Source organism: Sciurus carolinensis, chromosome 7 (assembly GCF_902686445.1).
Source record: "Sciurus carolinensis chromosome 7, mSciCar1.2, whole genome shotgun sequence".
NCBI classification, from domain to species: domain Eukaryota; kingdom Metazoa; phylum Chordata; class Mammalia; order Rodentia; family Sciuridae; genus Sciurus; species Sciurus carolinensis.
Genome location: NC_062219.1, coordinates 122,008,686 through 122,069,633, shown reverse-complemented (window position 1 = coordinate 122,069,633; position 60,948 = coordinate 122,008,686). Strand labels below are relative to the sequence as shown.

Sequence of the window (60,948 nt, the reverse complement as noted above, 5' to 3'; positions counted from 1 at the left end):
AGCTTTTATCTACTTGTTTCATTGGAACTTTAATGGTTATATTCCTCTAGGAGGTACAAGTTCTCTTTGGTCTGTTAGTTCTTGCTTCCTAAACTTTGATTTGCTATGTTTTACTCAGGACCAGTTTGATTCACATATTCTTTTCCTTTGTTTAAGAAAGTTGGCAACTACTCAGGCAATTCTAAAAAGATGTATTTTCTTGCAGATTTCTTTCTGTTTTCCAGAAGTATGTTCTCCCTATAAGGTCAGGATCTGGTAGTAAACAGGGTTAACAATTTTATAACTTTAGCCAAAATATTATGTAGCCAGGTGTTTAAATGTATTCCCTACAGCTGAGAAATTGGAGGTGGAGCCAGACATAAGAGATTCATACAATGTGATATAAAAGCAAAATAATATATAGTTTTAGAAGTGAGGATATTCATTGTTCTCAGAGACAGTGAGTTATTCTAGCATTCTCATAATTTTGTTTTCATACTGATGCTGGCTATGTGGAACCACTAGAAGACCCTGTTTTGTGATGAGTTGAAGAGGAAAGGGGATGGAAAGGGAAGAGAAAGGGGTGCAGGTAAAAAAAAAAGGCACCTTGACTCTTTCATGGACTCGTTTCATCAGACTACCCTTATCTTTTACATAATCTCTACCCAGAGGAAGAAAAAAAATTTGGAAAAAATTACAAAGGGAGATTATTTAAGGAATTGACTATAAGAAGTCTAATTTTAAATGCAGAGAGATCATCCTCTTTGAGACTTCAATAAATTGAATAGATGAATGGTTAGATATGAGTTTTTTTCTGAAAGGGTCCAACATTGGAAAATTTTACCCTCCATCTTTCCTATTCTCCTTCTGTAACCTAACTGCTGGTATGCTTGGATAGAAATTGTGTGACTAGTCCTGATATAATTCTTAATATCATCTTCAATTATTCTGTAATATTTGAATCACTGATATTCATTTCTCTCATGGAAAAAAAAAGAAAAGAAATCCTCTCTTCCCACCTGGAATGATGGTACTTCATCATCCATCTCCTCATGCTAGTGCTGCTGTCTAAAATTAGGAATTTCTGGACAAAAATCATTCAGGTCTTTGGTGAATGATTTTCCTTTTCAGGTCCTGGTTCTAGTCCTCACATCCTCATGGTAGGTACAAAAGATGAAGAAATAAAGATGACATGCACGATGAGGGATGGGTTTCCCAGCATGGGGTACCATGAAAAGATGCAAAAGGAGAGAAGATACCATTTCTTTCTGAAGATGAGACCTAAGATATTGATGGTTTGTTTCAGACAGTCATCCCTCATTGAGTCAGCTCAAAGAGACAAGTGTCTTGCTCCATGAAGAACCCCTTCACTGAATAAGACTAAGTGGAAACCATTTCTATCTCAGGTCAGTGTTGCTCATTTGGGGCTCAGTGTGGTTGGATGCCCTATTTCCTGTTGCTCTGCCCTATGTTGCAAAACGTAAATTTAACCTGGACTTGATAGATGTACTCTACTTTCATGGTATACCCTGTAAAATTCCCCCTGACAGTTCTAAGAAACGGGACAATAGGCATCTTCTGAGAACTCAAAGAAAAAAAATTACTTTCATGTAGACCCCTGCAAAAATGTACATCTCCAAGCTCCGCCCTCCTGCCACCACTGAGTATAAAGTTCAAAGAATTTCTAGATTCATGGTCCAGAGAATGTTTTAGGCAAAGCCCCCTCTGGACCAGTTGCAGCCAATAAACCTGATTCATACTAATTCCTCTGGTGTCCAGCCTCTTCTGTCCTACTTCAACATATCCATCTCCACATTTCCTAATTAATTTAACATACAAAAATTCAAACATATTATGATCCCCACATTCATCTCCTTTGTGAAAATCTTTATTGTTGATACTTGGTTTGTAAAGAAGCAGACTGATTACTACTAGTTATTAGTACTATTATACTGGTATCAATGTTACTTGTAACTGTTGAAAGCTAAAATTTACCAAATGTTTACTATGGACAAGATACAGCATTAAGTTCTGTATACACTATCTCATTTATTTCCCTCTATATTCCTGTGCTGAGGTACCATAATAAAGTACATCATCATGAAGGTTAAATGAGGTTGAGAGAAGCAAAGCAACTTCACCAAGATCACTGCCACCAAAATTCAGAAATTTCTGACCTACAGACCTTCATATTTCAATATTCAGAAATAGAATAAGGGTGGTATAAGAAGTGGACGACGTAGTACATAAGCCTATGGCAAAAATTATGAAGAGTCTTAAATGAAAGTAGGCACACCAGGATTAGAAATATGATGAAGTTATGAACAAGCTGTAAAATTATAGGTATTTTAAGGAGGATGGAGAGACCCACTTCTGAAATACTGACCCTGAGACTTTTCAGACACAGCAGCCATCCTGGCTAGATGTTTCTCAGTCTGTCTGGAACAGATGGTTACCAAGGTCCTGTACAATCGTAACCTTTATGATTTATGCCCAATGTATCTTCTAGGATAGAACACAAATTATTTCACCCACTCTTCCTTTTCTCTTCCTCCAGTGTCCTCACTCAGCATTTGTATCTTTCTTGAAGCCAACCAGGTTCCATAACACACTGAACTCCCTCCCTCGCCACACTTGCAATAGCTGTTTGTTCAAACATAGCTCATTTCAACCTCATCTTATAAAAGAATAAAAGATGTTTCTTCAATAAAAAGTGTTGCTTAGAACTGTGATGATCTGACATATCAAGGGTGAGGGGAATCTGAAAATACCTTTAGTGTTCTGAGTCAGAATTGCTTTACCCCAGGGAAATATTATTGGGATGTAAAAGTAAATATAGGGACATAAGATGGACCTTCAACTAGGTGGACTTTGGGCGTTTTCTCACATACAGTAAGGAGAAATGGGTGACTTATAGAAAGTCCAGATAAGAATTTCTGGGTAGTGGGATGTGAGGATGAGGAAGTCATATCTTTCACCACTCATCCAGAACCTCTCACTAAAGCAACACGCTCATAGGCTAGGAATTTTCCTGGTTCTTTACAACATGGTTGATGGACCCCACATCTTCCTTTGCTGGATTACCTTCTGTGGGACCTTCTGCCCTTATTTTCCCCTTGGAATACCTATGACCATCCAGATCTATGACTACCTGCTTAGCTTTAAATCACACAGAAAGTGTTGCTAATTTCTCTCCAAAGACCTCTGTGACTCTCTTAATAAGTGGTGATACAGAAGTTGCCAAGGAAGCTAACTCATAAGAAGTGAAATGTTGCTACCACTCAAGCTCCTTATAGTCTGTTCTCCAAGTAGTCCAGGAAATAGAAAAGGTACCCTACAAAATGCATTCTATGAAGTTAATATCACCCTCATACCCAAACCAGGCAAAGACACATCAAGGAAAGAAAATTTTAGACCAATATCCTTGATGAATATAGATGCAAAGATCCTTAACAAAATATAGGCAAAATGTATCCAAAAACATATTAAGAAAATTCTGCACCATGATCAAGTGGGGTTCGTCCCTGGAATGCAAGGATGGTTTAACATTCATAAATCAATAAACGTAATCCATCATGTCAATAGACTTAAGGATAAGAATCATATGGTTATTTCAATTGATGCAGAAAAAGCATTTGACAAAATATAACACCCCTTCATGCTCAAAACACTAGAAAAAATAGGGATAGTAGGAACATACTTGAACACTGTAAAGGCTATTTATGCTAAACCCATGGCCAACATCATTCTTAATGGAGAAAAACTGAAACCATTCCCTTTAAAAACCGGAACAAGACAGGGATATCCTCTTTCACCGCTTCTATTCAACATTGTCCTTGAATCTATAGCCAGAGCAATTAGACAGACTAAAGAAATTAAAGGGATACGATTAGGAAAAGAGGAGCTTAACCTGTCACTATTTGCTGATGACATGATTATATATTTAGAGGATCCAAAAACGTCCTCCAGAAAACTTCTAGACCTCATCAATGAATTCAACAAAATAGTAGGCTATAAAATCAACACGCATAAATCTAAAGCATTTTTATACACAAGTGGTGAAACATCTGAAAGGGAAATGAGGAATACAACTCCATTTACAATAGCCTCAAAAAAATAAAATACTTGGGAATCAATCTAACCAAAGAGGTAAAAGATCTCTACAATGAAAACTATAAAACATTGAAGAAGGAAATTGAGGAAGACCTTAGAAGATGGAAAGATCTCCCATGTTCTTGGATAGGCAGAATTAATATTGTCAAAATGGCCATACTACCAAAAGTGCTATACAGATTCAATGCAATTCCAATTAAAATCCCAATGATATACCTTACAGAAATAGAGCAAGCAATCATGAAATTCATCTGGAAGAATAAGAAACCCAGAATAGCTAAAGCAATCCTTAGCAGGAAGAATGAAAACAGGGGGTATCGCAATACCAGAACTTCAACTATACTACAAAGCAATAGTAACAAAAACAGCATGGTATTGGCACCAAAATAGACAGGTAGATCAATGGTACAGAATAGAGGATATGGACTCAAACTCAAATAAATACAATTTTCTCATACTAGACAAAGGTGTCAAAAATATGCAATGGAGAAAAGATAGCCTCTTCAACAAATGGTACTGGGAAAATTGGAAATCCATATGCAGCAAAATGAAAATAAACCCCTGTCTCTCATCCTGCACAAAACTCAACTCAAAATGGATCAAGGACCTCGGAATCGGACCAGAGACCCTTCATCTTATAGAAGAAAAAGTAGGTCCAAATCTTCAACTTGTAAACTTAGGATCAGACTTCCTTAACAAGACTCCCATAGCACAAGAAATAAAATCAATAACTGGGATAGATTCAAACTAAAAAGCTTTATCTCAGTAAAGGAAACTATCAGCAATGTGAAGAGAGAACCTACAGAATGGGAGAATATCTTTGCCACTCATACGTCAGATAAAGCACTAATTTCCAGAATATACAAAGAACTCAAAAAACTCTACACCAAGAATACAAATAACCCAATCGACAAATGGGCTAAGGAAATGAACAGACACTTCACAGAAGAAGATCTACAAGCAATCAACAAACATATGGAAAAATGTTCAACATCTCTAGTAATAAGAGAAATGCAAATCAAAACCACCCTAAGATTCCATCTCACCCCAATTAGAATGGCGATTATCAAGAATACAAGTAACAACAGGTGTTGGCGAGGATGTGGGGAGAAAGGTACACTCATACATTGCTGGTGGGGCTGCAAATTAGTGCAGCCACTCTGGAAGCAGTGTGGAGACTCCTTAGAAAACTTGGAATGGAACCACCATTTGACCCAGCTATCCCACTCCTTGGCCTATACCCAAAGGACTTACAATCAGCATACTACAGAGATACAGCCACATCAATGTTCATCGCTGCTCAGTTCACAATAGCCAGATTGTGGAACCAACCTAGATGCCCTTCAATTGATGAATGGATAAAGAAACTATGGTATATATATACAATGGAATATTACTCAGCCATAAAGAATGATAAAATTATGGCATTTGCAGGCAAATGGATGAAATTGGAGAATATCATGCTAAGTGAGATAAGCCAATCTCATAAAAACCAAAGGATGAATGATCTCGCTGATAAGCGGATGATGACACATAATGGGGGGTGGGATGGGGGCAAGAATGGAGGAAGGAGGGACTGTATAGAGGGAAAAGAGGGATGGGAGGGGTGGGGGGAAGGGAAAAAATAACAGAATGAATCAAACCCCATTACCCTGTGTAGATGTATGATTACACAAATGGTATGCCTTTACTTCATGTACAAACAGAAACAACATGTATCCCATTTGTTTACAATAAAAATAAATTAAAAAAAAAAAAGAAAGTTGTCCTTGGGTGGTAGTAGGTCAGTTTCACTTAGTGTGATTTCAGCCTTTTTCAGAGAGCGAGAGGCTGAATGAGCAATGGGAGAACTGGAAAAAGTCCACAGAGATCTCTTCCAGTGTTACCAACTGGGAAAATGCAGTCTCCTTATGGGCAGCAACAATCCATTACAGGAAAACTCTGAACATGGGGTCTCGCTCCTTTTTTGGTGCTATGTGTTGAAATAAATACTTTTGGCTACATTTTTATACTTTTTTGTTGTTGTTATCAAACCATGTAGGAAGGATGGTTATGAAAGAAAGGACCATATTTGAATGAATTTTCCATATATGTTCCCGCTGTTGGAAATGCACAGAAATCTGTTCAAATGTTTTGAAAAAGCTCAGCTTGTCAATTTTCTTTAGCCTCTGGGGTCCCATTAACATCTAAAATTGGTTGTTAACATTTAATATTGGAGTTTTCAAAGGGATGGAGCAGTCTGGTATATAACCATAAATCATTTGAGAAACTCAAGATTTCTGGGGAGGCAAGAGCCCTTTTCTTTAAAAAGTTCTCACTGGTCAGCAAACCCAGTTTGTGTCCTGTGTGAGAATGTAAATGAAAAAGGAATCGGTATTGTAGTTCGAGTCCTCAAAAACAAAAAGTTATGCAGGAAAGGTGAAGCATTTGTAGTCTTCATGGAGAAAGAGTCATTGTTAACATTAGCACTTTTTTTTCCTTTCTAACTACATTCTTCCCACTGTTGAGGGTTTTGCTTGCATCCAGTTTTCTCTAGTTGCTTATCACCAAGTTTATTTTTTATTTTTATTTTTTTTACTTAATAGAAAGGATTTTATTTCCTAATCACAAATATATGCTCTATGCTGAAAAACTCAAAGAAGCATCAAAAGTATTAGGATGAAATTAAAATCAATTTTGGGGCCCAATGTAGCATATTGGTTGACAATATCATTCCAATCCCCTTCTATATTTTGGAGAGTAGCAATCTAAAGATTAGAAGGCTTCCTGAACCCAGTTTCCATAATTAATTCCAGTTCCCACCAAGAGATGTATATACACAGATTTGGAAAATGAAATAAGCCATGTCTGTCCTTCTGTTTTTTGCTGTCAAACACAGTCCTATTGATGATGGTTTTTCTGTAACTGTGGCAAGTTTATTTTTTGAGGATATAAAATAGGAGTTTCTCCTCTCTTTCTGATATGGAAAAGATCCACTTAGATTTTTCTAATACTACTGACAGATGTTTAAACCTCTCACAACTTCTCTTAGAAGATGTACCTGGCTGAAGAAAATTGACAAGCGGAGCTTTTTCAAAACATTTGAACAGATTTCTGTGCATTTCCAACAGCGGGAACACATATGGAAAATTCATTCAAATGTGGTCCTTTCTTTCATAACCATCCTTCCTACATGGTTTGATAACAACAACAAAAAAGTATAAAAATGTAGCCAAATGGTGATATTTCCCCTGGCACACAGTCAATGAGTGGCTAATTTAGTGCTTGAACCCAGGATGAATAAATCCAGAGCCCCAGATCTTGAGTTTTCTGACAGTAAAAGAGGGCCTCCTTAATTCAAGCAAGAAATAGCAATGGCAGGAAAGGGGTAAACAAATGATGGGAAAATACTGGTAAGTATAATCAGATGGACATGGTGGATTTCTGGACATGAAAACTGTGTACATGGGGATAACAACAAAACAAGAACAAATGGGAATGGAACTCTGATGCAGAACAGGACAGTGGATCTGGGTTTAGATGTGTCACTTTTGTTGTACACTCAGGACATTTATAAGTGTGAGGTTCCCAAATGAGTTCTAAGTATCTCTCCTACTCTACCTAAATTTGTATTTTGTTCTCTAAGAGTTTTCTGTTACTTCTCACTCATTTGTAATGAGTTTTTGTCCTTCTAAACTTAGGGATTGGGGAGCAATGGCTGGACGTGGATAACAAATGAAAATGTGAAGGTTGGTGGTCGTTAGAATCAGTTGTAGAAATGTCAGGGCTAATCATGTTTACATTATCCTCATTGTTCCTGCCAGTAAAATAATATGCAGTGAAGGGTCTCCAGAGATTCTGGCGAAGTAATGACTTTGAAATCACCATCTGGTGTCATCGATTAATTCTTTATTGGTAGACTACCATGGAAATCCCACCTTGAGTAAAGTTTATAAAAGTATGATAATGACTCTACTAGAATAAAGAAATACCTGAGGGCAGGTAGTATGTGTTATTAAGGATTATACCTCTAGGTATTAGCAACAGTGAGTTCTCAATGCTCAATAAATATCTATTTATGAAATTATTTATGCATTTAATAAATGTTTATTGTGGTCAATTAATACAGCCACTTTTGAGGTTGTAAGGACATATAGAAAAGAATCACTGCCCTAATGAATATCTATATTCTAGTGATAAATGAAGAAAAAAAAAGAGGGGTTAATTAACTTAATCTTTTAGTTTCCTCCCTGAAACTGGGATCCACTCAACTTATACATCTATTCTGAGAGTCAACCCGCTCTATATGACTACATCCAGCTATCTACAAGGAGTGGGAGGGAACTAGGTCCTTGCTGGAACAATCCAGTTGCTTATTGGATAAAATTGGTGGTTGAAATTGTCATACTCAAGCTGCAATCCAACTTCCCTAATTCTTTCACTTAACATAGCTTCAAAATTCATCCAAGTTGTATGAGTACTTACTCCCTTTCTTAAACCAACAGTCTATTTCTAAGAAGAGTTTTAGTTTTATTGCAAAATTGAGTAGAAAATCCAGATTTCCTATACCCTTCCACCTCCTCCTCTATGCCTCCCTTATTATTAACATGTTCTCCTAATGTAATGTTTTTCTAACTGTAATTTGGATCGATAAAGTAAATTAGTCAGAAATTTGGGAAGCTAAAAGTAATTATGTTCTGATATATAGCAAGAGAATTGGTGTGATAAAACACACACACACATACACACACACACACATTTTCACGAATCTTTCCTCTAGCTGAGCCTACACATTTACACATAGGGCCTTCAAAAGCACAGGACAGCAAGCAAAAAGCTGGATTTATGGGCTGGGGAAATAGCTCAGTCAGCACTGCAAAAAAAAAAAAAAAAAAAAAACAACAAAAACTGGATTTATTAGGATGAAAGACTCTTCGCCTTCCACCAAAATAACAGTTAACTTTCAGGCATTTTAATAAAGCATTTTAAATTACAGTGTCAAAATAGAGTAACATGCTGAAATATTTTCAAAGGTAGCATGTTTACTAATAAACATGTTTTCAAAACTATAAAGGGTGTATAAATGTATTAAAAATTATAAATAATTTGTGAAACTCCTTTAGAATCTACGGCTCAAAAAGTGTGCCCTGGCCAGGTGCAGTAGTGCACACCAGTAATCCCAGCAGTTCTGGAGCCTGAGGCTGAAGGATTGTGAGTTCAAAGCTAGCCTTAGCAAAAGTGAGGTGCTAAGCAACTCAGTGAGACCTTGTTTCTAAATAAAGTACAAAATAGGGCCGGGGATGTGGCTCAGTGGTTGAGTGCCCTGAAATTCAATCCCTGTTACCAAAAAAAGAAGAAGAAGAAGAAAAAAGATGTGCCCTAATGTACACAGTGGACTTTAGGTGAAATAATGTATAAACATTGGTTCATCAGTTGTAACACATTAGGAGAACATGTTAATAATAAGGGAAGCATAGAGGAGGAGGTGGAAGGTTATAGGAAATCTGGATTTTTCTATTCTATGTTGCAATAAAACTAAAACTCTCCTTAGAAATAGTCTGTTGGTTTAAAAAAGGGAGTAAGTACTAATACAACTTGGATGAATTTTGAAGCTGTTAAGTGAAAGAAGACACACACACACACACACACACACACACACACACTTGTGTACATTTTTTGCAGGCCAGTTTTCTGGGTGGCATTGGACTGACTCAATTCTCCCCCTTGCTTGTTTTCAGCTTTCAAGAATGAATGTAGAATATGCTGGGAATGCAAAATCCTGATAAGGAAGTGCATGAAACAGGCCAGGCCTTGTTCCTGTTTCTCCTAGGTATGTAACACCATGAGTTAAGGGAAACTGGGACCAAGTGTTGCTCCTTTCTTCCCTAGAAGGATGTCCTTTAAACTTTTACCTATGAGTCACATGGCTCTGAGCTCCACTTACGTGGACAGTTTAATTGCCCTATGTATGCTGGCTTTCCAGGTCCCATAGCTGTGGTGCAAGTAAGACTCAAGCAGTCAAGACTCCATCCACTTGAGCAGCTTTCTGGAGCATTGAGGCACTGGCTTACAATGGAGCTGAGACTTTTTTTTGCCTATATGTAAGCAGTAAACCTGCTTCACACACTTTTACACATAGATCACTCACTATCTTAAAGTGTGAATAATTTCACAGGACAAACAGGTAATCAGTGCATGGTGGAGCTAAACAGCATCCTGATTCAGTATGGATTTCTGCTTCTGGCATAGTGATGGTCTTCCTACTCTTAGGTGATGGGAATACTCTCATGGGATTGGAAATTAGCAAATCTGCTTCACATTTTATGATTCCAATTATATGAAAAATCCAGAGTATAGGGACAGTATAATGTATAGAGACAGAAAGTAGAATAGTAGTTGCCAGGGACTTGAGGCAGGGGAAAAAATGAGTAGTAACTACTTAGTTTCTTTTTGGGCAATGAAAATGTTCTGGAACTAGATAGTGAAGATGGTTGTACAACATTGTGAATGTACAGAGTGCTACTGAATTATATACTTTAAAATGATGAATTTTATTCAGCATTTATTTTACCATAATTGAAAAAGTAAAATAAATTTGCAAATACTTGAGAGAATAACAATTTCAAACATAAATTTATGAGTTTAGAAATAGAAAGAAAATATTATGATCCAAAAGAGAGACTCCAGAATGCTGTAGATGAATGATCCTCAAAGGATAGGGACAACTTTGTGATGTTTGCCATCCTGGAAAGCAGCAGTGTCTTTAGCAGATATTCCTCATTCTTGCTTCATGAGAATTTAAGACCCTTTCTTTTTTTTAAGATGTAACAAAATAATTTATCATTATATTTTATGTATGTAATATTGAAGCCCATATAGTTCTTTGGAGGAATATAGGTAACTCTAACCCATCACCTTCGTTGTTGTCCATTTTCTTTCTTAAAGACTTAAAAAAATTCTTTCTTCTTCCACATACAGTTTCTCTTCTTTAACTTATCACTTTATTGTTTACTCTTTGTTGCCCTTATTGCTTATATTTATATTTTATAATTATTAATTCTAAATTGTGCACTTTATTTTGCCTTAAATATTAAAATGGTGTTGTCATATGCATGATACATAATTAATTTTTCTCTTGGATTGGAATTTCTAAAAAGTTTCCTCACTCCACATTCTTTCTTAACTTTTTGAAAAAGTCTGGAGTAGGGATTTCACAACACAACACAATATAATTTCAAGATTATATTTTTCTCTTTATATGCAGCTGTTTTTTCTCACTGTTCTTTAACCATATTTTTTGTTTTCTCAGCTCCACTTACATGGACAGTTTAATTGCCACTATTTTAAAACAACTGATTGAATACTTGATGAGTGCTTTCATTTCCTCCTATGTGCTAAACTGCATTTCCCATTGGATTTTGTAAGGGTTTGGTCATATGATATCAGTTTGTAATTAGGAGTTAGAATATCACAGAACCTGGAGTAGGATAGGCCTCTGAAGGGATCAATGGTGATAAGAGCCTCCTTCCAGCAGTTGGTGAAAGGACGACAGTTCCGGGACTCTCATTATCATCCTGGTTTTCAGAATTCAAGGTTGTTGTTTCCCTCGAAGATGTTGAAGGGGTCCTTCTGGGTACAGATGTACAGAGAACTACATCAGGGGACCACATGATGAAGAGTGGGTATAGAATTCCAGAGAAAAAATTCTGAAGAAAGGTGTAGAGAGGAAACCTGTTGATCATGTTACAAAAGAAAGATATCCAGAGGCACAGTCAGGGACACTCCAATCATCCAGGGGCCACCTCAGGAGAAGGTTTGGAGGAGGAGAGGTGATGGCCCAGTACATATTTCCATAGCAACTACTGCCCCAAACCCATGATGGGTCAGAATTGCTTTACCCCAGGGAAACATTATTGGGAGGTAAAAGGAAGATGGACCTGCAACTAGGTGGGCTCTGGGTGTTTGTTCAGATACAGTAAGGAGAAAGGGGTGGCCGATAGAAAGTCCAGATAAGAATTTCTGGGTAGTGGGATATGAGGTGACACAATGATGACACAGTGATGACTGTGACACAATGATGACTTTTCCTTAAGACATTGTCCTTGACATCAGAGACCCATCCTGTCCCATCCCTGACCTCCATCTCTCAGTACCACCTCCCAGATGTGAGCCCCTTATGGCCCAGCAGGTAGAGCAGAGAGTCAGATCTCTGTGGAATGTCTGGCTGCATGAATGATCGTGGGTCATGCCCTCGTGTTCCTCAGAAAGAATCAGTTTTGAGTGAGCTGTATTAGGATCCAGGGTCATATTCACTGTAAAGAAAAGATTCATTATGATAACTCATCAATGTCTAAAAGTATTAATTTCTCACTATTAACATATAAACAGGCAAACGAGCTTTGGTGACAAAAGAAATTTTAAATTGCACAAACTTTCTGGGGCACACAAAATAACTTGTCAATATGTGAGATGACCTTCATCAGCAAAGTAGGAATCACCAATAAGTGGACCCATCACATTATTAAAGGTCTTAGTGAAATGTTCATGCCAACAGAATCTCAGTGAAATCTGAGCTCTCAGTCTTGACAACAGGATGACCATGCCACCAACTTCTTTTCTTCCTTTCCCTTAACTGGCTATCGGAGGAATGGGCCCAAAGAATCAAATTATTGTTTTTTAATCCTGTTGCTTCTATTATCACTGTAACCCCAAGCTCATTCATCATTGAGCCTCAATTACATGAATGTAGACCAGGGACTCCCAAGGTTCATTAATTACCAAATATTCACTGAGTGCCTTCCATATGTGATTGCTGAGAAGAGAGCCCAGGGAAAATACATGGTACTATTTACCTAACTTACCTTTCTCACAGTTCTTCCTCCTGATCAGGCCTATGACCATGGCAAAAAGCAATCCCAAAACAGGTAGTATCGTCCATGAAAATGCCATCCTGGACTCTGAAATGGAAACCCCAGAATCCCAGTAAATCATGAAAGTAGGAAAATACCCAGATTGTCCTTTTTATCTGAGAAGTTCCTGGGCTGGAGAAGAGGGAGAGAAGTGAATCTCTCAAGGAAGCTGTCGGTTCCCTTTTCCCTGCTTTGTAGAAGCTGAGGGAGGGAAGACTAAGTTTATGTCTGGCTAGCTTTCGTGTTTGCTTCTTTCAGAAATGTACATATACAAACAATTATTCTCCCTCTTTTTCCAAACTTATCACAGTCACTGGAATAATGGCAAAAGAATAAAATTATGTAGCTCATAACCCTGAAGATCATGTTAAGGAAAATTATTTTCTAATCCAGAATAAAATTCACCATGAGGGGAAAAAACCCAAAGTGCTATAATTGTTTAAGAGTGTTTGTAGATACAGAGAATTAGAGACAATAATTAGATTTTAGTGTGTAGCCAATGATAAATATATCTTTAGGGCTGTATCTGGGGATATAAGCAAGAAACTCAGAGGAATAGGATCCCAGGTGTCCTGAAGATCAGCTTTGTCAGAGATAGCAGGATATCTCATCAGAATTATATATATATACACATATATGTCTTTATATAGTATATAAAGAAAGCAATAAAATGAGTAAGTCTGATTTGGTCTTAGTATTTAATTCTAAACCTGAGAGGAATGTATAGAATCACCAACCTGAGAGAGTAAAAGCTGCTTTTTTCTCCTCACCCAGAGGGAGGTTGCTGATGGAACAAGTCACATTTGCCATGGAGCTGTTAGGGATCAAAAGAGATGTCTCCACATGGAACAGCCCATGGCTGTCTGAATGCAGGATCTCAGAAATTGATGGTATTGTCTTTCCTTCCATGTCTCTCCATTGCATTTGGGGTTGTGGGAACCACCCATTTGAAGTGCACATCAGCTGTATCTCTCCATCTGTCAGCACCTCCATGGTGATCCTCGGGGAAGAACCCACAGCTGGGGAACAGAGACCAAGGAAGCAAAGCATGGAGCCTCTGCTAGTGGTTGTGTTATTGGTGACTGCACTGAGAAGGGAGAGGAGGACTCAGAGGGCTTGGGGAGAAAATCTTATGGGGAAATGACACTCCACCTAGAAATGAGACTGGCTGGAGTGTTTTCTTTTTTTATTTATTTTCTATATTCCTGAATCATCCAGGAACATATTAAAAGGCAAAATAAGATTTCAAATCCAACCTTTTTTTTTCTGTACCTGAGAACAAAATAACTTTGACCAGAGCATAGACAGGACAAAAGAACCTGGGTAAGAGAATATTCTCAAAGATTAAAATCATAAATATGTGTGTCCAATGGCAGAAATGATGGGGCCCATTTAACTTCCCAACATGTGTTTCTGTGGAAATTTTCTAAATATGTTTATTAACTTAGATTGAAAATACATGGGAGATAAATGTAGGATATTCAAGATTTTTACCCATGTCCTCAATGACATTTGCTAAACTTAGAAAATAAGTAGAGGGGATTTTATCTTTCTTCCTCCATCCATACCAAGATGGTCAATCCACATGATTTCTGTTTACTTGGTAGATCTAGTTTAGTCTTAAAATTATTATACTTCCTGGTAACTATACATTTCCCAGAATTTTAATAACATCTGTGAATTAATGAATCCTGTATAAAATAGAATTCTCAGATTTCCTAAAATATATGATCATTTCATGGACATACTCAGAAGTATAAAAGTTCTATACCTATAAGAATGATAGAAAAGTGAAACAGACATTATTACCTCATGAACATATATGACTGTATGACTGATGTGATCCTACAGTATGTTTAATCAGAAAAATGAAAGTACACTCCATTTACATATGATCTATCAAAATGTATAAATGCATTATATTATCATGTACAACAAATTAGAACAAACTAAAAAAAGTTCTATACCCAAAGAATTAAATTTGGTTCAGTGGAGTTTGTGGGTTTTAAGTATCTATGATAGCTCCTATGTACTGGTGGTTCAATATAAATCTGATAATAAATGAACATTAAGAAAATTTTTGGTGCTGCAAAAATTACCTGGGAACAAACATGCTAAAGCAATAGGAACAGGTGCCAAATTCAAAACATCTATCTAGAATCCTTACCTACCACCTTCAGATCCAAACTGGCCTTCTGGTAGACACCATCTTTTTCAAAAAGGCACTGGTACTGCCCATCATCTGAAGTTCTGGCATTTTGTATCTGCAGGGTTAGTCTCCCCTCATGGATGGCATCACTCATCAGTGCAGTCCTCCCTCTGTAGTCTACCATCTGCTCTCTAGCCACATGGTCCCCATTCATATATACATAAACTGCAGGATAATGGTGGGCTTGGACCCACCTCACCTCCATGCTCTGTGCATTAGCCTTGGGGAACAGGTAACAGGTTAATTGTATGTCTTCTCCCACTCTGACCAGGATGGGCTGGGAAGGTCCAATCACTTTTAAGGATGCTGTTAAATACAGAAGACAAAAAACAATGAACAAATGAAAATGGAGCAAATAAATGTCACCAACAAGAGAATTTCTAGTGTGGTTTAAAACCCATTACTTTCCTATGTTCACATATGAATACATGACCAGTGGAATTCTACACCACGTATAATCACAAGAATGGAATCCTTGATCCACTTTGACCTGTCATGTATATTTAAAAAGGACAAATAATAATAATAATAGAATGGGATCCTAATTAGAATAAGTTATATTCCATGTATGTATAATATGTCAAAATACACTCTGCTGTCATGTATATCTAAAAAGAACAAATAAATTTTAAAAGCTATGCAGAAAACCCAAAAAAACTAAAAAAAGAAATTTTTATAGGCATCCTGGAGGAAGTAGCAGGCTCAAGGTCATCTCTTGGAAAGATGGGAATCTTGTGATCTCAGGATACAGGTTGTCCTTGTTCCAGGAAGAATCTTCCCAGAATGCATGCCAATTTGAAAAAAAAAAAAAGTCACTATCTACTCCTTCCTGAAATTTTATGCAGTTTAAAAACAGTAGAATGATTCTTGAGGGCACTAGAGTCAACCCCCTCTCTGATTTGATCCTGGGGAGGGGGTAAAAATGAGTGTCAGGTGGATTTTTAGTAATTAAAATTGAAGAAAACTTTCTCAAGCTAGCCTAAATCAGGTCCAGCCACTGCATTTTATTCCCTCAAGTTTCCATAGGCAGACACTTAAGTTTAATGTCCTCAGATTATCTTGGAAAACTTTTAAGGTTGAGAATTGAGGGATTGGTGAAATACAAAATGGAAAACAGTGATGAATGTACAAAAGGGGTCTAATTCTCCAATTGTGGAGAGTGCAGATTTTCTCTAGGATTCAAGCTAGACAACACCTTTTATTCTCTTCCCCTGGTGTGCCAATTTTGCTCTATTCTAACTTGAAAATACTCTTTTCTATCAAATGATAAGAATGGCTTCATGGATGTTGTGATTGTTTATAACCAAAGTATAGGCATAAAATTGTAGATTCTCTGGGTGTGAATCAAAGTCAAGATATCCCTATTATGTCATTAGCCAAAATCTGATAGGTGTCTTTCTAGAGAAGAAACTCACTGTTAATACAATTCTAATGTTGGCCTTATTCCTTCTAGCAAAAATTTAACTCCAAGTTAATTCCTGGATATTGTTTGTTTTGTCCTTCAGTTTTACTTAATATTATCTGTATCCAACATTTGTCTGATAAAATCTGAAGACAAGGGTAGGAATCAGAAAAAAGTGAACTAGGGATCAGTTTGCTGCCATTTCTCCATCCACATGTCCTAATGTACATAATCTAACGAAACACATGGTTTCCTCATCTCATTACCCAAATGAGGACTCTCCCCTGTCTGTGACCTGTGGTTTATATCAAATGTCAAACTGGTTTAACCTGCTAGGTATAGGTCACTGGAAGTTAAAATTTACTTTAAAGGGACCAAAGAAAGCAAAATACAAGTATGGAGATTCAATTAATATTTAGACCTTATAGATATGTAAAGCTCCTGTTTTTCCAGAAGTCAAGTAAAACTGAAGTTTAAAGGGTTAGATAAACCTTGCAGCCCTATTTGTTATATGCTTTTCTACTAGAAAATGAGCTCCCCAAGAGCAGTTACAGTTTAGTACACAGCTTTCCACACGATTCCTTCTCAAATTTATTGTTTTGTTTTGCTTTTGAGAACTGGATATGTGTTCCTGAATTGCCTTAGGCATATCCCCTGAAAAATTAATTCCCTTCTGGAGTGTGGAGTATACTAGTTATACATTAGTCCTTGAAAGCTGATGATCTTGTCATCATATTATACAGTACTGTTTCCATTAACATGTTCCATTAAGTGGGCTAGCTCATTCCTCAGGTTAATACTATTGCATCTAGTCTCTTAGAGGACACTATATCAGAGATCAAATTCAACCTGTTTATTTTAAAGATGAGTAACAGAGACTACTGAGTTGACAAAATTATGCATAAGTGATGAAGACCTTGCACCCAAATTAGATTGATTACAAGGCAAACATCACTATTTCAGCAGAACATATATGTCTCTAAGATAGTTTAACTGCAAGTGAAAATAACCTTTTAACAACTGTAGGAAAATATGAAATGATTCCTCCAAAGCACTTATATGTCTGGAGTATAATTAAGATTTCAAAACCAGTCATTATTTTTATGTTAATAAAATTATTTGCCAGAGTAAGAAATCTGAGAAATAATTGGGTTGAGAACTGAGTTTGCCTGTGGCCCTGTGCATGGGTGCTTCCTCTGAGCCCCTAATTGTGAGGATACCACAGAGGCAGCAGCTACAGAACTCCTGTGCTCTTGAGTCACCACAGTACACCCTCCCACCTCCCCGGGGAACAGCCCTCCCCAGCTGAGGAGGAACAAAGGGAAGCTCTGTGCTTTTACCCTATTTAGCTGTGGTCCTAGAAGGTCATTAAAATTTAGGAACAACACAACATAGGATTGTATTTTGTATGCTGGATCTCCAGTGGGCATGTTGAGTTGGCTAAGAGAACGCAGAGTGACTCTTTGCCTAAAACCTTCCTGAGGGACAGAGACTTGTTTCAACCTGCCCCACACAGGGGCTTGCCTTCCTGATCTGTTACTAACAAGTTCTGCCAGTTAAAGTTTCTGTCTGATCAGGCACCTTTGCTGCCTTAGGCAGAAGGGAATCCTGCTGAAAAGGCAAGGCTCACAGGACTGTTTCTCCTTTGGTTGTGGAGCCACCTTTGACCTTCCTGAGGCCCATTCCTTTATACTTGTGGCCCCATGGGTCAAAGGTGTCACACTAGATTCTGGCAGAGACTGGAATTGTGTTTGTCACCTCAATTTCCTTCAAAAACTCCTACATGGTCTAAAAAGCCTGGGCTCTCCTTACATGTGTCGCAAACACACACACACACACACACACACACACACACACTCCCACAAGGTGACTTGATGGACAATAGGGTACAGATGAAGGAAGAAACCAGGGTTCCCGGTTCATGTGTATGTAAATAGAGAGCAGGTGGGTCCTCACCGGTTAGGAGAAGAGTCGTAGAAACAAGAAGTTGGAAGAAGGTAAAAGAAACTGAAAGGGGCTCAACCTTCATTTGGTTATTTTTTAAATCACATCTTAGGCATAGTAAAATAGTATCTGCAGTTCAACTACAAGGTAAAAAAAAAAAAATACAAAGAACAGGAAAATTATCACCCCAGTGGCAGGATCCCATGCACTCAGAAAAATAAGGGCCTCCTCTCAATAGTGATGAGGTTAAGGCCTTCTGGGGTGAGGTGCAGGTGCAGGACCCATAATGGCTTGAAGGTGGGAGTTGTGGGAAGTGACCTCCAGTTATTACAATGACAATGCCCTCACTGTCGCTAGGAATGTTTTAAGGGCCTCCAGAGCCGGCCAGTTAGCCCATACCATCCTCCCACACCACAAAGGCAGCTCCCTTTCCTCTAGACACTGAGCAGAGAAGATGCACACGTTCCCAAAGGCGTCATCTGGGTCTTGGTTGAATTTCCATGATCTCCCAAAGTAGCAGGTTACACAGCAGAAAATTCCCTGAAGGGGACTGTGGAAAACTGAGATTTGCTGGTCTCCTCTCAGATAACTTAACACTGCACTTGGTAAGCCGTGCCTCTGGGTCTCCTCCAGATCCAGAGGTTCCGAAGCAGCTTCACATGCTCCGCCCTCCTCTGCGGCGAGAGAAGTGCGCCACACCTGTCGGGAAGATGGGTCCTACTCACCCAGCTCAGTCTGGAGTTTCTCTGGGACAAAAAATAAAAAAAGAGGGAGAGGGAGAGAGAGAGTGAATAGCGCATTAAGGAGAGAAACTATTTCCAAGAAATAAAAACCAACTTTATGAAATGCGGAAAATATTTTTTTAAAAAATTTATTTTTAAATAATAATAATAATTATTATTAAAAATTTATTTTTAAATAATAATAATAATTATTATTTTAAAAATATTTATTTAAAAAATCAATGCAGAAAGAAGAGAAGGTAGAACTTGGAAATTACCAAAGTAACATTAATGACTATTCATTCAAAATGCAGTATATGTATTTCTAGTGGTAAATGTTTTATACCTTTTAATACATATTATTAAATGTTAAATATTTTTCCTGATAAAATATATGAGCTGCTGCTGTGTGGTCCCTGGAACCTCTGTTGCTGACCTAGGCATGTGGTCCCAGAGGTAGAGCACTGACCTGGGAGGGCAATGACTGCCCCCTTCCCCTCTGTGAGGACAGGGTTGTGGATGAAGCAGGACACAGTTTCTACAGACACATTCCTGATCACAAGGGTGTCTTCCACATAGAACAGGCCCTCTTCATCTTGGATATGATGCTCAGAGACAGTCAGCAACCTCTCTCCTGTGATGTCTTCCCAATAGACCTGGGGTTCTGGGAACCAGCCCTTTGCAGTGCACACAAGCTGGACCTCACCTTCCCTGGGTCCTTCCATGTGGATTTTAGGGGCAGACCCCATATCTGTAGAGGGAAGTCACAACTCTGAGCTCCAGACCCAAAAATGTATAAACCCTGGGGACAGATCTCAGTGATGTTGCTCATAGGGAGATGGTGGGAGCTTAGGGGTCGGGAAGCAGAAAGTGTTTCAAAGTTTTCTTCCCATTTAAATTGGAGTTCTGATACATTTTGCTTGTTCTCCAGTCCATATTTTAAAATTTTAGCATTTGAGCATACTTTTCTTCAGATCCAGACAGGAAAATAAGAGGGAATGGAGGCATCATTAACATTTGTTTGTGTCTCTAGTACTGCAAAGAAATGTGTTGTAATCTATTCATTTGCTCTTTTATGCTGTGAACCCTTTTCCTCTTAATATTTCCTGTATCAGACACTTTGTCTGACATTGTGAATGGTATCTGGAATTCAATTTAAATAAAATGTTTAGTATGAATTTGAAATCACCTCCATGGAGGCTATTCTTTCCATTTCTTTCATTGGTGGTTGTAATCTTGGGACATGGTAGATAAACTGCATGAGGATTCCTATATTTAAATATTCCATTGGGGATGTTCTAATGGGAAATACATTTTTAAGAAATCCTAGAGCAATTTATATAGTCATGAAATTCTTTCTGCATTCAACACTATACCTCTCAAACCTAAAGGAGACTATATTTTTCACAGATGGAAATTCTATATCAGTTGTGAATAGAAAGAGATCCACTACCTTACCTGGAGTAATAAAAAAGTTTTGGCTTAATATTAAATGTCCTTGGTAGTGAAATGCATCAGTATGTACCCACTCCACTTATATCAGAATCTATGGATTCTTTTATTTGCTTTAAATGATCTCAAACATAGTAACAATTCACAATCATGGGTATTAAAAAAGGTGTAAGGAACCAGTATCATCAGTCAGAGATATTAAAATCTCCAGAGAACTGCTCTCCTATTGAGGTTGATGAATTTGCTTGATTTTGTCTTTAGCACATGAAGGAGCTATTCCTGTTAGGTTTACTTTGTGGATATTTCCCCATGAAATAGACTTGTTTCTCACTTCTTCCTACTTTGCTGTTACAATAGCATTCTGAGGAACCTTGACATTCATGGTGGGTGCTTCCAAAGGCACTTGTGAGCCCCTGATTGAATGCTGTATACAATAATCTCTATAAAAGCACAAAGTTCCTAACTTCTTTTGTCTCATCAGATTTCTATAAGGGGAATTAGACAAAAAAAATCCCACAGTTTCACATTTCATTACTGCATAGATGAGGCTGGTGGAGAACAACCCATTCCACTGAGATGCAGATGCTGGACAGACAGCTGGACTCAGTAATCAACTTGCTCTTGTACACCAGCTTTATGTGGCACAAATTTGTACCCTAGCAAAATTGCTAATGATTACATGTCAAGGCTTTCAAATAATCCTCAAGGATAGACAAAGATCATGCAAATTAAATTTTGGAGAAAACTTTTTGTGAGCTTGCTTTGGAGATTCCAGAACCACCTGCTTTCAGATGGCTCAGTGGGGAGGCTGGGCATTAGGAATTGCTGTGATGATTCAAAGGGAATTCTTCAAATGACAATAAACATCATAAATTAAAATATTTCTCCCTCTGAGACCCTGTCTTTGCCCAGATACTCACTTGCTACTTTGAGCAGCAAGCTTGTCTCTTTATGATAGTTCCCCTCCTGGAATTGGCACCAGTATTGCCCATTGTCGGATGGTTGGATGTTGTGTATCTTCAGAGTCACATTTCCATCTGCAATGCTGTCATCTATCCACTCTATCCGGTCTCTGTACTCCTCCATCTGCATCTCAGTCATCTCAACTCCATCCCAGTGTGCAATTGCAGGCATGTCAGGTTCTGTGCGGTACCACTTCACCTTCATGTGCATTGCAGTCCTCTTGGGGAAGAGCTGACAGGTTAGCAGTGCATCTTCCCCAACCCTGGTCAGGATAGGATATGCAGGACCAATCACTCTGAAGTCATCTACAAAAGAATGAAAAAGAGGCACCAGAAATGCCAGAGGAACAGTATGCTGCTTTATGTGTGTCCAACCTATTATAATAGAGGGATCTGTTCTAACAAAATCCAGCATGATGATCTGCATGTTTGCTTGTTAAAGAGAATTGTGTTCTCCAAAGAAAACGAGATAATCTGAGCATGAATGCTGAACCTATCACTTAATAGCTTTGAGACTTGGGGGCAAATATTCTTAGTGAGATTTTGACATTTGAAATCTTAGTTTCTTCATCTTTAAGGTACTAAAACCACCTGGGTTTTCTTCTCAAGTTGATATGTAGATTGATTTTTAGTTGGGAACTTTATAATTGGTAGTAATTAACATTTTAATCACTTTCCCAGAATTAAAGTAATACACTGATTCATTAGATTTTTTTAGAATTTCAGGATCACTTGTGTCCTAAATAGGGAAGTTGAGGGTTTTCCTTCTTCTTCTTTGCAGAGAAGGGAAGGCCCCAATTACTAGGACTATGAACAAGGCAGTTTTCGCAGAGGTATTTTGTGGTGGATTATGGGTAGTGGTCTGAGTTTGAGTCTTCTAATAAAATTTTAAGTCATGTTTTGACTTCTTCCTTGTTATCTGTAAATCAAAGAGATGATTGATAATTTCATGTGATTATGTTTAATAATTGCATATGTTACATTTACTGTATTCTTTCTCATCTCAAATGATGCAGGGCCACTTGCCCTTTTCTGTGCAGATTTCAGTTCTCCTTAGACTAAAAACACACCTTGTTCAGTTGTTGCTCAATATAAAACAGATGATGCTCAAAAAGTCATCATAGAACTTGAGACATAGTGGAAGATAGTGGGGTAGAGGTGGTTGCTTTCCAAGTTGTTCTGTGGTGTGAGATCAGGAAAGCAGACAAATAGATTTTCAGTGAGTTGGCTGATAAGAGGGACTTTACCAGGATTTAAATACTGCACTCTTGGAATAATTTAGGAACTCACCCAGGACTCTGGATATAATAAAATAAAAGAAGAAAACCCATTGGCCAGCTGGAGCAGATTCACCTGGGGCAGATCAGGAGGGTGACTAGGAGGACCCACATTTCGGGTAGCACCGTGGCATGTCTTGATATGCAGTAATCAGAGATAAAGGATACTACTGGACTGATCCAGGAGGTGAGCTACACTATATTCTTGTGTGGGAAAGACACCCAAGATGGGGACTGAGTGGGTGCTTGGAGATTGAGATTGGGAAGGATGGGACCCACAAATGGTGGAGGGGGTAAAGGATTGGCTCCTCCACAGCACAGCAGAACACAGAGGAGGCTCCCAGTGTGGATTGCCAGCTGCCTGGCTCTGGAGGTGTGCTGATTTAAAACCTTCAGACTGATCAACATTCAAAAAAGCACCAGAGTACTAACTAGAACTAAACTCTGCCTTTAGAAGCTCTGCCTCTGGGAATTCCTCTCACAGAACTCTATAGTGATTCCACCCTGAGAGTGGAGCAGACAAAATTCTCAAACCCACCCCACCTCATACCCAGAAGGGAAGTTGAGAATTTTTGAACTCCAACTGGCAACTTGAGGAACAACACAAAAAGAGAAAGGTCTTGATACTATGGTTACTACTCTTGTGCACAATACATACCTTGAGAAAAAAATGGAAAGAAAGACACTTGGGAACAGACAACCAGCACAGATTATCACTGACAATTTTGATCACTGCAATGGAAAAAATTCCTTAACTTTTTATTAAGAATTTTTTTTTCTTTCTTTCTCTATCTCTCTGGATTGTGTGCTGAATGTTTCATGGACATTTGTACATATACATATGTCTCTCTCTTCTCATTCCTAGAATTTTTTGAAGGTAGTTATTTTTCATAACTGTATGTTAAGGGCTATGGTTTTTGATTAGTATATTTTGGTTTTGTTTTGTATTGTTGTTCACCTATTTCTCTTGATTCTCTCTCTTTTCTTTTACTTACAGGCAAATTCTATTGTTTTCTTTTCAGTCTTCCTTTAATTTTTTACTTCTACTTTCTCTCCTCCATAATAATCATCATATCCTACATCTCTTCTGCATTCTCCCTGGTCACCAGTTGAAATAGCAGACCCTTTTGAAAACTTACTGTTTTTACTGTTGGCTTACCATACAACTTCTGTGTATTGTGACAATTAACTTTGTAGATGTCATAATAGGTATTTAGTTTAATCCTATATATTGTTCACATTGGTTGTTATTATTTGTCTTCCCGTAAACCATGAGGTACAAGAAACCTTCAGGGACACTATAAGTTCATAGAATAGAAGCTCTGCCACATCAGATTCATACCAATAAATGGGTAAACACACAAACAATAGGAAAAAGCAAGGGAACAAATCATTTAAATCAAACCAAAATACCTCAGTGACAAAATCCATTGATACTACAGTGAAGGAAACGTTAGAGAAGGAATTCAGAAAGTTCATAAAGTAATCTACAATATTAAAGATGACGTAAGGAATGAAATCAGAGAGAAAATACAAGAAGTGAAAGATCACTTCACTAAAGAGACAGATATTTTGAAAAGAACCAAATGGAAATTCTCAAAATGGAGGAATCAATATACCAAATTAAAAAGCCAATGGAAAGCATCACCAGCAGACTAGACCAGTTGGAAGATAGAACTACACTAGAATAATAATCAAAGGAGAATTAATTCAAATTAAAAATAAGAAATAAAACAAAATGACAGGGAATAAAAATCATATCTCAATAATAACATTGAATGAAGACAAAATATATAATATTGAAAATAAAGTAGACCATGGAGGAAAGATATTAAGAAACCATGAATAGAACTTTCAAGAAATATGGGATAACATAAAAGGTCAAATTTAAGATTTATCAGGATAAACGAAGGCTCCAAATACAAACCAAAGGAAAGCACAAACTTTTCAATGAACTATCAGATAATTTCCCAAACCTTAAGAATGAAATGGAAAATCATATACAGGAGGCATCCAGGACTCCAAACATGAGAAATTATAACAGATCCACACCAAAGCACATTATTCTGTAAGTATGCCTGACAGACTTACAGAATAAGGATAGAATTTTCAAGGATGCTAGAGAAAAACAACAGGTCACATTTAGAGGTAAATCAATCCAGATCTCAGCTGATTTCTCAGCCCAGACCCTGGAAGCTAGGATGTCTTGGAATAATATGTACCAAGCTCTGAAAGAAAATGGATGCCAACCAAGAATAGTATACCCAACAAAGTTAAACTTTACATTTGCAGGTGAAATGAAAACCTTCCACAATAAACAAAAGGTAAAATAATTTGTAGCTAGAAAGCCTGTACTACAAAAACATGGTAAAATATAACCTGAAGAAGAAATTAAAAATAAAAGTGAAAACCAGCAGAGGGAGGAACTACACTAGAATAATAATCAAAGGAGAAATTAATTCAAATTAAAATAAGAAATAAAGCAAAATGACAGGGAATAAAAATCATATCTCAATAATAACATTGAATGTAAATGGCCTAAACTCATCAAGCAAAAGACATATACTGGCAGATTGGATTAAAAAATAAGACCCAACAATATGCTGTCTCCAAGAGGCTTACCTCATAGGTAAAGACATCCACAGACTGAAGCTGAAAGGATGGGAAAAAACGTAGCATTCATATGGATCTCATAAAAAAGCAAGGTTTTCTATTCTCATTTCAGATAAAGTGGACTTTGAGCCAAAGTTAATGAGAAGAGACCAAGAAGACATTTCATATGGTTTAAAGGAATTATGCATCAACAAGAGTAATAATCATAAACATTTATGTCCCAAACAATGGAGCATCTACATACATCAAACAAATTCTTCACAATTTAAAGAATCAAATAGATCAAACACAACAATACTGGGTGACTTTACCATGCCTTTCTCACCACTTGATAGATTATCCAAACAAAAACTAAATAAAGAAGCCATAGAACTAAAAAAAAAAATTACAATTAATAATTTAGACTTAACAGACATACAAAGACTATTTCATCCATTAATGAATGAACACACTTTCTTCTCAGCAGCACCTGGATCACTTTCTAAAACAGACCATATGTTAGGCCACAAAGCAACTCTCAACAAATAAAAAAAAAAGAGAGATAATACTTTGCCTTCTATCAGATCATAAAGGAATGAAATTAGGAATCAATGATATGATAAAAATAGAAGTTACTCTAACACCTGGAGACCAAGATGCTATTGAAAGATGAATGCATAGCAGAATAAATCATGGGTGAAATTTAAAAATTCTTAGAAGTGAATTTGAATAGTGATAAAACATGTCAAAATCTCTGGGATGCTATGAAACCATTCTAAGAGGAAAGTTTGTAGCACTGAGAACATTCATTAAAATAATAGAAAGTCATCAAGTAAATAATCTAACATTACATCTAAAGTCTCTAGAAAAGAATAAAACAACACCAAAATCAGCAAAAGACAGGAAATAATTAAAATCAGAGCCAAAATTAATGAAATTAAAACAACCAAAAAATGTCCAAAAAATCAATGAAACAAAAAGTTGGTTCTTTGAAAAAAAAAAAGTTTTCTTGACTAGTCAAAAAAGAAAAAAAAAAAAAGAAGCCCTTGAACTATTAAAACTTGTGATGAAAAAGAAATATCACCACAGATATTACTGAAATCCAGAGGACTATCAGAAACTACTTTGAAAATTTATACAATAAATTAGAAAATCTTGAGGACATCAAAAAATTTCTAGAGACATATGACCTACCCAAATAAATCAGGAGGACATAGAAAATTATACAGATGAATTTCAAATAACAAAATTGAAGACTCCTTCAAAAGCCTACCAACAAAGAAAAGCCCAGGTCTGGATGGAATCTCAGTCAAATTATATCAGTCCTTCAAAGAAGAGTTAACAACTATCTTTCACAAATTATTCCACGAAATAGAAAAGGAGGGATCCTTCCAAACTCATTCTATGAAGCTAGTGTCACCCTGTTACCAAAACCAGAAAAAGACACATTAAGGAGAGAAAACTTCTGACCAATATCCCTGATGAATATAGATGCAAAAATTCATAATGAAATACTGGCAAACCACATACAAAAACATTGAAAGCATAGTGCACCATAATCATGTAAGGTTCATCCCAGAGACATAAGGTTGGTTCAACATATGGAAATCAATAAATGTAATTCACTTTAATAGACTTAAAAAGAAGAACCACATGATTATCTCAATAGATGCAGAAAAAGCATTTGACAAAATACAGTACCAATTCATGTTCAAAACACTAGAAAAACTAGGGATAGTAGGAACATACTTCAACATTGTAAAATGCCCTCTTTCACCACTTCTATTCAACAGTCCTGGAAGGTCTAGCCAGAGCAATTTGGCAAAAGAAAGAAACTAAAGGGATACGAACAGGAAAAGAAAAGCTCAAATTATCCCTATTTGCCGATGACATGATTCTATATTTAGAAGACCCAAAACACTCCACCAGAAAAATTCTAGAACTCATAATGAATGCAGCAAAGTAACAGTATACAAACAAAATTACCATCCATAAATCAAAAGTGTCCTATACTTCAATGATGAAAAGAAATATATTAGGAAAACTAATATCTCTGAAAGAGATATTAGGAAAAGTATCCCAATGACCTAAAAAGAAAAAAAAGCCAAACCAAAAAACAAAACAAACAAACAAAAAACAAACTTGTGAATCAATCTAACAAGAGAGGTGAAAGACCTCTACAATGAAAACTATAGAACACTAAAGAAATAAATTGAAGAAGACCTGAGAAGATGAAAAGATCTCCCATGTTCTTGGATAGGCAGAATTAATATTGTCAAATGGCCATACTACCAAAAGCACTATATTTATTGAATGCAATTTCTATTGATTTTGATGACATTCTTCATAGAAATAGAAAATGCAGTCATAAATTCATTTGGAAAAATAAGAGGCCCAGAATAGTCCAAACAATCCTTATTGAGAAAAGTGAAGCAGAAGGTATCATAATACCAGATTTTAAATTATTCTACAGAGCTATAGAAACAAAAACAGTATGGTATTGGCACCAAAACAGACATGAAGACCAATGGTACAGAACAGAAGACACAGAGACAAAACCACATAAATTTGGTTATCTCATATGAGACCAAGGCACCAAAATCATACACTGAAGAAAAGATAGCCTCTTCAACAAATGGTGCGGGAAAACCAGAAATACGTAGTAGAATGAAATTTAACCCGTATCTCTCACCCTGTAGAACAGTCAACTCAATGTGGATCAAAAACCTAGGTATTAAACCAGAAACCCTGCACCTACTAGAGGAAAATATGGGCCCAATACTCCAACATGGTGCTTTAGGAACTGACCTCCTCAACAAGACTTCTGAAGCACAAGTAATGAAATCAAGACTCTATAAATGGGATGGATTCAAACTGAAAAGCTTCACAGCAAATGAAATAATCAAGAGCATGTAGAGAGAGTCTACAGAATGGGAGAAAATTTTTACTACCTGCACTTCAGATAAGGAGTTAATTTCCGGAGTATACAAAGAACTCAAAAAACTTAACACCAAAACCCACAAATAACCCGACCAATAAATGGGCAAAGGAACTGAACAGACAATTTTTAATAGAAGAAATACAACCAATCAACGAATATATAAAAAAGTTCAACCTTTCTAGCAATTAGAGAAATGCAAGTTAAAACCACATTGAGATTTCACCTCACTCCAGTCAGAGTGTCAACAGGTAACAATAAATATTGGTGAGGATGTAGGGAAAAAGTCCCACATTGCTGGTGGGACTGCAAACTGGTGCAACTACTGAGGAAATCAGTATGGAGATTCCTCTAAAAACTACAATTGGAATCACCATTTGACCCATTTATACCTAAATTCCTCAGTATGTATCCAGAGGAGTTAAAATCAGCATAACATTCATGAATCCACATCCATGTTTATAGCAGCTCAGTTAACAATAACTAAGCTATGGAACCAACCAGGATGCCCTTCAACAGATGAATGGATAAAGAAATTGTGGTATATAAACATCACAGAATATTGCTCAGCATAAAGAAGAATAAAATTATGGCATTTATCGATAAATGGAATGATCTGGAGACTATCATGGTAAGTGAAATAAGCCAATCCCCCAAAACCAAAGGTTGAATTATCTCTCTGATATGTGATGCTAACATAGAATAAGGAGAGAGAAGGAAGAGGAGAAGTTCAGTAGATTAGACAAAGGGTAATGAAGGAAAGGGAGTGGGGATAGGAATAGGAAAGACAGTGGAATGAATCTGACATAACTTCCCTACATACATATATGAATACAATACAGTGAATCTCAACATCATGTACATCCATAAGACTGGGATCCTAATTAGAATAAGACATACTCCATGTTTTTATAAATATGTCAAAATAGGCTCTACTGCCATGTATAACTAAAAAGAACAAATAAAAAAGTCACTGTAGAACTTAGATTGACACCTATTTGCATCCTTCCTTGATGGGGTAGATATGAAGTCAACCCTCTAACTTCTTTTATAGGTCAGAAAACTGCAGAGAGGGGACAGTGGCCTCATTACATCACAGAACTTCCTCAGCACTCAATCTGGAGCCTGTGCTGCCCCTTCTAGTATTTTTCTCTACCTCATCTGACTGCATTTTTCCTTAGAGTTGTGATATTTCCCTCTCATATTGAATTTTCATAATTCTTTTCAAGGTACAGGTTGACTGATAAATTCAGCTACTGAGATTTCCAAGTCCATTTTTTGGAAGTCTCTTCTAGTTTCTTATTTATAAATTTTTATGCCACTTAATGTATGGTAAAAGCAGATGCTTTTCTTGCTCCCAAAGCTCTGGCACACATGGAAGTAAGGGAATGGATGGATGACAGCATTTTCCAGTCACCATCCAAGCGCTTTCTCTGTATGGCTTCAGGGACTCCCAAAGCCTGTGCTACCCAAGGAAGCATAGGTACTGTTGTTATTCTCATGCTACAGGTGAAGAACAAAGGCATATGGTGCTCAAGTCGCTTTCCAAAAATGACACAGCTGGGAATGCAAAGCCCTTTTTGGAACACAGGTGCTTGCATTCTGGATCTGCATTTTTTTTTTTTTTTTTGGTACAGGGAATTGAACCCAGGTTGCTTAACCACTGAGTTGCATTCCCAGCCCTTTTTAATGTCTTATTTAGAGACAGGGTCATGCTGAGTTGCTCAGGGCCTCGCCGAATTGCCGAGGCTGGCTTTGAACTCGAGTTCCTCCTGCCTCAGCCTCCCAAGCTTTTGGGATGGATCTGTCCTCTTGAACACTGTACTAGTCCTTTTGAGCTGCAAACTGTACCTGGATTGAGTCACTGGGAAGTTACATCAAAGGGAAGAAGGGGATCCTACCTGATTGCTTCATGGTCAGCAGGATGAATAAGAAGGAGGCAATCACACCAGACAGACTGTGCCCTGGAAGATCCACCATTCTCCCTGGAGCAAACACAGGGCAAGTATGACTGTGGGAAGCAAGCTGTGATACACCTGGCAGGCTCCGTGGCTTCCAGTGGCGATGCCATCTTAGCCAAGATTCAACATCAACCCCTTCACAATGGAAAAGTGAAGCGGCTTGGCTCCATTTCTCTGCCGTTATTGATCACAACTAGCCCCCTTCCCTAAAGTATTGCATTTTAAGCAACTTCTTAGGCCTGAAGGAAGGAGGTTTCTGATTGAAATGAAAGGCAGTTCTGAGTTAGAGACAATAATATTACCAAAAACAAACAAACGAACAAACTCCTCGGTCTATCTTTGAGCATGCAGAAATTATAGAGTAGGATTCAAATATTTTTTTCTCATCCTCTTCCTGACCCTTCCCGCAAAATCCTCCATCGCTAGTTTCCTAGATGCAGAGGAAAGAGCTGGAAGACTCTCCCCTGCTGCCACCAGGAAGCCACCATTCAGTACCACCATTCACAGAACCCAGGAGCACAGGGGCCTTGGAAAGTGAAGGAATGTTTGTGGAAATGGTGCTACCAGAGAAAATGGTCAAGAAAATGACCTTAGTGGCCATTTAGAATAGTCTTGAAGACTTGTAGAAATGAATAAAATGAGTGAAAGAAATAGCCTAACTGGCAAGATCAGCAAACCCAATAAGCCCATTGTACCAGCATAATAAAAATACTTCTACAGATGTGAGAAATTTGAAACTTACCAGGACGAAGATGGTGTGAGTGTGGAAAAATGAAAAATTCAGAGTGAAAGACATCTAAGGCATTATATTGCATGTGTCAAGTATTTTATTGAAAGAAAAACTTGCCTCACTCTAGGTAGAAGAACCAGCTCTGTAGCAATGTTGAGTCACTCACTGCTTCCCTTTCCCCAGAAACTATTGCTAATAAAATTTTATGGGGCAGGATGAAAAAAATCAACAGCCTGCAAAGGAGATTATAAATTGAGATTCAGGAGATTATTATTAAGCTAATATTACCCTATTTGTTTTCAAACCTGTGTACTTTCATCTAAGATATCATTAAGCAAACTAATTTGAACCCAGTCACAATACATCTAAAACAGAACTAATGTATTTGTATAAAAATGAAATCGAGTATTGCAAGACAGCACAGGTGGCCAGTGGCTTGCCACATGAAGCACAGTTCACTTCTCCTGAGGTTGAAGGATCTTGCTGTTACTTCCTCAACTCTTCTTACAAAAAGTAGAAACATGTTTTCCCACCAAACAAGAGCAAAGAAAGGCCCACAAAGCCCATGCTAAGCACCATTGCTCAGTCCTGTGAACTAAAAAAACCCACGCTTATTACAAATCTCTTTATAGGTTTGTAATAACATATCTCTTTATAGGTTTGTTTAACATATCTCTATGTTAAAGCAGGGAGGGAAAGCCTATAAATGCACTGTAGAGGAATTGTTTGTCCCAATCAGGGAAGGTTTTGAAGAATGTTGTGAAAATACATCTTAAACTTCCCTGATGCTCAAGGATGGATTTTGTGAGAGGGAATAAAAGAGAGAATAACTGCTTTGTACCAGGTCTCAATAGGGAAAAGGGCAACTTTATCTTTAGAGGGAAAATGTCTGGTGACATTTTCGGGAGTCATAACTGGGGGCAGGGGACACAAAATGAGGAGAAGCCAGATGCTACTAAGCATCCTACAATGCACAGGACAGGCCCTGCAGAAAAGAATTATCCATGCCAGAATGTCAATAATGCCAGGGAAAAACTAGATTTAAATAGTAACCTTTAAATGAAAATGATTTGATTATAAGCTTTTGACATCTCTACTACTGAATGTAGACCACGGATCTTCTGAAACTCCTATTGATGATAAATATGATAAATTTTGGTATCATCAAATTCTTTAAAAACTTATTTTATTTAATTTTCTGCAAATATAAGTGTTAAGAAACAATGGTAAGTAGTGTCTTGTGTTTAGGCATTAGGTGAAAAACAATTCTGAATTCCAAGATCTATACCTACACTATTCATGTCTAAGTAAATTAAAAATTACTACATATTGTGGATCTTTAGAATTTTTTCCAGTAAACTGTCTCAAATGTTTTAATACCCCAAAGTAGGCACAGTACTTGATCTGTTTAAATTTTTAATTAATTGAAAAGAGTAATTAGTTCAGTTCATAAAGTTTGAAGTTTATATGTCTACATAAACCTTGAAAACAACAGTAGTTTGTGAGATGTTGAAACAACATAATTTTATAGAGAAGGAAAAATAGAAATGTTCTAGAGGACAAGGTGACTTTATTTCTATTTTTGTGATCCTGTTCATCTCAGTTTACTTTCTAGAACTTCTACTTTCTCTCCTCTTTGATGGAGACAAGCATTCCTAATTTTTTTCCAGCTATATCATCACCCTGTGACAGACAAGGAAATCATGGCTCAGAGACACAAGCCCAATATCATACATGATGAAGGCACAGAATGATCCTGGTTTTCTGATTTTAATCTAGTGCCCTCCACACCCAGCTGCTTCCCAGGAACACTGAGGATCAGGTGGACTGGGATGGCACTTTGAAAATGTCCAGTGGGAGATCAATACAAAATACAGTGAGAGGCAAATCTCATCATTTCCAAGGGCAAGGAGTCCCCAGACTCTTCTCCTTTACTTACTTGATTATATGTAATTACTTGATGGAGACTCTAGTGATCATATTGAGCTATAGAACATGAGAACCCCCTACCCCACCCTGCAACTGTGCACAGGCAGCCCCCACCCCACCTCAGGGCTCCTTCCACTGCCCCTTCCCAGCCTCAGCTGAGCTGCACTACTATGTGGTCAGCGCTTTTAGCTTCTGTGCATGAGTGAGAACATGCAGTATTTGTCTAAAAAGAAAATTCCATACATCATTAGAAAAAAGTTCATCTTTTCCAAAATGTGATGATCAGGCAAAATGATAATTTTATCTTTTCTCTCATTCAGTACTTTCGGGTTTGCTCCAGTGACAAACTGGGAAAGACAACAGAAAGATTTTATGAAAAGGTATATCTGTTTCTTGTTTTATGGGTCACAAGTGGTCAATGGCACAGAGCCCTGTTATTCTCTGACATCTTTATAAATAAAAATTACATAGATCTGTTCTCATATACCTGTTTCATTGAGGGGACTTTAAAAATAAATTTATATAATACACATATTATCATTTGTGTAGAAAATTATAAAATAAAAATTTAAATTATAGTTCTAAAAAAAATACATGAGGGTGATTATAACCAGGGCAGAGTTTCCCAACAGGACGCTGACTGTGTGAATGCCCCACATCCTCCTCCTGGTTGACTCCCCCAAATTCCCATGACTGTCACTCACCAGGGACTCCAAGTCACTTACGTGTCTCTCTTTCTCCTTGGGGGTGAAGTCAGGGGTTGCTGGATCTTCTCTTCACTTGTTCTCAGGTGTATTCTTCATCCACATAGCAGGTGTTCAAAGACAGATCAGAGCCCTGGGGTGTGCTGATTGGAGACAGAACTATGGGACAGGCAGAGGGGGTGGAGGTGGCCGCTGGTTCCCTGAGGCTTTGGGTGAAGGAAGGTTTACTTCTGCCAAGCTGGAGGCAAAGCCAAATCCCTGAGGCTCACTCTTAAAATGAAACTCCAATTAGAATAGATGTTCACCTCCCACTAGCTGCAATACTCTCAAAAGTGAAACTCAGAGGACAAGTGGACTTTGCCTGGGTTCTGTTGTGAGTTCTTTAGACCTGCAGACACAGTTGTGACATTGGACCTCCTCGCCCTCTCCAGGAGGCCAGGGACTCATGATGGGTCGAAGTTCCATACCCATATGTGCCATCTCCAGTAAGGTCCTCATACAGACTTGCTGGCCAGTGTCTATAAGGTCCTCATGCAGTGTCTCCTCACCCTGCCCTCCTTCTGTCAAAGGTTCCCCAACTGAGGCCAAGTTTCCACCAGAACATGGCGCCCATGACCCTGTCGAGTTGGAAGCAAGACTGCTGAGCAAATATCCCACCTGTCATTCTACTGAGGAGAAAACAGTCTCGGGGACAGGAAGGGCCTTCTTCCTAACCAGAAAACCTGCAGAAGGTCCCCTGTGGGCTACTTTACTGCTATTTTTGCTTCAATTCTTTGTCTCCACTTGCTGAATAATAAATATTTACCAGAGAAATTTGATAAGCTTCTCAACATAATGTTTGGGCACAAAGAGTGTGATGATAAAGCTTCTAGGCACCTTTGTTTCGTGTTCATGTTTCAGCCAGATTTTCTTTGACATTCTTTAGGGGTATGTTAGACACATTCAAGAGTCCTCCAGAATGTTTAATTTGAGATTTTCATTTCAATGTATATTTTGAGAACAGAAAAATAAGTAAGCATCAATAGGAACGTAGGGGGTCTTCCATTTGAATATTCAATCAGAGTAGAGGGGTCTGCTCCCCACTTGGCCTCTGACTCCCAGATAGCAGCAGTCCTGTAGACCTCCTTCAGGCAATGACCCTGAGGAGCAGCAAAGGGAATATTCCCTGAGGCAGGAAGAAGAGGGCCTTGGAAGACTCAAATAGGAATGAAAGTTTTCTGCCTGAAATGCCCACATGGAATGTCAGAGCAAGAAGAACGTGGCACCACAGACACAGCAGTCATTTCCACCAATATTTGGTGATGACAGTGACAACCAGGGTGCACAAGGTGTCCATGACATGCAGTGGGGGTCAGTGCTAGAACTATGAGAAGGGCCTTGCACACCAAACCTGCACCACCTCCTACCCCACAACTTAAGAAGCAACTCTGGGCAGAAATGGGGGACTGTTTTTAATTTAGTGTTGTGAAAACCACTGAGTTTATCTGGAAATTACTGGATTAACGCCACTGCTAATAGAGAATAGTCTTGATATAAAAACTAGAATCAGTAACAGGATAATACAAACATTAATATTTTTCGTGCCTGAGTTTGTGACATGGAAGTAGAGTACCCATAAACACCTGCGTCATCTTGATGATACATAGTGTTGGGATTGTCCCAGGAGTCTTAGTATAATATTCATCTTTGAATTTTTGTTTATGGTCAGTCACATTGGCACCTACTGGATACTTAATTTAATTTAATTTAGCTCCATTTAAACTTCTGTGCATTTTTCCTCACAAACCATTTACATCCTACTCAGAGATCTACCAGTGTTGAAATAAGAACTGTGTCTTCTGCTAATTATTATGGGTGGATAATCTGTATAGTATAGGGACATCAATAATATGTGGAAGAAAGAGAGAGAGAGAGAGAGAGAGAGAGAGAGAGAGAGAGAGAGAGAGAGAGAGAGAGAGAGAGAGAGAGAGAGAGAGAAGACACAATAACCTTGTCATTCTGATTACAGTCCACATCTGGGAGAGACAAAACAAACGCCCATAGCACTGCGACAGGACAAACAAGGTTCACAGAGAGCAAGAGAGCGATCAGGAGTCGTGCACCAATGTGGCCACCAGAGGGCAGCAGAGACACGCTCACCCTCCTGGCCTTCAAGGATTTCTCTTCATGGCTGGATTCACTTGGAGTTGTTTCTATTAAAAGCTGCTGTCATATGTGACCCACTTTCAAGACTCTCTCAGCCAGTGGATGACAAAAGGAGCCTTGAGCTTAGGATGCCTTGGATTTTAATTCTAAATTTGTTATGAATTTGGGTAAGATTTACTTTGGATAAACCTGGGATCTCAATTTTCTTACTTTTAACACTGGAATAATATACACCCTGCTCATATTGAAGTGTTCGTAAAGGATATGGTGAGACTATAGTTGTGAAACAAAAGTCTCTGTTTAGGTGGTAGGTATCCATATTGGTAGTTGAGAGTCTTCTTGAAAAGAAGGAAGCCAAACAAGAAAGGAGTTAAGAAATGAGAATAAGAAAACAACACTAATCCAAGGGATGTTGGAAGCCTCAGTTCTGGAGAACCTACAGCTCTTTGCACTGTTGGAGCCATCACTCTTTTAAAATTAAAAAAAAAAATGGCTGACAAACCAGTGGTTTAATTCTTCTAACTTCAATTTGTAAATTTTTAAATTTACTTTTGTGAAAAAGTTACAAGAAAACAAAGCAATCACTAATTATCATCTATTATTTTTGAAAATGATAAAATTACAGAAAACTGATTACACTGCATGTTTCAGCCTACAAGATTGAAGTTCCTAGGAAGAGATACAAACAGGTGAAACACAGACCAGTAACTGGCAAACCAATGCAGGTGCCTCACTTGGGGATGTAGGAGGATCACTGTGAGTTAATATTTTCACATCCCCCCCAGGACCCCAGAGAATTTGTACTTACAGACTGAGTAGCTCATTTCTATCCCTATAGGACTTGAGCAATTTATAATGTGTTTTGTTTTGGTTTTGGAAGAATTGATATTTTTGAATATCAATTTTAATTGTTTAACCTGAATCCCCTCTAGGGTCTGCTTCCATTTGTTACTGACCCTGTAATGCTGGCTTTGACCCAGCATTTCAGACTGGAGTATTATCTCAAAGGGATGGAATCATTCTCCTTTCCCCAACACCACCAACTGCTATCCTAGGTCAGAAAAATCCATTTGCAAGAGAAACAAATCAAAGAAATATGGTTTTCAGCACTTCAGATATTCAGGCATGTCTCACACTGGAAATAAGACCTTCCAAATTTCGAGGAAAAATGGGTTAAAAATAAAAACACAGGATCTATTAGTGGCCTCTATGCCACTATGTGGTTCTACCTGCAAAGCGCATTTCGAAGTGGAGGTTGCAGTTCTGAAAATGACCAGCAGATGGCACATTTATTCAAGGACATTTACTCTGCAGAGAGCAGAGTGAGGGGGAAGGACTGAGAATAGTGTTTCAAAACGTCCCAAATCTTACTTTTCCTTTCTCAATGTGTGTTTTTACATTTCATGGTAAGCTCAGTTCAAAGCCTGTAGAATTAAGTCAGGAGCTGGTGCCATAGGATGTGCTTACCGGAAGAATTCAGGGACTAAATAAACTACTGGAGAGGGACAGAAAGGGGAAGGGAAGAAGGGAGGTCAGAGGGGAAAGGGGACAGGGGATCTTGTACACATTTGGCTTGCCAAAATTAAGCCACGAAGATATAAAAAAGCCTGAATACACCAATAACAAATAATGAGATTGAATCAGTAATAAATAGGCTCCCCACAAAGAAAAGTCCAAGATCAGATGACTTCACAGCTGAATTTTATCAAACTTTTAAAGAACTAATAACAATGCTTCTCAAACTACTGCATAGAATTGGAAGGGAGGAAACCCTTCCAAATTCAGTCAAGGAGGCCATCATTACCCTGTTACCAAAACCTAACAAGGACACAACAATAGCAACAAAAACAAATCACAAACCAGTATCCCTGATAAACATAAATGCAAAACTCCTCAACAGAAATCCTTGAACATCATATCCAACAGCCTTGATTTCATTGCAGGAATGGCAGAATGGTCCAACACATGCAATTCAATAAGTGTAATATATAAACAGAATGAAGAATAAAAATCTCCTTATCATCTAGATAGATGCAGAGCAAGCACTTGATTAGATTTAGCAAGTTTTCACCATAAAAAGCCCTGAACAAATTAGGTATGGAAAGATTTCAGCACCACAAAATATATGACAAACCCATGGCAGCTTCATGATGAATTGGTAAAAGCTGGAAACATTTCCTCTAAGATAAGGAAAAAGACAAGAGTGTCTACTCTCATCACTGTAATTCAGTGTAGAACTAGAAATTTTAGCAAGAGCAATTTGTCAAGAGAAAGGAATAGAGGTCATACAAAAGGAAAAGAAGGAAGTCAAATTATTCTTGTTCGCAGATGATTTGATTCTATGAATAAAGAAACCTAAAGACTTCACCAAAAGACTATTAGAACTGAGAGATGAATTCAATAAAGTATCAGAATAGAAAACCAACATACAAAAATCTATAGCAATAGTGAATTTGCTGAAAAAGAAATCATGAAAGAATTGCATTCACGATAGCCATGATATAAATAAATACCTAGGAATAAATTTAACTAAGGAAGTATTATATCTCTACAATAAATAATACAAAACAGATGAAAGAAATTGAAGAAAATACTAAAAGGTTGGAAAGACCTCCTATATTCATGGATTGGAAGTATTAATATTTTTGAAATGTTCTAACTACACAAAATGATCTACAGGTTCAATGAAACCCTCATGGAAATACCAATAGCATTTTTTACAGAATCACAAAAGTAATCCTAAAAACTCATGTGGGAGCACAAAGACCCTGAACAGTCAAATTAGTCTTGAGCAAACCCCACAAAGTGGGCGGCATCATAATGTATAATTTTAAGACATACTACAGAAACATAATAACCAAAACAGTATGATATTGGCATAAAAAAGGATGCATAGACCAATAGAACAGAACAGAAATTTCAGTAATAAACCCATGCATGTATAGTCATCTAATTCTTGACATAAGTATCAAAAACATATATTGGAGAAAGGACAGCCTCTTCAACAAATGGTGCTGAGAAAACTGCGTATCCACATGCAGAAGACTGAAAAAAGGCCTGTGAGTACAAAAATCAACTCAGATCAAGGACCTAAGTGCACAACCTGAAACTCTCAGTCTATGAGAAGGGGAATGTTTCTAGGGGAAACATTTCAAGATATTGGTATAGGCAATGGTTTTTTGGATAGGTCCCCCAAAGCACAAGAGACAGAAGCAAAATTTGATTTAAAAAAGGATTAACTTATTAAACTAAAAAGCAATGGAAACAATCAACAGACATCTTACAGGATGGAGAAAATGTTTGCCAATTATTCATTTGAAAGAGTGTTAATATCCAGAATATAGAAAGAACTAAAAAATCTTAATTAATAAAAAATGAGCAAATGATCTAAATAAATACTTCTCAAAAGAAGAAGTACAAGTAGCCAATGAACATGGAAAAAATAGCTCAATAATTAGCCATCAGGCAAGTGAAATACAAAACTACAATGGATACTGTCTCACCCTAGTTGGAATGGCTACTATAAAAAGCATATCAAAGCAAAACAAAATCACGCTGACCAGGATGTGGAACATACACTGTTGGTGGAATACAAATACAGTTCCCAGTCACCATAGGGAACTGTATGGAGGTTTCTCAAAGAGCTAAAAGGTAGAACTACATGGGATCCAGCTATCCTAACCCTGAGTTTATTTTGAAAGGAAATGAAATCAGCATTCCAAAGGGACGCCTGCATGCCCGTGTTTATTGGGGCATTATACATAGCAGCTAAGACATGGAATCAGCCTAGGTCCCCATCAACAGATGAATGGATAAAGAAAATGTGATACATATACACAGTGGAGTATTTCTTTAGCCTTCAAGAGGAATAAAATCCTGTCGTTTGTAGCAAAATGGTTGAAAATATGTAACATAGTGTTATATGTTAAATGAAATTGGCCAGGCACAGAATGACAAGTACCACATGTTCCCTCTCCTTTGTGGAAACTGAAAAAAGTCAATCTGAAAGTATTCTGAGCCCCACTAATAAGTACAATTAATATGTGTTAATGAAAAAAAGAATTGGCTTGAACCATTAGTGGTATACATATCTTTAGTCAAATGATATAATTATTCCAAATGAAAATATACTAGTTCATACACATTCCCTATGGTCATACACATTCCTTCTGAAAATACTCAGAGAAACATGTTGCAGTTTGAATAATCTGATTTGCTTTTTGAAAAAATCTTTGCCTTTTATATTTATCCTTTACTACTTTCAATATGTTTCTCTACACTTGTAGAAGTGAAACAAATTCATCAGATATAAGGACCAGTACAAATAAAGAAACTGTGCAGAGGGGGTATTAGAAAAGAGTGCTGTATTTATGAATATGTATTCAAGACATTTGGGGTTGCAGGTATTATCTTTGGTACTAACTTCATTTTTCCCTTTTTGGTACTCTTCTCTGTATCACTTGGGGCTGGAGTCTAACAGTTTTCCCCGAGTACCTTGTTGTCAGAGGCATTCACATGGGGTTAAAAGGCAGACAAAACTCACTGCCATTTTGCTCTGACTGTGAGTGGCAGCAGCCCAAGACTGAGGGTCTGTCTGTCTGTCCTCTGCTGCAGTCAGCAGTGGGTTCCTGCAACACCTGATGCCAATCGTGTTCTTCCCTGTTGTTGCAAAACTTTTGCGATCCACTTTCTTGTTTTTCAGCCTCTATGTTTGATGACTTTGGTTTTATTTTTTTTCTTTTAACTCTAGACCAGACTGAATTGTCTTGTAGATACACAAGTATGAGCAAATATTTTTAAATTACTTGGATTTAAAAAATGTAATAGTTGAAAAAAATCTAGTTAATAAAGAATGTTCAGTGTTGTTGGGAATATAAAGGACACATTCATTGTTACTCTAAACAGTAATTTGTTTAAAGTTTGAGGGAAAGAATTAGATGATATGCACAATTATTTTTTAAAAAATTTAATTTTGACACAATTAGACGTTTGGAGGAAATTGTTAAAACAGTACAGAGAGGTCCCTTGTACCCTTACCCAGTTTCCCCTCATGGTTGCATGGTATATAACTACAGTACAATGACACCAAACTAGGAAATTGACACTGATACACATATTTGTATAGTTTTCTATTTTATTACATATGTAGATTCATTTCACTACCACTGTAATCAAAAACAGAACTGTATTCCATCTCTACAAAAATCTCATTATATCCTTTTATAGTCAAAAGAGTTCCCAACCCCACCATCCCTAACCTGTGCCAACCAATGATCTGTTTTTATCTGTATAATTTTTTTCACTTAAAAATTTTTGCATAAATAGAATCTTACTATCTGTGACCTTTTAGATTTTTTTTATTTTTGTACTTAATGTGCTTGGGATCTGTATTAGGGAGCTCCAGAGAAAAAGAACCAATAGGATGTGTATATATGTAGAAAGAGATTTATTTTAAGGAGTCAGCTTACGTGACTGTGGATTTGTACCAAATCCAAACTCTGATGGTGGAGGCCAGCTGAGGGAGATTCTAGTTGGAGCTGCCCTTTAGCCCCTAGTATCCTGCTGTGCAACCATGAGGAGCCCATGTTGTGGAGGTCGGCTGGAGAGTTCCCTCTTGCTCTGTTCAGGGCTTCAGCCAGATGGATAAGGCACATTCACATAATGGAGGGAATCTTTCTTTATGTGATCTCCACAGATTTTAATGCAACTTTCTTTCACAAACTGCCATTCCAGGTTTTGCACTTGGCTCCATTGACACCCAAACTGAATGGATTAAGCAACAGGCATTTCTTTCTCCTAGTGCTGGACCAACCTGGGAAATCCAAGATCAAGATGCCAGCAGGTTCAGTTGCTAGGGAACTTAGGACTTGGGATTCTGTGGCAGAGGTGCCTTGGGACTGAGGGCGGGTGTAGAAATTCAGGCTTCTCACCAGCACTACACTCACACAATCTTGGCTGAAAGGAAAAAGGGCACACTGTCACTTCCTACATGTCCTCCACTGACACCAGGAACACAGGAGCACCCTTGTACATCTGGCCAATGGTGAAAGCCCCAGCTTTCCTCTCTGACAACTCACTGGCAGAGTGGGTGAAGACGGCCTCCTTACAACTTTGTGTATATTTCACTAACTCCATGACATGGAGGTGACTTTTTATTGACAGGTGATAGAGCAAGCCCTGGATCCCCAGGAGGCTTCTTCTGACACAGCTCTCATGGTCTTAGGGGTGTGTGATCATATGCAGGCAATGGTGGTGAGCCCGAGGTCGCTCCGCCTTTGCTGTCTGAGGTGGGGGGGTGGAGCCACAGCTCTTTTTGTGGCGTTTGACTGGAGTAACACGGTTACTAAGTTCTCTGCTTCGCTAGGCTGCCCTTTCTTTTGCCTTCGGATAGAAAGCACACTTTCCTTAGGACATCTTTGTCTGTACCTGATGGTGTTTCTGCGTTCCAGTTTCCCTAGCACACATTCCTGGATATATTAAGTAAAAAAGAGCCCAGAGAACTCACCATTATGCCATGCCTCATCACAAGGTCCGTGGCTACTTTACCTCTTTTCTCCACCATTCAGTCTCCTTATGTTTGTCTCCAATTATTCCTAGTAGGATGAACCGGAAGATTAGCATCTGCTCCACCTTGTCCTGGAACCAGAAGTCTCTCAATATAATGTCTAACATCTTACATATATTACAGTTCTGTGCACCTATCCTTAGATAATAATGCTTATTTTATCAAATTAATCTGATAATAAAACAGACTGAATTTGGAGGCTTTTCTCCCTCTGAACTGGGAACAACTTTCTCCTGCAGAGACTAGAGGGCTGTAACCCGGACTCTGACAGGCCCTGAAGAAGCTGGGAGTGGAGATGCCCCGGTTGCTCACAGGCTAATAAAGTCTACGTAGGTAAATTCCCTGCCTTCTCACTTGCTGCTTCTGCCTCCTCTCCTATAAAAGTTCTGCTCACTTTCAGGATTTCAAAGATGGTGTAAGCTCGAGGGCCAGGACTGGTGGCCAAACAAAAGGCAGAAGCAATTTGGCTCTAGGGCGAAATTCCCAGCTCTCCAGGGTACAGGTCAGGGTGGAAAGCTGGAGAAAATTGCACAGGCCCCGGCTGCCCAGGGTCTCTATAGGCTGGAATAGGTGGGGGTCCTGTTGAGTGATAGGTGGACTTGAGGGTCAATCAAGTTTATCTGTCTGTGTTTGATTGGTTGCTCTTTGGTGCGCTGCCAGCTTCCCTTAGTTGTTCTGCTCCCGTCCATGTGGCTGCCTAAATCCCGACCTAACAGATGGTACCTTTGAAATAATTTTCTTCTATCTTCCTTAGAAACTGACTTTCAATAAAATCTATTTTCCTAGAAACTGAATTCTGAATATTTTTAGAGAAGCAAACATTAAGACCTAGCCTCCCAGACCCACTCCCCACTCTGGGACCAGTAATGAAGCTGCCTGGTAACAGTTTCAAAAAGAAAACAGAACTAAAATGTTAGGTTTAAGATTAATTACATTCACAACAGTATGCAGATTCTTTAAAAATATCATGAGAAGTGTGTGTGTATGTGTGTGTGTGTGTGTGTGTGTGTGTGTGTAAGATCGATTGTGTATGCAACAAGGTCATGATATGGACAACACACATACGTGCTCACACGTGCGTGCACACACACAAACACACTTGATTGTAAAATGAAACTACTATATATCAAGACCCAAGGGTCTTCTAGTATTTAAGTGCTAATATTCACATGATTGGCACAGGCTACATTTTGCTCTCAGACTCACAAGAATGTCAGACAGGAACCAAAGCAAGGGGAACCATCAGGCATTCCTCTTCAATGGGAAAAGTTCATAATGTAGTCCAGGTGATACAGCAGACAGGAGCATGAAAACGACCTCCAAGATAAATATGCATGAATACACAGCTTTATTTGGGGAAAAAAAGGGGGAGGGGTCTTCACTTCCACATGAAGAGGACAGCACTAAGAGCATAGTCAATATTGTTGTGAATGGCCCAGCGTTTCATTAATTGGTCTGGGCAGAAAAGGTCTGATATTTTTTTAAAAAATTTATTTATTCTTTTTAGTTATAAATGTCTGGTATTTTTTATGATAATTTCTTTGAGGAGTTTCTTTCCTAAGGAAAAGACTACTGGCATTTGGCACAACTCTACATTTGGTGTTTAGAGTTGATTTAGTTAAGAACACAGGAAGATATTTTTAAAAAGGCACATTCCATACAATGTGAGACTGGGGGACTAGGAAGACTTTTAGCAACAGATTATGAATTAAGGCTCAAGAGTTTAACTGTGTCCCCTCTTCTGGTTCCTGTCTCACAGGCGCTAGTTTCTTCCTACCCTACCCCCAAGTGAGAACTTAGGTACAAGGAGACGGATTCATAACTGTGGATGTGAGGTCCACTCTGGACTAGAATTCTCATGCCATTATTGGTAATAAATCCACAGCCGTATCTTCCAGAATCCTTGTATGGACATGTTCAATTAGAAGAATTGCTGCATTTAGAGAGGCTCAGACTAATATATGTTACAACTTATCAAATATTCTTTTTGGTAAGACACAAATTGCTAATTGATTGACATTTTATCATAAGCAATCTTGTCTAGAACTTCAGCTACGTTCCTCCAGATTTTCAACGAAGAGTCAGACAATTGGGCTATGATTAAATTCTGAGAAGTAGAAATGAAACCAGAGTTTTGAGATGGATTTAGATTCTCTCCTTCACCAATTTCTTTCTGGGTTCTTGTCTCGCAAATTTGAGGAATAAGATCCATGGACATTAACAGAAGGCAAGAGTAAATTGAATTGGATTTATTTAAGTTAGAAAAGAAGAGATAGAATGCTGATGATTTGGGAGGGGAACTGATAGCAGGAAAACCCCTTTTGGGTGTGCTAGCCTAGGGGCTTATATGGTTTTGGTTATGAGCATTGGCCAAAATCTATGTTAAGCAGGCATTGAAAAGTATCAAAGCTAGTGGGCCATGTCCTTTAGTCTTTGAATTTTCATCCTTCCTGTAACTCCTGTTGAGTTCACTTTCACTTTCCATTTTCTCACAGTGGGACAAAGGAGTTGGCTGGAATGTATCCACAGGTTAACTGCAAGGTGTGGTCTTTACATTTGAAAAGGGCCTTAAATGGAGCCCATTAACATTTTTTACTGGTTAGTTTCCTACTGGTGTCTTTGCATTTGAACAAGACCTTAACTGGGGCTATTGCCCTGGCTGCCTGACCACTTAACTAACTATTCTAATATTATTCAGAAAGGGTATTATTATTAAGCATTTAACCACCTGAGTGAAAGTGATAACCTTTTCCATTTTTAAGAGGTCATTTCAATTTTTGTATTTTTAAAAGAAGTACATTCTGCAATTTATTTGTGTGCTTGTGCAAAAAAGACATGCTGATTCTCAGTACAGACTTTATATGTCTTCAAACTGCAAACACTTTATGAAGGACACGGAGAATGGGCCCCAGGATTCTTTCCCTATGAATCTTCGCCCACCTGCCTCCCTGCCACATGTGTGCAGGGAGATGTCTGTGGTAAATTGGAGCTTTTGTCATTTAGAAGCCCAGGCTTCAGCTGGAGGGAAGGCAAGAAGGGAAAATGGGGGGGGGTGGACACAAAAGGAACTCACACCTGACCCCCACTTGACTGAACCAGCTGAACCCAGTACAATAGCCCCAGGGAACTTCCCTACCTGCCCTCCTGTCTCCTGCCCCCCCATGACCTGGCTCTGCTTTACCCTACAAAACTCAGACCCTGGCCATTTTCTCTCCTGAAAATTTGCCACTCTATTGCCCAATAAAAAGCATCACTGATCCTTCGAGGTCTGTCCCCATTTCAGTTATTTTTGCTTTCATTTTAAATATCCCAACTGGACCAAACATACTGTTAGGATAGCTGGCACAAATATTCATGAGAGACACAGCTCTGAGTTCAAGCAAAGGTTTATTGACAGGGAGAGTCTGCCTGACTGCCCCTCTGCAAGGCACAGCAGGCTGCAGAAGAACTTCTTAACTATATGGTCGTGTACAATGGAGTAGTTAAAAAATAACCTGTCTGGCCCTGTGATTGTTATTTGGGAAGGTCATGCCTGGCTGGGCAGGTTCTCATTTTCAAAATGAAGTTACTTTGACTGAAGGATCTAACACATACCTGGGTATTTTTAGTATGTATAGGAGGGAAAAAACAGTTAAAGAATTCTGAACTAAGAAATTCTTGATTTTTTACAAGATGTATGAATACTCAATGGCAAAAATACTTAAAAAATTAAATACTATTTGAAGCCTAATCCTGTTTATACTATATGTTCGAATACTGGGGCAAGGAGATGTTTTCCTGAGAACCTTTGAAATATTCACCTGTAAACATAGTGCCCAAGAAGAGCAACTGTGACCCTCACGCAGGGTCGTACTTGTGCTGTTAGGTGGGTTGTTAACCATGAGCTGACAGGGGGAATGTAATGTACAAAGCTGCTCTCCCCACCCTTTCCTTTGCAGCCATTTCCCCGCCTCCCAACTACTGTCAGTCTGTGAACATCCTAGCTAGCTATTGGTTCATCAGTCAGCTTGCAAGTATCCTTCTCCATTATTGGTCCCGTTAGCCCGTCAGAATTCAACTGCCTCAGGGTAGCTACCCCGCCATCTTTTTTCTCTTGCTTTTCTCTCCCCCTGACTCACTCTCTTTCTCCTCGTCACTTTTCACACTCTTTCTTGCGTGTGCCCTTTCTCTTTCCCTTTCTTTTCCTCTTATTTTCTCTCTTACCCTGCAGGGAGACATTTTGTTTGCTTAATAAATCCCTTATGTGATTTCCCGTGTCCAGCATGGTTTTCGTGGGATCCCTTACAGGGAAGACCATGAAGGGTAGGGACTTGCAGAAGGTCCATGGTCACAAGACCAAAGACAATAGAAAACTTTATCAGAGCAGGCAAAAACAAAGGACCTTTTATCTAGGCAGCATGAACACTGGCTCAGAGGGGAAGAAGATAAGCCATAACCTCTCTACACCAGAGATGTCAATTCAAAATGGCAAGAAAATGGGTTTTGTTCAAAGTCAACTTTGAGGAAAGATGGAAAAAAAATATTGTTCCAAAAGTTCCATCTTCAGAAGCTCTGAAAGGAAGAGAGCTTTTAGAAGGGGCAGGAGATGCATTAGGATGAAAGATGGAATTTTATGGGTTTCAAACAGGTTTTAACTCCTAAGTCCTGAAAGTCTTCCTTATCACGTCAAAGAAAGTGAGACTTCCTGGTGCAGCACCTGCATCTTCCAATTTCAGAGGGGAGGGTGTAAGAACCCAGAAACCACTCTGGATGTGGGAACTCACATAAGAGGGTTTATTAAGCAAACAGGCAGAGTATCTCCTTGCAGGGTAAGAGAGAAAATGAGGGGAAAAGAGAAAGAGAACGCACATGCACGCAAGAGAGAGAATGAAAGCCAGGAGGAGAGAGCATGAAAGCAAGGAGGAGAGAGAGAGAAAATGGTGGGGGAGCTGTTCTTAAGTAATGGAATTTCATGGGCTAACAAGGGACCAGTAACTGAGAAGGATACTTGCAGGCTGACTGATGAACCAATAGCTAGCTAGGATGTTCATAGACTGACAAGCGAGGTTGTAAGTTGGGAGGCAGAGAAATGGCTGCAGCATAAAGGGCGGAAGAGCAGCTTTATATTATATTATAGAAGGCTTCCAAGTTCAGTCTTTAAAAACCTCAACTCTGTAAGGCCCATGTTGACCTCCTAAGGTGGGCTGTGCAGTCTCTGTCCTGAATATTTCTCATCCTATCTTTCCAATAAACACATACTTGTAATCACAAAAGGACGGTAAGCAGACCTCAATGGATTCAGAGAAGCCTTTATTCCTTCACGGACTTGGGCACAGTTGGGGCCCATCTTCCGGATGGGAAAATGGCCATCAGTTACAGAGGGAATTTTTGTTTTATAGGGTGTAATGATGTAATCATTGGAAGTCGTGTATGTGTAGTCTTGACTGTCAGGGGCTAGTTGAACAGGTTAAAACTTCAGTTTAGGAGGGTAGTTGTAAAAAGGTTGAAACACGTTGTCTGGGGAGATAAGTGTCCAGATTCCGAGGGATGAGTACTCAAATCTTGCCCATTGGTATTTGCTGTGCCTCCATTTAGTACTAATTAGCCATGGGGGAAGGTCAAGATTTAGGGCCCAGCATTCAATATCCACCCCTTTCCCCCAGGGCTTATTGTTCCTCTCCAGCTGTACCTTTCTCCATTTTTCTTCAGGGGCTCTATTGCAGGAATATTATTTTCCATAACCCTTCACTTGTTACTTGATGCAACTTGCTCGAAATCCTTCCTGCGAGTCACAAAGAACAGGTGACTGAGAACTCCTGCAGTTGCTTTGGCTCCATGGGAAGATCTTACTCTGCAACAATCGGAGTGGTTTTCATAATTTTTAATGAACTCATTCTGCAACCGCATACTCCTGGTGGCAGAGATAGGGCGTTGGTTTGGAACTTCAGTTTCTACTTTCTAGGTGAGGCCTTTACCAAAAGACTAAGCTTTGAAATCTAGTTTTCTTAGAATAAATGGAAATACAATTATCATTTAGTGCATATAATGGTAAGAGTTACTATAATCTCTATTATTAATAATATTTTTAATTGGTGAGGAGAAAGAATGTACCTAAAAGAAGAATATCAATGAATCCAGTAATAATCCTCCGGACTAGTTCTCATCTTTCTTTCCACCTGAAAAGTTTCAAAGTTCAAAAGTCACCTCAGAAATCCAGAATAGATATTTTCTATTATTGTTCTTGCTTTTTATTTTTATTTTTTTATTTTTAATTTTTTTGACATCAGAAAGCAGGGCTTTATTCCGCAGTATGGAGAAAACACGCTTTGCCCACCTGCCCCAGACATAAATTGTTATGACTCAGGTACTGGCCAGCAATGCCCCTTGTGGACCTCATGCCGGGTTCTAAAGACAAATCAAAGCCTGAAAATTCTGAGCTTTCTTCCCATAAACACACTCATATCATTATTTACAGAATTTACTTTTATACTGGTATCAAAAATTATACTAAAAATTTGTCACTAAACTAACTTTATATATTTTCCCTCTTAAATTTCTTTGCTAAATATTTTTGCTGTCCTGACAACTTCTGCTTCTTATTTTCTTGGTGCATACTGTGTCCTTATCCTTCTTTAGGTTTTCTGCACATCTCTTGGCATCTCGAGTGACTCTCTGCTCAGATTCACTCTCCAGTTTAGGCTGCATGCCCAGACACCTGAAGTCTGAATTTGTAGTTGCTCTTTTCTCTTCCTGGTTCCTCGTGGGGATTGCCAAGATTTCCCCCCCCCCCACTTCCTTCTCTGCTGTGTGAGACTGGGAAATCTGATTCTGTCTTCCAGATCTCAAGCACATTCTCTTTTCCCTGACTTTGCTACTAGATGCAGGTTTCTTGTCTCCGTCATCTGGGTTCCATAGCTCCATCTCCAGGGAGGTTTGATATTTTACAGCACTGACCACTCCTCCGCGTGTAATTATTCAAAGTCTTGAAATGTTCTAGTCTTTAGATGCCATTTATTCACCTGTGTTCTCTCTTCTGTTGTGATCACTTAACAAATTTTCCTTATACTCTATGTGTACTCCATGCAATATCCAAAGTGAACAAGAGCCACCTTCTCTTCACCACTTGTATTTGTGTTTCCTTCCTTCTTTCATGACGTTCAGACTTGAATTCTTAACTACTTAAGTACTTTTTGGATCATTTCTCATCCAAACCTAAGTAGTCAGCAGACTCTGGTGATTCATTCTCCATTTCCTAACTTCTCATCCTTATCCCTCTTGTCTTCTCAAAATCTCAACAGTAAGTGTTTTGCATGTTTAGAACCCAGCTCCTGGATGAAGATTGCTGACCAAATATATTAAATAAGGTATCTTCAAGATTTTAGCTGCTCATTCTCAATTATTATGAAGGATAAATGTAGAAAAGGGCTAATACACCGACACTCTTACCAGCCTCAGAAGTTAACATGATCATGCTTAATATATAAACATTTCCAAATAATGCTGCCTAAGTCCAGAAAAATAGTGTCAGGAGTGACTATGTTTGGTGGCACTATTGTCTGGATAGAGTTACTTCTCAGAACTCCACTCCTCAAATTTCATTCTGACTAAAGGATATCTTAGCACAGATATCTTTTTATGGATTTGTGAAACCGTTCTTTACTTCTTTTTCCAGAATTCACAAAATAATGGGGAAAACAAGTTTCTGTTATTATGTCTCCACTGATCAAAAGTGGTCAGAGAGAATTGAATGGATCATATTTAGGATATCCTTAAATAGGTTTGCTCTTTCTGTACATATTATACTATACCCACAAAGTATGTGGAAAAAGGATTATCTTGACTTGCCTGGAATTTAACTCAACTGTTTCCTAAGGGAATCAAGAGTTTCTTCTACCTGACATGAAGTTGGATGGAGTCAAGTTTCTTATCTTGCCCAGGAAGTCCAGAAGGCAGGGTACGTGGCCTGGTTGGTTGTCCCGACCCGCGGGACATCAACACGGGACCGCAAACCTGAGAGAGAAGGAATGAAGGGACAAGAGACGCAGGGAGAGGCAGCAAGACAGGAATTCTGATCAAGCTGCAAATTTTTATTGTTCACACAGGGGTATTTATATGCTCAGGGAATGAGGGGTATGACGAGGTGCAGGCTGGTTGGCTGTGTTCTTCTGCTGGGTTCCTGATAGGGTGCAAATTCGCGCTGCCGGGAAGGTGAAGTTCGCGCCGGCGGGAAAGTGTAGTCCCGGAAGAGAAGCCGTGGGCGCCATAGGCGCCATACTGTCAGAATTATCAGCCAGGAGGGGGGAGGGGCGCTGCTGCTTATTGTAAAGATCAGAATGTTCTCAGAATAAGAACTTCTTGGTCCCTGACATTTCCCCCTTTCTTATATAAAATTATTGACCATTTTTCGATAGCCATATTTTAAGGGGGTGATAGAGGCTATGCGCTGAGGCGGGGGCGCGGCTTGCCCGAACAGGTACAGAGCTGGAGTGACAATCCCTCGGGAACTGCGCCTGTCTTAGGTTGTCCGTGGCAGAGCAACATCCTTACCCGTCATTGGATAATGAGGCTCTAGCCCTCATTTCCTGTCTTAGGTTGGTATGAGCTCTCACGAATCTTACCCGTCATTGGCTGTCCAGTTCAGCTCACAGGGGTGATGGTCTTTTAAGATCATCATCACGATCCATCATCTCCAGTCGATGGTAATGAACCTGAATAGGTTTCGCCTGTATAGCCTCAATTTGAGCTTTAAGAAAAGCCATGATCTTGTTGAATATCAAAGGACCTATAGATACAATAAGCAGCAAGCAAAGGAGGGGACCTAAGAAGGGAAGAAGATAGGGAAGGAGTCCACTGAATCCAGTCCATAGTGGATTATCAGCCAGTGCTTGTCGGCGTTTTTCTGAGTCTTCCTGCAGCTGTTTGATCTTGTCCTTAACAATTCCTGACTTGTTGGCATAGAAACAGCATTTTTCCTGCAAAGACAGACAAATGCCTCCCTGTTCGGCAGTTAGAAGGTCTAAACCTCTCCTATTTTGTAGGACCACTTCTGCTAAGGAATCCACCTGATCTTGAAGATCTTGTATGGTGCTTGAGAGTATCTGTACATCAGAAATCAATTGTCTGGATAATTTTGTATATTGAGTAAGAGAGACCCCCAAACCAGCAGTACCTGAGGCCACTGCTGTAGAGGTTGTGCAAGAACAGGGTCTGTCATTCAGGGGATTTTTCGCATAGATTGTTAGCTGCATCTATAAGAGAGGAAGATTCATCCTCAGGGGGAAGGTTTCCGTCCCTGGGTTGTGGTAAATCATTGACCTGTTTGACCAGGCGTTCTGGTAACCATCTTGGGGCTGCTTGTTCTTGATCTAAAATACAAGCTGAGCCTCGTCCCCAAATGAGGACGGGATCTGGGCCTTTCCATTTATTTGTTAAAGGATCGCGCCACATAACAGATGGGCGAGCAGAACTAGAAGAGGGATGCCAATGTCTGTCTGCGGTCGAATGTCCTTCATTGTCTAGGGTAAGAAAGTTAAGAGCAAATAATGCATGATTAAGGCGATCCCTGGGAGTGGTAAATGCAAGGGAAGAGGCCTTAAGGCGGGTAAGCCAGGTTTTTAAGGTGAGGTGTGCACGTTCCACAATGCCTTGACCTTGAGGGTTATATGGAATTCCAGTAGTATGAGAGATTTGAAGAGTGGCACAAAACTGTTTGAACTTGGTACTGGTATATGCAGGGCCATTATCTGTCTTAATATGTGCTGGCTTTCCCATTATGGAAAAGGCTGAGACAAGATGAGAAATGACATCCTTGGTAGCTTCTCCGCAATGCGGTGATGCAAAAATAAAGCCACTAAAGGTATCTATGGAAACATGTATGTACTTTGTTTTCCCAAATTCAGGAAAGTGAGTAACATCCATCTGCCAAATCTGATTGGGCAGTAATCCTCGAGGGTTAACACCCAGATGTTGAATAGGAAGGGAGACAACGCAAGCAGGACACGCTTTTACAATTTCCCTTGCTTGTTGCCTGGTAATTTTACAAAGTAGCCGAAGGCTCTGAGAATTTAAGTGGTGAAGTTTGTGTAAATCTGTGGCCTCTCGGATGGATCCAATAAGAACTGGGAAAAGGGACCGAGTGGCTGCATCAGCCTGAGCATTACCCCGTGATAGGGGACCGGGAAGATCAGAATGTGCTCTAATGTGTCCTAAGAAAAATGGATGTTTTCTAGCCTGAATTAGTCGTTGAAGCTGGTTAAACAAAAAGGCTGCGTTGGAGGAAGCCTTAATGGCGGGTGAAATCTCCAATAGGGGCACAGAATGGGCAATGTAAGCACTGTCTGTATAAATATTAATAGGTTTATCAAAAAAATGTCATAAAGACTTGTGTTATAGCAAACAATTCTACAAGCTGTGCTGATGGATAGGCAGTGTCAAAGGTGGTGGGCTGATTATCAACAACAAAGGCTGCACGGCCATTGCTGGAGCCATCTGTAAAAACAGTAAGGGCTTGTGGAATAGGAGCCTTCCGAGTAACCCGAGGAAAAATAAATGGATGTAACTGAGCAAAATGCAAAAGGGGGTCATTGGGAAGGTGGTTATCGATTATTCCCAAAAAGCCTGATAGAGCAATACCCCATTCATCCCTCGTCTGTAGCAAAAATTGGGTTTGATCCTTAGTGTATGGAATCAGAATGCTATCAGGGTCTTTGCCAAAATGTTGTCGAGAAAGCAAGCGACCTTTAATAATGATAGAAGCTACCTGAGCAGGATAGACGGCAATAACTTTAGAGGATGTGGCGGGCAAATGAACCCAAAGCAAGGGGCAACCTTTATTTTTAAAATGTGGATCCCGCTGCCAGAATAGTCCCGTGGGTGTATGAGGGGTGTGTAATATAACCAAAACCAAAGGAAGGTTATAAGATATTTGTGTAACAAATTGTTGAGCAATGGCTTCTGTGACTTGAATTAATGCTTGCTGTGCCTCGGGAGTAAGCTCTCGAGGAGAAGAAGGGTCAGAATCTCCCCTTAAAATATCATTAAGAGGCAAAAGCACATAGGTGGGCAGTTTTAAATATGGTCTTAGCCATTGGATATCCCCTAGTAGTTTTTGGAAATCGTTAAGAGTGTGGAGATGGTCCACACGCAATTGTATATTAGGGATTTGAATTTGATTAGTTTGAAGTTTGAGGCCCAAGTAGGTGTAGGGGTCCTGTGTCTGAACCTTATCAGGGGCTATCTGAAGCCCCAAGGCAGTAAGGGCTTTATAGAGATCCAAATAACAATTATTAAGATCATAGGTATTAGGTGCAGCAATTAACAAATCATCCATATAATGTAATATATAAACTTGTGGCCACCGCTCTCTCACAGGGTCTACTGCTTGAGCAACATATTTTTGGCAAAGACTAGGGCTGTTAGCCATACCCTGGGGAAGGACCTTCCATTGAAATCTTTGCATAGGGCCCTGAAAATTGATGCGGGGGAGGCTGAAAGCAAAATAGGGTCTGTCATCAGGATGTAAAGGAATAGTAAAAAAGCAATCTTTTAAGTCGATGACCATTTTATAATAGTCCCTAGGAATAGCTACCGGTGTAGGGATGCCTGGCTGTAGTGCCCCCATCGGGCGCATAACCTTATTGATAGCGCGCAAATCCTGTAAAAGGCGCCATTTGCCTGATTTCTTCTTAATAACAAAAATAGGAGTATTCCAGGGTGAGGTTGAGGGTTCCACATGGCCGGCTGTCAACTGTTCCTGTACTAACATGGAGGCAGCCTCTAATTTTTCTTGGGTAAGGGGCCACTGATCCACCCACACAGGAGTTTGAGTTTCCCAAATAATTTTGTCTGCATGGGGTACAGGAGGGTCAGGGACCGACACTAAAAATCCACATACCCAAGTCCAAATTTGTCTGTTTTTTGTATGGGCTGTACAGGCTCAACCTGTCCTTGTCCTAGCCTCCCAAGGCCTGTACCAGGGATAAAGCCCATACGAAGCATTTGATGAGTGACTAAAGAGTCGGGACTAGCAAGAATAACTCATTTGGCTTAGAATGTCTCGTCCCCAAAGGTTGACAGGGAGATCAGGAACAACGAAGGGGGTAACGGTTCCTTTATTCCCTGTGTTATCTTTTGTGTCAGTCCAATTAAGCACCCTGGAGCTAACTAAGGGGTTTCTTGATTGCCCTATTCCTTTAAGGTCAGTTAGTGATGAGGTGAGGGGCCATTCTGATGGCCAATATTTTTGAGAAATAACTGTGGCATCCGCACCAGTATCTAGGATCCCTTGGAATTTCTTTCCTTCAATAAATAAGGTAAGAGTGGGTCTTTTGTGGGAGATAGGTTGGACCCAATACACATCAGAGGAACCTAAGGAGGCTGTGTTTCCTGGTGAATTTCCTGAATTGAGGGGAAGGAGTATTAATTGTGCAATTTTTGTTCCTGCAGGGATGGCAGCTACTCCGTTAATAGCTGTGGCCAGTATTTTAATTTCTCCAGTGTAATCATCATCAATGATGCCAGGGAAGACCTGAACACCTTGTAAGGTGGTAGGAGCTCTCCCAAGAATAAGAGCACACATATGAGGTGGAGGGGGGCCTACAACCCCAGTGGGTATTATTTGAGGTCCTTGCATAGAGTCTAATATTGTATCGGTGGAGGCACAGAGGTCCAATCCTGCGCTGCCTGGGGTAGCACGTTGGAGGGAGGTGATTGTGGAGAAGGACAGGGAGCCTGGATTGGGTTGGGAGTCTGAGAGGGAACAAACCTTATTGCCCCTGGGTTTGCTCTGGGGGTGGTCGGGGCCAGGTTGTTTGCAAGTAAAGCAAGTACGTGGGCCAGGGTGGTGAAGGGCCTTGGTGAAGGCGGCACCAATGGCGAGACCCATGGCATGGGCTGTTCCTACCCCGGCACACAGCCTAATGAAGTCAGAAAGGTCCCCTTTATCTTTGTGGGGCCGAAGAACATCTTGACATATTGGGTTGGCATTTTCAAAGGCAAGATATTTTACAAAGGAGCTCTCGTTTTCACTTGGTCCAAGTAGGCGCTCCGCAGTTAGATTAAGCCGGGCAACAAAGTCACTATAAGGCTCGTCTGGACCCTGATGAATTTTTGCTAGGGAGGTGGTGGCCGAGCCCTTTTGAGGGAGCCGTCTCCAAGCATGCAAACCAGCAGTTTGAACCTGTGCTAGGAGCCCAGTAGGAAAGCGTGCCTGTTTAGGGTTAGTATCAAATGGCGCATTACCCACTAATTTAACATAGGTCCAGGATTTAGAGGAAGCCTTGGTTGAATTTTTTTGGGCAGTTTCCCGACAGTATTCCCTAAAGTCTGCGTTCCACAACAGGAAGTCACCTGCACTGAGGGTGGCTCGGGCCAAAAATTTCCAATCATTAGGGGTGAGCCACTGTGTACTATGGTTCTCTAGCAAGGCCAGTGTATAAGGTGCAGTGGGGCCATACTGTGTACAAGCCTTTTTAAGTCTTTCAAGAAAGCGGAGGCTCAGCCTTTTATAAGAACCAAGGGCTCCACTCTGTCCAGAGGTGGGCTCCTCCTCATCCCCTGATTCCTGGTCCTCCTCTTGTTCCCTCTCTGGTTCTACCTCTTGTTCCTCCCCTGGTTCCTCTTCCTGACTTCCTTCTAAATTCTCTGCTTCAGTTTGGGGGGGCTGATCTGCTTGACTGCGAGTGACTGGAAAGGCAAGAACAGGCTGACCACATGGCTTCACCTTACGAGTATTAAGGGGTTTTGGGCCAGTTTGTGTTAACTCCGTGCCCAAGGCCAGTGAGCGAAGTTCGGCATCAAGGGCTTTTAGTTCTTTTAAAAGTTGGATTTGTTCCCGCCTATGTTGGAGAGACTCGCGTAAAGGGGTTAGATTAGGCAAGGGAAGCGGGGAAAAAATGTCTGGGGGGGCAGTAGGTCCCTGAGGGACCGGAGCACAAAAGGCAGGGGGTGTATAAGTGGGAAGTGGATTTGTAAGAGGTGGCAGGTCTGGAAAATGGTGTTGAGCCACTGCCTCCTCCAGGGTGGCCTCATCCTCTGGGGTCAACTCATCAGGGGGATTTAAAACCGGATAAATCTTAGGGGGATTTTTAGGGGACTCCTTTGGTAAGGTGGGGTCTGGGAGGTTCCCGGGGTCTGGGAGGGTCCCAGGGTCCTGAGAAGGCTGATAGGGGGCATTTGAATACTAACCGAAGGGCATGCCGATGGGGGGCGAGAGGTGGATTGCATTGCCTGCTCCCCAATCTTTACAAGTTTTAAAGTACCACTGTCAAAGGGTGAACTTTTAAGAATCTCATTAATTAAATTCCAATAAGAAAAGACAGTGACGGGCACCTTTTGAGGACCAAAAGTCTCATAATAATCTTTGAGGCAGTCTCCTACTCTGAGCCACCTTTTACCATCAATCGATCCCTCGAGGGGAAACCAAGGACACAAATCCTCTATGTATGAAAAGAATAATCTTAAATCCTTTTTCTTAACACGCGCTCCCCGAGTCTTGAGGGCCTCCTCGAGACCCGTCAGAAACAAATCATGTGACGAGACTGCTTGTCCCATGGTACGTCACTTACCTTGCGCTGACCTCACTCTCCTCCTGGATCTGACTCCCGGTTGCGTCTACCAGGGCGATCCCGAATCCTGCTTGGCCAAGTCTTCCCCGGAGGGCAGCGTTCCGCTTCTCAAAGTTTCCAATCGAGCCCCACGTTGGGCGCCAACTGTCCCGACCCGCGGGACATCAACACGGGACCGCAAACCTGAGAGAGAAGGAATGAAGGGACAAGAGACGCAGGGAGAGGCAGCAAGACAGGAATTCTGATCAAGCTGCAAATTTTTATTGTTCACACAGGGGTATTTATATGCTCAGGGAATGAGGGGTATGACGAGGTGCAGGCTGGTTGGCTGTGTTCTTCTGCTGGGTTCCTGATAGGGTGCAAATTCGCGCTGCCGGGAAGGTGAAGTTCGCGCCGGCGGGAAAGTGTAGTCCCGGAAGAGAAGCCGTGGGCGCCATAGGCGCCATACTGTCAGAATTATCAGCCAGGAGGGGGGAGGGGCGCTGCTGCTTATTGTAAAGATCAGAATGTTCTCAGAATAAGAACTTCTTGGTCCCTGACAGTTGGTGGATCCTGGAAAAGGTGACTGCACTGGTAATGGTTTGTACTCCCAGAGTTTGTGGACACAAAATATACTTCAGCGTTTTCTACATGCCAGACATGGGCTGTGAGGAATCTGAAGAGATTACAAAAGCTTGCACAAGAGAAAAGCTTTGCTCTGGTCATAATCTAGGTCCAGAGAACACATACATTTAATTTCCAGAGACATTTCCTGTTTTTTCTTTTTTCTTTTTTTTTTCTCTTCCTCTTTCTCTCTGAACATACCCCAGAAAGGCCAGGGTCTCAAAAAACAGCTATAATGTGAAGAGGAAGGAGAACCAAACTCATTTTTGCCTGAAAAAAAACTTTCAAACTTTCATCAGGGAACAGAAAAAAGATTTATATTAAATCAGATCTGGCCACACCGTCATCTGCCACAAGTGACTTCAGTGAGATGCCGAAATCCAAGCACAACAAGAAAGTTTCCTTAACAAAAACCACCAAGAAAGACTTGGAACTAAAACAGAACCTGATGGAAGAGGAAAAACAGGCTGCTGATTGAGCCCTTTTTCCATTGGCATCAGTAGTACCAATAAAAACTCCCATTGTGAGAACTTCCAACTTTGATGGAACCCCTTCTATGTGGCCATCACTATGCTGTGTCTCATTTCTTTTTCCACACCCTCCTCCTAGCATTTCTGTGACTTAGATACTTAATTATGGTATTGTTGTTTTGTTGTTGGGGTAACTGAAGCTTACCCAGGTTTGTTTGCCTACCTGCCCAAAGTCAAAGACTAGCTAGTTACCAGGTACAGGAGACTGCATCCACCTGTCTGCACTGCTTCTGACCCGCTGGCCCTGGGCTGAGCAGGTAGACAGCAGTCAGTCTCCTGCAGGACAGAAATTTCATTCCTTAAGAATGGAATACTATGCTCTATGCCAGGCATGGTGGCACACACCTATAATCCCAGTAGCTCAGGAGGCTGAAGTAGGAGGATTGTGAGTTCAAAGCCAGCCTCAGTAATTTAGTGAGGCCAAAACCAACTTAGTGAGACCCTATCTCAAAATAAAATATGAAAAGGACTGGAGATGTGACTCAGTGGTTAAGTGTCCCTGGATTCATCTCTGTGCCAAAAGAGGGAGGGAGAGAGAGAGAAAGAGAGAAAGAGAGAGACAGGGAGAGAGCACAATGCAGATAAGCTTCCTCCACTTATCAGAAGATAACAAGTCTCCTTATATTTCCATTTAGCTGGAGTCTTCCTAGTGCAGGTAAATGTTTCTAGATTACCAATAAATGGACAAAGCAGAAAGATAGGATTGATTCCATCATTGGTCACAGATGAGTCAGAAACCTGGGAAAGACCATGGGCCTAGATCCAAGGCTTTGCTACTCCTGTAGTTAGTAGCTTTGGTGCTGGTAAAGGTGGTGAGGAGATACCAGATTAAAGACCTAGAAGCCAGGCATGGTGGCACACACCTGTAATCCCAGTGACTCAGGAGTTGAGGCAAGGGGATCACAAGTTCAAAGCCAGTCTCTGTAACTTAGTGAGGCCCTAAGCAATTTAGCAAGAACCTGTCTCAAAATAAAAAATAATAAAAGACTGGGGTGGTGCTCAGTGGTTAAGCCCCCCTGGATTCAATCCCTGGTACCCCCATCTTAAAAAAAATACACTACAGCAGGTTCTCTCCCATCTGAGGCCACAGTTGCCCTACCCACACTTCCCCTTGAACTCCAGAGCCTCATCAATTGTCCCACAGTTTTGGAAATGTGTGGCCACCTGTTCATTTTCTCTGTGGCCAACATGAGGAACAGCAAGCTGAAGGACATTAGGAATACCTGGAAACACAGTTGTATGTTCTTTGGCAAAAACAAGGTGATGATGGTGGCCTTGGGTCGAATCTTGTCTGATGAGGACAAAGACAACCTGCACCAGGTCAGCAAGAAGTAGAGGGGTGAATTTTACCAACTGCACAAAGGAGGTGATGAATGAGTGGTTCACAAAATACACAGAAATGGACTTTGCCTGTGCTGGCAACAAAGCAACTTGCATGTGAGCCTAGATCCAGGGCCATGGGAGCAGTTCCCCAACTCCATGGGGCCACAGCTGAGGCAGTTGGGCTTGCCTACTGCCCTCAAAAGAAGTGTGGTGACCCTGCTGTCCGACTACAAAGTGTGCAAGGAGGGTGATGTGCTGACCCTGGAGCAGGCCTGTGTCCTGAAGCTTTTTGAATATGAGATGGCTGAATTCAAGGTTGATCATCAAATACATGTGGGATGCGCAGTCGGAAGGTTCCAGCAGATGGGAGATGACTTATCAGAATGTGCATATGAGTCCTCAGAAGAATCAGAAGACAATGAGGACAACTGACACAGGGACTTGGGTCTGAAGGCCTTCTAGCACATTCTGGGTCTCTGTCAGACCATGCAGAATTGCTACTGATCCTCTGGAGGGAGCCCTTATTTAATTTTGCTATTGATGAAGACAAGAGTGTGTGATGGGAACTGACTGTTACATAAAGAATAAAACTTCACCTGTAGGTGTCACCCTGTAGACAGCAAGAGACTTTTCTCTAGTACTTAAAAAAAAAAAAGAAGACTTATGTTCAGAGACCTTCCAGGGTATGTGAATATAGCAATTCCATAGAGAGCAGAGGACAGCACACCCAGAGAGGGCTGGAAACTTCACCCTCCCCCACCCCCAGATCTCTCACCCTACACTCATTTCCTTTGTAATATTCTACATAACAGAACTGCAAACATTGAAAAAAAAAAGATCTATATTAAATTAAGTTGGAACTTCTGATTTGAACATAGTACTGAACAATCTAATTGCTGAATTGAGGTTTATTAGTACAACTTAAGGAATAATAGAATAATATTTTATTTAAAATTGAACAAATAATTCCTGTATTATGCTGCTATCTAGTGGCAAGAGGAATAGTTCTTTTAACAAGAATCTGTAAAGGGACGATAGTAGGCACAATACCAGTTTGATTAAAAGTTTTATTTAGTGCTTATCCAACATAAGTTACATTGATTCCTTCAGATACTCTCAGAACACAAAAATTAAACATGAAATATGATCAAGCAGAATTAAAGGTTTAATGAGTAAATTTAAAATTATATAAATTGGAATGATTAGAAAGGGAGACTTTTTTTTTTTTCTTTTGCAGTGCTGGGGATTGAACCCAGGGCCTTTGTGCTTATGAGGCAAGCACTCTACCAACTGAGCTATCTCCCCAGCCCCAGAAAGGGAGACTTCTAAACTCATCTTCCTTCACACACACACACACACACACACACACACACACACACACACACACACAGAGAGTTATATGCACCAAACATATCTGAACTCCATAAAATCATTCAG

The 60,948-nt window shown here is 39.6% G+C and overlaps 1 protein-coding gene and 1 pseudogene across 3 annotated transcripts; one reads left to right on the top strand and one right to left on the bottom strand.

The window, feature by feature from the left end:
- Window positions 1-10,611: 10,611 nt before the first annotated feature.
- Window positions 10,612-33,971, bottom strand: Btnl2 (butyrophilin like 2). Of its 3 annotated transcripts, XM_047558808.1 has the most exons (9): window positions 33,824-33,971; window positions 30,380-30,463; window positions 21,630-21,977; window positions 19,727-20,008; window positions 19,261-19,281; window positions 15,148-15,495; window positions 13,718-13,999; window positions 12,933-13,028; window positions 10,612-12,383 (listed from the first exon to the last, which is right to left on the bottom strand). In XM_047558808.1, exons 2-9 carry the CDS (start codon window positions 30,456-30,458, stop codon window positions 12,160-12,162), a joined length of 1,680 nt encoding a protein of 559 aa, XP_047414764.1. In that variant the 5' UTR covers window positions 30,459-30,463; window positions 33,824-33,971; the 3' UTR covers window positions 10,612-12,159. The 3 variants fall into 3 exon arrangements, with proteins under 3 accessions (XP_047414764.1, XP_047414766.1, XP_047414765.1); XM_047558810.1 differs by lacking the exon at window positions 19,727-20,008; XM_047558809.1 differs by lacking the exon at window positions 30,380-30,463.
- Window positions 33,972-58,028: 24,057 nt separating this feature from the next.
- On the top strand, window positions 58,029-59,943 carry LOC124989779 (mRNA turnover protein 4 homolog; annotated as a pseudogene).
- Window positions 59,944-60,948: the final 1,005 nt, after the last annotated feature.

Bases quoted from the DNA above. Each gene is read 5' to 3' on its own strand.
- Btnl2 (XM_047558808.1), bottom strand. From the start codon at position 30,458: ATGGTGGATCTTCCAGGGCACAGTCTGTCTGGTGTGATTGCCTCCTTC. The intron at 21,978-30,379 runs GTAGGATCCCCT...ATTCTTTTGTAG, and splicing joins GCTGACCATGAAGCAATCAG to ATGACTTCAGAGTGATTGGT. The intron at 14,000-15,147 runs GTAAGGATTCTA...TCTGTTCCCCAG, and splicing joins TTTGGATCTGAAGGTGGTAG to CTGTGGGTTCTTCCCCGAGG.